The 72,089-nt window shown below is 39.5% G+C and overlaps 1 protein-coding gene across 6 annotated transcripts; it reads left to right on the top strand.

The window, feature by feature from the left end:
* Positions 1 to 39,853: 39,853 nt before the first annotated feature.
* LOC107815132 (uncharacterized) lies at positions 39,854 to 67,487 on the top strand. 6 transcript variants are annotated; one of them, XM_075252309.1, is made up of 9 exons: positions 40,069 to 40,439; positions 40,630 to 40,736; positions 41,244 to 41,429; positions 45,620 to 46,099; positions 53,465 to 53,538; positions 64,240 to 64,389; positions 65,098 to 65,383; positions 66,666 to 66,899; positions 66,990 to 67,487. In XM_075252309.1, exons 5-9 carry the CDS (start codon positions 53,477 to 53,479, stop codon positions 67,350 to 67,352), a joined length of 1,095 nt encoding a protein of 364 aa, XP_075108410.1. In that variant the 5' UTR covers positions 40,069 to 40,439; positions 40,630 to 40,736; positions 41,244 to 41,429; positions 45,620 to 46,099; positions 53,465 to 53,476; the 3' UTR covers positions 67,353 to 67,487. The 6 variants fall into 6 exon arrangements, with proteins under 6 accessions (XP_075108407.1, XP_075108412.1, XP_075108408.1 ...); XM_075252306.1 differs by lacking the exon at positions 45,620 to 46,099 and having other exon boundaries at positions 39,854 to 40,439; XM_075252307.1 differs by lacking the exon at positions 45,620 to 46,099 and having other exon boundaries at positions 40,067 to 40,439; positions 40,630 to 41,057.
* The last annotated feature ends 4,602 nt before the right edge of the window (positions 67,488 to 72,089 follow it).

Below are 72,089 nucleotides of genomic sequence, written 5' to 3'. Positions count from 1 at the left end.
TTACAGGGGAAACTCTTCCGAGAATTTTGAAAGATTTGGGAGTTTGTCAAAATTTAGGGCTTGATATGTTTGAAAGAAGAGTTGAATTATGTTAGGTGTTTGGGGCGGACTCTACTCCTCATTCGAGGATGAATGATCCTAAGCGGGGGAGGATGTATGGCCCCTTAAAATTTCGCCAAGGAATTTAAGGTTTTGTGGTGCCGAGGTAGACTAATGTGCACGAAGGTTGTAGACTAATGTGAGTCGAGAAGGTCACCTCGAAGGCAGAGAGTGTTGTGAAAAGGAAAATATTCTCGCTTGTTTGTATAGCCAAATGGTTATGGTTTGAAAGGTACTTTCTATGTGTAATGATTTAAATATGTATAGTTCATGTCAGGATACCACTATGGATGATGTAATGTCTGTAATGTTAAGATTAGTGTTATTGATAAATATTGTGATGCATTCTTGAGTTGTGTATGTGTTGTTAAGTTGGTGCGGGTGATTTTACGATAGGTAGATAGGCCAAATTACAGGGGAAACTCTTCCGAAAATTTTTAAAGATTTGGGAGTTTGTCAAAATTTAGCGCTTGATATGTTTGAAATAAGAGTTGAATTATGTTAGGTGTTTGGGCGGACTCTACTTCTCATTCGAGGACGAATGATCCTAAGCGGGGGAGGATGTAAGGCCCCTTAAAGTTTCACCAAGGAATTTAAGGTTTTGTGGTGCCGAGGTAGACTAATGTGCACGAAGGTTGTAGACTAATGTGAGTCGAGAAGGTCACCTAGAAGGCCGAGAGTGTTGTGAAAATAAAATATTCTCACTTGTTTGTATAGCCAAATAGTTGTGGTTTGAAAGATACTTTCTATGTGTTATGATTTAAATATGTACAGTTCGTGTCAGGATACCACTATGGATGATGTAATGTCTGTAATGTTAAGATTAGTGTTATTGATAAATATTGTGATGCTTTCTTGAGTTGTGAATGTGTTGTTAAGTTGGTGTGGGTGATTTTACGACAGGTAGATAGGCCAAATTACAGGGGAAACTCTTCCGAAAATTTTTAAAGATTTGGGAGTTTGTCAAAATTTAGCTCTTGATATGTTTGAAATAAGAGTTGAATTATGTTAGGTGTTTGGGCGGACTCTACTTCTCATTCGAGGACGAATGATCCTAAGCGGGGGAGGATGTAAGGCCCCTTAAAGTTTCACCAAGGAATTTAAGGTTTTGTGGTGCCGAGGTAGACTAATGTGCACGAAGGTTGTAGACTAATGTGAGTCGAGAAGGTCACCTAGAAGGCCGAGAGTGTTGTGAAAATAAAATATTCTCACTTGTTTGTATAGCCAAATAGTTGTGGTTTGAAAGATACTTTCTATATGTTATGATTTAAATATGTACAGTTCGTGTCAGGATACCACTGTGGACGATGTAATGTCTGTAATGTTAAGATCTGTGTTATTAAAATATATTGTGATGCTTTCTTGAGTTGTGTATGTGTTTTTAGGTTGGTTTGGGTGATTTTACGACAGGTGGATAGGCAAAATTACAAGGGAAACTCTTCAGAAAATTTTGAAAGATTTGGGAGTTAGTCAAATTTTACGGCTTGATATGTTTGAAAGAAGCGTTGAATTATGTTAGGTGTTTGGGGCGGAATCTACTCCTCATTCGAGGACAAATGATCCTAAGTGGGAGAGGATGTAAGGCCCCTTAAAATTAAAATTCCCCAAGGAATTTAAGGTTTTTTGGTGCCGAGGTAGACTAATGTGCATGAAGGTTGTAGACTAATGTGAGTCAAGAAGGTCACCTCGAAGGGCGAGTGTGATTTGGAAAAACAATATTCTCACTTGTTTGTATAGCCAAATGGTTGTGGTTCGACAGATACTTTCTATATGTTATTATTTAAATATGTACAATTCATGTCAGTGTAACACTGTGGATGTTGTAATACCTGTAATATTGAGATTAGTGTTATTGATATATATTGTGATGCTTTCTTGAGTGGTGTATGTGTTGTTAGGTTGGTTTTGGAGATTTTACGACAGGTGGATCGGCCAAATTACAGGGAAAACTCTTCCAAAAGTTTTGAAAGATTTGGGAGTTAGTCAAATTTTAGGGCTTGATATGTTTGAAAGAAGAGTTGAGTTATGTTTGGTGTTTGGGGCGGACTCTACTCCTCATTCAAGGACGAATGATCCTAAGGGGCGGAGGATGTAAGGCCCCTTAAAATTTCGCCAAGGAATTTAAGGTTTTGTGGTGCCAAAGTGGACTAATGTGCACGAAGGTTAAAGACTAATGTGAGTCGAGAATGTAACCTCGAAGGCCGAGAGTGTTGTGGAAAGAAAATATTTTTACTTGTTTTCATAGCCAAATGGTTGTGGTTCAAAAGGTACTTTCTATATGTTATTATTTAAATATGTACAGTTCATGTCAGGATAACACTGTGGATAATGTAATGTTAAGATTTGTGTTATTGATATATATTGTGATGCTTTCTTGAGTTGTGTATGTGTTGTTAGGTTGGTTTGGGTGATTTTACGACAGGTGGATAGGCCTAATTACAAGGAAAACTCTTCCAAAAATTTTGAAAGATTTGGGAGTTAGTCAAATTTTACGGCTTTATATGTTTTAAAGAAGCGTTGAGTTATGTTAGGTGTTTGGGGCGGACTCTACTCCTCATTCGAGGATGAATGATCCTAAGCGGGGGAGGATGTAAGGCCCCTTAAAATTTCGCCAAGGAATTTAAGGTTTTGTGGTGCCGAGGTATACTAATGTGCACGAAGGTTGTAGACTAATGTGAGTCGAGAAGGTCACCTAGAAGGCCGAGGGTGTTGTGAAAAGAAAATATTCTCACTTGTTTGTATAGCCAAATGGTTGTGGTTTGAAAGGTACTTTCTATGTATTATGATTTAAATATGTACAGTTCATGTTAGGATACCACTGTGGATGATGTAATGTCTGTAATGTTAAAATTGGTGTTATTGATATATATTGTGATGCTTTCTTGAGTTGTGTATGTGTTGTTAGGTTGGTTTGGGTGATTTTACGACAGGTGGTTAAGCCAAATTACGGGGGAAACTCTTCCGAAAATTTTGAAAGATTTGGGAGTTTCTCAAATTTTAGGGCTTGATATATTTAAAAGAAGAGTTGAGTTATGTTAGGTGTTTGGGGCGGACTCTACTCCTCATTCGAGGATGAATGATCCTAAGCGGCGTAGGATGTAAGGCCCCTTAAAATTTCGCCAAGGAATTTAAGGTTTTGTGGTGCCAAAGTGGACTAATGTGCACGAAGGTTAAAGACTAATGTGAGTCGAGAATGTAACCTCGATGGCCGAGAGTGTTGTGGAAAGAAAATATTTTCACTTATTTGTATAGCCAAATGGTTGTGGTTCGAAAGATACTTTCTATATGTTATTATTTAAATACGTACAGTTCATGTCAGGATAACACTATGGATGTTGTAATGCCTTTAATGTTGAGATTAGTGTTATTGATATATATTGTGATGCTTTCTTGAGTTGTGTATGTGTTGTTAGGTTGGTTTTGGTGATTTTACGACAGGTGGATAGGCCAAATTACAGGGGAAACTCTTCCAAAAATTTGAAAGATTTGGGAGTTAGTCAAATTTTAGGGATTGATATGTTTGAAAGAAGAGTTGAGTTATATTAGGTGTTTGGGGCGGACTCTACTCCTCATTCGAGGATGAATGATCCTAAGCGGCGGAGGATGTAAGGCCCCTTAAAAATTTTCCAAAGAATTTAAGGTTTTGTGGTGCCAAAGTGGACTAATGTGCACGAAGGTTAAAGACTAATGTGAGTCGAGAATGTCACCTCGAAGGCCGAGAGTGTAGTGGAAGGAAAATATTTTCACTTGTTTGTATAGCCAAATGGTTGTGGTTCGAAAGGTACTTTCTATGTGTTATTATTTAAATATGTACAGTTTATGTCTGGATAACACTGTGGATGTTGTAATGCCTGTAATGTTGACATTAGTGTTATTGACAAATATTGTGATGCTTTCTTGAGTTGTGTATGTGTTGTTAGGTGGGTTAAGGTAATTTTACAATAGGTGGATAGGCCAAATTATAGGGGAAACTCTTCCAAGAATTTTGAAAGATTTGGGAGTTTTTCAAATTTTAGGGTTTGATATGTTTGGAAGAAGAGTTGAATTATGTTAGGTGTTTGGGGCGGACTCTACTTCTCATTCGAGGATGAATGATCCTAAGCGGGGGAGGATGTAAGGTCCTTAAAATTTTGCGAAGGAATTAAAGGTTTTGTGGTTACGAGGTAGACTAATGTGCATGATGGTTGTAGACTAATGTGAGTCCAGAAGGACACCTCGAAGGCAGAGAGTGTTGTGAAAAGGAAAATATTCTCGCTTGTTTGTATAGCCAAATGGTTGTGGTTTGAAAGGTACTTTCTATGTGTAATGATTTAAATATGTACAGTTCATGTCAGGATACCACTGTAGATGATGTAATGTCTCTAATGTTAAGATTAGTGTTATTAATAAATATTGTGATGCTTTCTTGAGTTGCGTATGTGTTGTTAGGTTGGTTTGGGTGATTTTACGACAGGTGGATAGGCCAAATTACAGGGAAAACCCTTCCGAAAATTATGAAATATTTGGGAGTTAGTCAAATTTTAGGGCTTGATATGTTTGAAAGAAGAGTTGAATTATTTTAGGTGTTTGGTACGGACTCTACTCCTCATTCAAGGACGAATGATCCTAAGCGGGGGATGATGTAAGGCCCCTTAAAATTTTGCCAAGGATTTAAAGGTTTTATGGTGTCGAGGTAGACTAGTGTGCACGAAGGTTGTAGACTAATGTGAGTCAAGAAGGTCACCTCGAAGGCCGAGAGTGATGCGGAAAGAAAATATTTTCACTTGTTTGTATAGCCAAATGGTTGTGGTTCGAATGTTACTTTCTATGTGTTATTATTTAAATATGTACAGTTCATGTAAGGATAACACTGTGGATGTTGTAATGCCTCTAATGTTGAGATTAGTGTTATTGATATATATTGTGATGCTTTCTTGAATTGTGTATGTGTTGTTAGGTTGGTTTGGGTGATTTTACGACAGGTAGATAGGCCAAATTACAGTGGAAACTTTTCCGAAAATTTTGGAAGATTTGGGAGTTAGTCAAATTTTAGGGCTTGATATGTTTGAAAGAAGAGTTGAATTATGTTAGGTGTTTGGGACGGACTCTACTCCTCATTCAAGGGCGAATGATCCTAAGCGGGGGAGGATGTAAGGCCCCTTAAAATTTCGCCAAGGATTTAAAGGTTTTATGGTGTCGAGGTAGACTAATGTGCACGAAGGTTATAGACTAATATGAGTCAAGAAGGTCACCTCGAAGGCCGAGAGTGATGCGGAAAGAAAATATTTTCACTTGTTTGTATATCCAAATGGTTGTGGTTCGAAAGTTACTTTCTCTATGTTATTATTTAAATATGTACAGTTCATGTCAGGACAACACCATGGATGTTTTAATGCCTGTAATGTTGAGATTAGTGTTATTGATATATATTGTGATGCTTTCTTGAATTGTGTCTGTGTTGTTAGGTTGGTTTTGGTGATTTTACGACAGGTGGATAAGCCAAATTACAGGGGAAACTCTTCCGAAAATTTTGCAAGATTTGGAAGTTTGTCAAAATTTAGGGCTTGATATGTTTGAAAGAAGAGTTGAATTATGTTAGGTGTTTGGGACGGACTCTACTCCTCATTCGAGGACGAATGATCCTAAGCGGGGGAGGATGTAAGGCCCCTTAAAATTTCGCCAAGCAATTTAAGGTTTTGTGGTGCCGAGGTAGACTAATGTGCATGAAGGTTGAAGACTAATGTGATTCGAGAAGGTCACCTAGAAGGCCGAGAGTGTTGTGAAAAGAAAATATTCTCACTTGTTCGTATAGCCAAATGGTTATGGTTCGACAGATACTTTCTATATGTTATTATTTAAATATGTACAGTTCATGTCAGGATAACACTATGGATGTTATAATGCCTGTAATGATGAGATTAGTGTTATTGATATATATTGTGATGCTTTCTTGAGTTGTGTATGTGTTGTTAGGTTGGTTTTGGAGATTTTACGAAAGGTGTATAAGCCAAATTACGGGGGAAACTCTTCCAAAAATTTTGAAAGATTTGGGAGTTTGTCAAATTTTAGGGCTTGATATATTTGAAAGAAGAGTTGAGTTATGTTAGGTGTTTGGGGCGGACTCTACTCCTCATTCGAGAATGAATGATCCTAAGTGGCATAGGATGTAAGGCCCCTTAAAATTTCGCCAAGGAATTTAAGGTTTTGTGGTGCCAAAGTGGACCAATGTGCACGAAGGTTAAAGACTAATGTGAGTCGAGAATGTAACCTCGACGGCCGAGAGTGTTGTGGAAAGAAAATATTTTCACTTGTTTGTATAGCCAAATGGTTGTGGTTCGAAAGGTACTTTCTATGTGTTATTATTTAAATATGTACAGTTCATGTCAGGATAACACTGTGGATGTTGTAATGCCTCTAATGTTGAGATTAGTGTTATTGATATTTATTGTGATGCTTTCTTGAATTGTGTATGTGTTGTTAGGTTGGTTTGGGTGATTTTACGACTGGTACATAGGCCAAATTACTGTGAAAACTTTTCCGAAAATTTTGAAAGATTTGGGAGTTAGTCAAATTTTAGGGCTTGATATGTTTGAAAGAATAGTTAAATTATGTTAGGTGTTTGGGACGTACTCTAATCCTCATTCGAGGACGAATGATCCTAAGCGGGGGAGGATGTAAGGCCCCTTAAAATTTCCCCAAGGATTTAAAGGTTTTATGGTGTCGAGATAGACTAATGTGCACGAAGGTTGTAGACTAATGTGAGTTAAGAAGGTCACTTCGAAGGCCGAGAGTGATGCGAAAAGAAAATATTTTCACTTGTTTGTATAGCCAAATGGTTGTGGTTCGAAATTTACTTTCTATGTGTTATTATTTAATAAGGAGGAATGATCCTAAGCGAGGGAGGATGTAAGGCCCCTTAATATTTCGCCAAGGAATTTAAGGTTTTGTGGTGCCGAGGTACACTAATGTGCACGAAGGTTGAAGACTAATGTGAGTCGAGAAGGTCACCTAGAAGGCCGAGAGTGTTGTGAAAAGAAAATATTCTCACTTGTTTGTATAGCCAAATGGTTGTGGTCCGAAAGTTACTTTCTCTATGTTATTATTTAAATATGTACAGTTCATGTCATGACAACACCATGGATGTTTTAATGCCTGTAATGTTGAGATTAGTGTTATTGATATATATTGTGATGCTTTCTTGAATTGTGTATGTGTTGTTAGGTTGGTTTTGGTGATTTTACGACAGGTGGATAGGCCAAATTATAGGGGAAACTCTTCCGAAAATTTTGCAAGATTTGGAAGTTTGTCAAAATTTAGGGCTTGATATGTTTGAAAGAAGAGTTGAATTATGTTAGGTGTTTGGGGCGGACTCTACTCCTCATTCGAGAACGAATGATCCTAAGTGGGGGAGGATGTAAGGCCCCTTAAAATCCCCCAAGCAATTTAAGGTTTTGTGGTGCCGAGTTAGACTAATGTGCATGAAGGTTGAAGACTAATGTGAGTCAAGAAGGTCACCTCGAAGGGCGAGTGTGATGTGGAAAAACAAATATTCTCACTTGTTTGTATAGCCAAATGGTTGTGGTTCGACAGATACTTTCTATATGTTATTATTTAAATATGTACAGTTCATGTCAGGATAACACTGTGGATGTTGTAATACCTGTAATGTTGAGATTAGTGTTATTGATATATATTGTGATGCTTTATTGAGTTGTGTATGTGTTTTTAGGTTGGTTTTGGAGATTTTACGACAGGTGGATAAGCCAAATTACAGGGGAAACTCTTCCAAAAATTTTGAAAGATTTGGGAGTTAGTCAAATTTTAGGGCTTGATATGTTTGAAAGAAGGGTTGAGTTATGTTAGGTGTTTGGGGGGAACTCTACTCCTCATTCGAGGATGAATGATCCTAAGGGGCGGAGGATGTAAGGCCCCTTAAAATTTCGCCAAGGAATTTAAGGTTTTGTGGTGCCAAAGTGGACTAATGTGCACGAAGGTTAAAGACTAATGTGAGTCGAGAATGTAACCTCGAAGGCCGAGATGTTGTGGAAAGAAAATATTTTCACTTGTTTGTATAGCCAAATGGTTGTGGTTCGAAAGGTACTTTCTATGTGTTATTATTTAAATATGTACAGTTCATGTCAGGATAACACTGTGGATGTTGTAATGCCTCTAATGTTGAGATTAGTGTTATTGATATTTATTGTGATGCTTTCTTGAATTGTGTATGTGTTGTTAGGTTGGTTTGGGTGATTTTACGACTGGTAGATAGGCCAAATTACTGTGAAAACCTTTCCGAAAATTTTGAAAGATTTGGGAGTTAGTCAAATTTTAGGGCTTGATATGTTTGAAAGAAGGGTTGAATTATGTTAGGTGTTTGGGACGTACTCTAATCCTCATTCGAGGATGAATGATCCTAAGCGGGGAAGGATGTAAGGCCCCTTAAAATTTTGCCAAGGATTTAAAGGTTTTATGGTGTCGAGGTAGACTAATATGCACGAAGGTTGTAGACTAATGTGAGTCAAGAAGGTCACCTCGAAGGCCGAGAGTGATGCGAAAAGAAAATATTCACTTGTTTGTATAGCCAAATGGTTGTGGTTCGAAAGTTACTTTCTATGTGTTATTATTTAATAAGGAGGAATGATCCTAAGCGAGGGAGGATGTAAGGCCCCTTAATATTTCGCCAAGGAATTTAAGGTTTTGTGGTGCCGAGGTACACTAATGTGCACGAAGGTTGAAGATTAATGTGAGTCGAGAAGGTCACCTAGAAGGCCGAGAGTGTTGTGAAAAGAAAATATTCTCACTTGTTTGTATAGCCAAATGGATGTGGTCTGAAAGATACTTTCTATGTGTTATGATTTAAATATGTACAGTTCATGTCAGGATACCACTGTGGATGATGTAATGTCTGTAATGTTAAGATTTGTGTTATTGATATATATTGTGATGCTTTCTTGAGTTGTGTATATGTTGTTAGGTTGGTTTGGCTGATTTTACGACAGGTGGATAGGCCAAATTAAAGGGGAAACTCTTCCGAAAATTTTGAAAGATTTGGGAGTTTGTCAAAATTTAGTGCTTGATATGTTTGAAAGAAGAGTTGAATTATGTTAGGTGTTTGGGGAGGAATCTACTCCTCATTCGAGGAAGAATAATCCTAAGCGGGGGAGGATGTAAGGCCCCTTAAAATCCCCCAAGGAATTTAAGGTTTTCTGGTCTGAGGTAGACTAATGTGCACGAAGGTTGTAGACTAATGTGAGTCAAGAAGGTCACCTCGAAGGGCGAGTGTGATGTGGAAAAACAAATATTCTCACTTGTTTGTATAGCCAAATGGTTGTGGTTCGACAGATACTATCTATATGTTATTATTTAAATATGTACAGTTCATGTCAGGATAACACTGTGGATGTTGTAATACCTGTAATGTTGAGATTATTAGTGTTATTGATATATATTGTGATGCTTTCTTGAGTTGTGTATGTGTTGTTAGGTTGGTTTTGGAGATTTTACGACAGGTGGATAAGCCAAATTACAGGGGAAACTATTCCAAAAATTTTGAAAGATTTGGGAGTTAGTCAAATTTTAGGGCTTGATATGTTTGAAAGAAGAGTTGAATTATGTTAGGTGTTTGGGACGGACTCTACTCCTCATTCAAGGACGAATGATCCTACCTCGGGATCATTAGTCTACCTCGGCAAACTCTTCCGAAAATTTTGCAAGATTTGGAAGTTTGTCAAAATTTAGGGCTTGATATGTTTGAAAGAAGAGTTGAATTATGTTAGGTGTTTGGGACGGACTCTACTCCTCATTCGAGGACGAATAATCCTAAGCAGGGGAGGATGTAAGGGCCCTTAAAATTTCGCCAAGGAATTTAAGGTTTTGTGGTGCTGAGGTAGACTAATGTGCATGATGGTTGAAGACTAATGTGATTCGAGAAGGTCACCTAGAAGGCCGAGAGTGTTGTGAAAAGAAAATATTCTCACTTGTTCGTATAGCCAAATGGTTATGGTTCGACAGATACTTTCTATATGTTATTATTTAAATATGTACAGTTCATGTCAGGATAACACTATGGATGTTATAATGCCTGTAATGATGAGATTAGTGTTATTGATATATATTGTGATGCTTTCTTGAGTTGTGTATGTGTTGTTAGGTTGGTTTTGGAGATTTTACGAAAGGTGTATAAGCCAAATTACGGGGGAAACTCTTCCAAAAATTTTGAAAGATTTGGGAGTTTGTCAAATTTTAGGGCTTGATATATTTGAAAGAAGAGTTGAGTTATGTTAGGTGTTTGGGGCGGACTCTACTCCTCATTCGAGAATGAATGATCCTAAGTGGCATAGGATGTAAGGCCCCTTAAAATTTCGCCAAGGAATTTAAGGTTTTGTGGTGCCAAAGTGGACCAATGTGCACGAAGGTTAAAGACTAATGTGAGTCGAGAATGTAACCTCGACGGCCGAGAGTGTTGTGGAAAGAAAATATTTTCACTTGTTTGTATAGCCAAATGGTTGTGGTTCGAAAGGTACTTTCTATGTGTTATTATTTAAATATGTACAGTTCATGTCAGGATAACACTGTGGATGTTGTAATGCCTCTAATGTTGAGATTAGTGTTATTGATATATATTGGGATGCTTTGTTGAGTTGTGTATATGTTGTTAGGTTGGTTTGGGTGATTTTACGATTGGTGGATAGGCCAAATTATTCCTTTCCAATTTCTCTCCGCTCGGCTAAAATCTAACCAAAATCGACTTAATAACATCAAATAATGCAAGAGAAATCAATTTCAATAAATAAAGCTATGATCTTTGCACAATTCCTCAAAAGTCAACCCCGAGCTCGCCTGGTCAAAACCGGGGTCCAGGGTGGATTCGGACTACCCATAACCCCACGAGTCTATATATGTGTTTTGTTTCAAAATATGAGTCCAAATCGACTCTCACTTGTAGCCTAGCACTAGCGGCCAAACCATCGCAAGTGCGAATGCATCAGGAACCAAAAATTTCAGCAATCTCTCTAAGTCCAAACATGATCTGTCAACCATCCGAAACACCCCCGAGGACCTCGGGACCCCATCCAAACATACCAACAAGTCCAAAAAGACAATACGAACTTACTAGAAGCATCGAATCACATCAAACAACACCAGAACCGTGAATCGCACCCCAATTCAAGCCTAATGAAATTAATGAACTTTCAACTTCCAAAACTCATGTCGAACCATATCAAATCAACTCTAAATGACCTCAAATTTTTCATGCAAGTCCCAAAAGACAAAACAAACATATTCCATATCCCGAAACCAAAATTCGAACCCGATATCCACAAAGTAAATTCTCGGTCAAACCTCTCAACCTTCAACTTTCCAACTTTCGCCAAAATACACCAAATCAACCAACGGACCTCCAAATCCACACCCGGACATACGCCTATGTCCAAAATCACCATACTAAACTATAGGAATCATCAAAACACCATTTCGGGGTCGTCTACACAAAAGTCAAACTCTGGTCAACTCTTTCAAGTTAAGCTTCCAACCTAGGGACACAATTCACTCTAATGCCTTCCTGAAACTAGTCCAACCACCCCGGCAAGTCACATAACTTCAAATAAACATATAAAAGCAATAAATAGAATAACGAGACTACAATACGCAAAACAACCGGCCAGATCGTTACATTCTCCCCCTCTTAAATAATGTTTTGTCCTCGAACGGGTCTATAATCATACATGGAGTCTCAAATAGGTGTGGATATCTTCTTTGCATCTCCCGTTCGGTCTCCCAAGTAGCCTCCTCAACTGGCTGATCTCTCCAATGAGCCTTCACCGATGCTATATTCTTCGACCTCAACTTTTGAACATGTCGGTCCAAAATGTCCATCGGCTCCACATCATAAGTCAGATCCCTATCTAGTTGTACTGTGTTGAAGTCCAAAACATATGACGGATCACCATAATACTTCCGGAGCATAAATTCATGGAATACTGGTGAAAACCTGATAAACTAGGTGGTAATGCAAGTCTGTGGGTTGCCTCTCCAACTCTCTCAAGAACCTCAAAAGGACCAATATACCTAGGGTTCAATTTCCCTTCTTCTCGAACCTCGTCACACCCTTCATTGGTGAAACTCTGAGTAGAGCCTTCTCGCTCACCATATATGCAATATCATGAACCTTTCTGTCAGCATAACTCTTCTGTCTGGACTGTGTTGTACAAATCCGCTCCTGGATCACCTTTACTTTCTCCAAGGCATCACAAACCAAATCAGTGCCCAACAACCTAGCCTCCCCAGGCTCAAACCAACCAACTGGAGAACGACATCTCCTCCCATATAAGGCCTCATAAGGATCTATATAGATACTCGACCTATTACACCCCATGTTTTTGTACGTGAAAGTACGCCATAAGTAAATTGATGGAAGCTCGAAAATGAGATATTGCATCCCGCATTTTCGTACGTTAAAGTTTCGTCGTAAGCTAATCGATGTAAGTTCGGGAATGAGATTATTTGGATATTATAAGCATTATGCTACTTCAAACAAGTGATGAGTAAATTCGTGAAGGTGAGAGGGTAAGCAAATCAAAGAAAATGAATTTTCGTCGAAGTTTGACATTTTGAGATAAAATACGATCCAAGCTACAATACCTCATATTTATGGACTAGTGTCATACAAGGTACCACATGACCATAATAGAAAGGGTGTGTTAAAAGTGAGTAGTATTTTAATTAATTTAAGATAATTCCTAATTAAGTGGATAATTGGGTAATTATTGGATAATGGGGGAATTAACAAGTTAATTAATAATGAGTGGAAGATTAATTAAAGTCTTTGGATAAAGACTAAGGCATTAACGTGGCAGCCACATACATGAGCCATTAAGTGACTCTTGAACAACTTTGCAAGGTGGCAATCTTTAAAGAAATGATTGAAAGATGACTTCTCAAATTCAAGATTTGCATTACTCACAAAGATATGGAATTCACTAAAAAGCCTTAAAGACTCTAACGTTATTGCTTTAGTAGGTATCTTACAAGGTTGTGATCAAATTCACAGAGTGATCATACGGCATTTTCTACAAAAATTCATACGAGATTTCATAAGGTAATAGCAACGGGATTTTGCGATTCTAAGGGAGTACGGTGCAACCTTTTTCAAGAATATCATACGGATATTTCCCTACTCTGGTATGTTAAGGCTAAGCCCTTCCTTCATTTTGGCATGATCTCATAATTACATGTGTTTGATAACGAGACATAAAGAGAAGTTCAGACTCCCGAATTTATATACATTATCCTAGTCTCATAAATTACAGTATTCTCCTTATCGGGATTTCATATTTAATTGAGTATTGTCTTATTCCAGTCAAGAGAGCAGAGAGCATATATATACAGTATTACAGTATTTTTATTAACATCGAGCTATAATTTATTGACAGGCCCCTATTGGGCAACCTCTGATCAGATGGTAAGTTATATACTGAGCATGCTATGGCCGAGGGCCTATGAGCGAGCCCAGTTGGCCGAGATACAGAGCCTAGTATGGCCGAGCGCCTATGAGTGAGCCTACAATGACAGAGCAGATATATACATATTCCGAGCCTTATAGGGTCGGACAGCTATTTTACTTACTATATTGAGGGAGTTGAGTCAGCATCAGCAGGTAAGAATATCTTCAGATTATCTTGACTCCCAGTTACTTTCAGTTATTATATTATCACTTCAGTTTCATCTTTCAGTATATTGCCTTACATACTCGGTACATTATTTGTACTGACGTCCCTTTTGCTTGGAGACGCTGCGTTTCATGCCTGCAGGTCTCGATAGACAGGTCAAGAGTCCTCCAAGTAGGCGATCAGCTCAACGGAAGATGTTGGTGCACTTCATTTGCTCCGGAGTTGCTTGTTTGGTCAATATGATTTAGATGTGTATTGTTTGGTATGGCGGGGTTGTGTCCCTACCCTTATGACAATTATGTATTCTTAGAGGCTTGTAGACAGATATCATGTACGTAAACGATTGTATGGCCTTGTCGGCCTATGTTCAGTGTACGAGTGGATATTTTGGTCTTATAGGCGCATATGTCTTATGTATAAGTTGGTATTACATGTTGTATTCTACCTATTTCCCTATTAGGCCCGTATGTCACGTGTATATGATGACGTAATAAGAAAGATACGTTCCATTGGTACTCGGTTGAGTAAGGTACCGGGTGCCCGTCGCGGCCTATCGGTTTGGGTCGTGACAAAAGTGGTATCAGAGCAGTTCTGTCCTAGGGAGTCTACAAGCCGTGTCTAGTAGAGTCTTGTTTATGGGTGTGTTGTGCACCACACTTATAAGCAGGAGGCTACAGGGCATTTAGGATTATCACTCTTTCTTCTTACTCTAGATCGTGTGGTAGAGCTCAGTTGTAAGAACTTAATTTCCTAAACTCTATCTTATTCATAATATGGCGATGCCTACATCCAGAATGACAATTTGTAAGAGATTGAATGTGTCTATAGAAGAGTTGAGTCAGAGGAACTCGATTTTTCATGATGCTTATGATGAGTAAATGTAAGGTCTTCAGTTGATCATGTGTATACTAAGATGTGTAAGCTTCTTGATAAGGATCCCTAAGGCAAGAATGCATATCCACTCTTACGGTAAAAAGGAATAAGAGAATCGGAAGGTAGACACAAGTTTCACCAAGTAAAAAAAATCAAGGTGAAGAAGGGTACGAGGTACCCAGTTAATAAAGATTAACAGTATTTACAATTCAAGCGGATAAATATACAAATTTTGAGTTACCTTCAATAGTAACAGAGGTATGTACAATTGGCCACACCCATCTCAGTTATGTCGTATGGGAGCTAACAGAAGTAGTATAAGAGAAGGACGGATATTAGGATCCGGCTGGGGTTAGAGTAACCCAGAATGGTGAAGGGATTGTTTGTGTTAATTGACATTTTCGAAGGATATTGCAAATGTGCTAATAGATCTCCTTGTGAGACACCCAGATGGTGCATTCTAAAATAGTACAACTAGATATGAGTACTACAAAGATAGGCACTGGAAGCCTTGAAGGGATAAATATTACCTTAGTATGGCTCCCGTCCCTAGTAGGGAGAGAATGTTAGGCAATTCGAAGAACCAGTGGATGGAGCAAGGGGAGCTAAAATCAAAAGAATGTCTTGTTGAAGTTTTCAGAATAAAGTGATAGAAAGAAATATTAGCAGGGAAAAAAAAGAAAAACAAAGAAGAGAGTTAATGAAGCATTATGAGTAAGAGGTGATACATGGAAGACAACGGATGATTAAAAAAATAAAATGAATAACAGTATTACAGAGTCTATTGTCAAGTGAAGGAAAAGACGAGAGGTGACAGGCCTTGAGACAACAAAAGAGTATAGGCCATAAAGTCATATCCTCATTTCGAGAAATAAGTTTGTGACTCCAACGTGATTACCAAAAGGAAAAAAATTAGACCCCAGGATAATAAGAAATCAGCATGGACTGATGAACAAGATAAACTAAACATGAACTAGGGACCGAGTAATAGTCGGCATCATGAGAATTTCAAAGATTGTGTCTCGGCGATAATAGAATGGACGACAGAAGAATACCCTTTAAAGGTCATTCAGGAAGACGCTTCCCTAAAGCAAGCAAGGTGAGTAAAGTTAAGCTTAAGGGACTATGTGTGCCAGTTACACTAAGTGTCACCCTAGTGAGTGAGGAATTTCGTTATCCTTGGTACAGAAGGATTATTGCAAGGCGAGTAAGGATCATTGATAATGTGAAAAGATGCCAAAGATGAGAAGGTAAAACATCTATACGTAGATCATCGTAGCACTAAATCTTAGTGCTCCCCTAAAGGGGGAAATATGGAGTTATGTGGCATTAAGTCGGAATTAAGTAATTCTAGTAACTATGGAATGGTAAAGGAAAAGTGAGACAAAAATAAAAAGGGGATGAGATTGCACTTATTCAAATCCTACATATGTGCTACGATTCCAGACTATTATGCAAGCACGACGTTAAGGAGAGGAAGTAAGGGTTCCTGCCCGAGATGTTATTAATAAATAAGGAGCCAGTGCGAGAGGTAAGTTAAGACAAAGGAAATAACCCAAGTAAGATTACGCGGAATATTGATATGAGAATGGGCCAACATTTAGTTAGTAGTTGATTCAGGAAGAGCTAGTTATGGCTAGACAAGAGGATACAGACAAATCAATAGATTGTGCAAGATAAACATAGTGAACCCTAACATGGGGAATTCAGTCTCGCAGATATGACATCGTGAACCTTGAGAAATATTCAGATAGGAGTTGGGGTAGATAAAAATACCGTATGAGTGTTACGGATAATTATAGGCAGGGAAGAACATTAAAAATTATGTCAAGTATACGATGTGATAAGCTTGCAGCTTTACAAGAGTTAGAGGATTCTCCCTACGTACTACAATGAAAGACTAGCTGAGAAAATAAGGAAGAAGGCTTCAACCTAAGCACAGTGACCTAAAGAGGAAATGGTCATGTAACAACAGTCTCACTACAAAATTTTATGCACTCTAAAAGAAAGTGGCACCTACCATGGCTAATGAGCAAGGAATAAAACTAAAAGTAATATTCGAGACCATATGAGTTGCACAAAAATTTCAGCATGCATGAGAACTCAGATAAGCTAAGTATGCACCAAACAAGGGGAAAAAAGACCAGGAAAAGCAATTGCTTATGTTTAAAGAAAGCTGAGATGGAACGAAAGGAATTATTCGATTAATGATCAGCCGTAGAAGACTCCGGTATAAGTTAAAAGAAGGAATTGGGTCTAGGTCATAGACAAAGGATTGAATCATTAGAAGATTGTATCATGGGTTTCCATAGCGTCCATGAAAAGCTAAAGTAATACCATGAGCCGCAGATTGGAAGATAGCTTACGCCTACATAAAGGCTGATTAGAAGGAAGAGGAAACTAAAGAGTTACATCAACACAGTAAACCAGGAGTCTAATTATTTGACCCAGAAAATTATAGAAATCGTGATTGAGGACACTGCAGAATCACTCTTAATATCAGAGGTACAAGAGAGATAGTACAACAACCATATTCAATAATGACTCTTCAATAAAGCCAGTTAGAAAAGTACCAGCCTCATAAGAAGTCAGTATGAAGATTCCACCAGATTGTGTATGCACCAGAGGTGCAAGTATCAAGTCGTGGATGTGAATTATACCTATGTGGAAGGGAGGTCATAAAAGAGATAGAAGATGTGAGGCGAGATTTTAAGGTAAGTAAGGTAAAGGTGAACAACGTACAGGATACGCAAATGCAGAAGTTAGTGAATAGTCCACACTTCAGATTGAAGGCCAGAAGCGTTGAGACTCAATATCCAGGAATGATAACGGCATCGTCAGTGGCATATTTTTGGCCTATGGTTTCTATGTATCGAAAGGTCTAGTTAAAAGAGTAAAGAAAAGTTAGAGACGATGTGATGTCTCGCTTGATGTTCCATAATAACACAAGGAAATCTATGGTGCAAGCAAGTTGAAGGAAGGTTGAGAGTAGTATAAATAGATACGTGTAGGTCGCTAGCTAAAGTATGGTAAAGTGACAAGGTTTTAGGAAGGCAGGAGTAAGGATAAGAAAGGGTGAGTGAGAAGGTGATGAGAATGGATAAGTCCTTAGGATTAAACCCATGAAAACAAGAGAGCTAATGATTTCTCTAAGTTATAGAAAGCTCAGTATAGCCTGAGTAAACTCAAAGGAGTCTAAGACTAGTAGCATTTAGAAGAGATGGAATGTTGCCCTGGTAGTAGAATGGGGGTGTAATTGTGATAAATGAAAGATGACGTTTGGGCCTTCGATTGAGTAATGATTTCATGAATTGTATAGGATTAAAATACTCACGTGAGGAAAATCACATTGGGATGCTATGAAATATGGTTATGAAAGTATAGTATCGCCCCCAGGTGGATCAGGAAAATCACTTCAAATGTTCCACGATGCAGCGTAAGCCATAGTGGCAATATATTACGTAAGAAGTTTCAAGTTATCAATGGAAGGTTGTAGATCAACATTGAGGTAAATCAACAATGGATGGGTAAAAGCTGCAAAGTACTAGATGAGATTAGGCCATTAGTCTTAAGATGAACAGTAATGAAGAAGCATTAAAAGACATAGCTTTATGCATATAGGATAAGCAATGAGAGTAACCTGGAGTTTGGTAGCAGACCTCAATAACGATAAATCGAAGTAAGAATTATGGTATAATATGGCCTACTTAGATGAAGTAAAGATAATGATGCCCAGAGGGACAGCTTGACATAATTTTATATATGAACACAAAGTGAAGCCTAAAGATTAGCTAAAAGCTGGAGGAAAAGAAAGGAGAGAAAACTCGCATAGGCGCACTTACAAAGTCAGAGTCGTACAGGCTGCATGATAGAAGGTAGCAACAGTTACAAGATTGGGAGGATTCCGACCACGAGTCGTGGTGTGAGAAGGAGGCCAAAAGGGGGGAATGCTCTGTCCTTTGGGATTCATTCACAGCACAGTTGCCTAGATGGCAAGGGGAGTACTAAAGTATTCGCAAGAGCTATAGGTTATGATAATGATAAGTGCATCAGTCAACATTCAAGGACGAATGTTCCAAAGGGGGGGATGATGTTACACCCCATGTTTTTGTACGTGAAAGTACGCCATAAGTAAATTGATGGAAGCTCGAAAATGAGATGTTACATCCTGCATTTTCGTACGTTAAAGTTTTGTCGTAAACTAATCGATGTAAGTTCAGGAATGAGATTATTTGGAGATTATAAACATTATTCTACTTCAAACAAGTGATGAGTAAATTCGTGAAGGTAAGAGGGAAAGCAAATCAAAGAAAATGAATTTTTGTCGAAGTTTGATATTTTGAGATAAAATACGGTCCAAGCTACAATACCCCGTATTTATGGACTAGTGTCATACAAGCTACCACATGACCATAATAGAAAAGTGTGCAAGGTGTGTTAAAAGTGAGTAGTATTTTAAGTAATTTGAGATAATTCCTAATTATGTGGATAATTGGATAATTATTGGATAATGAGGGAATTAACAAGTTAATTAATAATGAGTGGATGATTAATTAAAGTCTTTGGACAAATACTAAGGCATTAACATGGCAGCCACATACATGAGCCATTAAGTGACTCTTGAACAACTTTGCAAGGTGTCAATCTTTAAAGAAAATATTGAAAGATGACTTCTCAAATTCAATATTTGCATTACTCACAAAGATATGGAATTCACAAAAATGCCATAAAGACTCTAACGTTATTGCTTCTGTAGGTATCTTACAAGGTTGTGATCAAATTCATAGAGTGATCATACGGAATTTGCTACAAAAATTCATACGAGATTTCATAAGGTAATAGCAATGGGATTTTGCGATTCTAAGGGAGTACGGTGCAACCTTTTCTAAGAATATCATACGGATTTTTACCTAATCTAGGTATGTTAAGGCTAAGCCCTTCCTTCATTTTGGCATGATCTCGTAATTACATGTGCTTGATAACGAGACATAAAGAGAAGTTCATACTCCCGAATGTATATACATTATCCTAGTCTCATAAATTACAGTATTCTCCTTATCAGGATTTCATATTTAATTGAGTATTGTCTTATTCCAGTCAAGAGAGCAGAGAGCCTATATATACAGTATTACAGTATTTTCATTACCATCGAGCAATAATCGATGGACAGGCCCCTATTGGGCAACCTCTGATCAGATGGTAAGTTATATACCGAGCCTGGTATGGCCGAGCGCCTATGAGCGAGCCTAGTTGGCCGAGATACAGAGCCTAGTATGGCCGAGCGCCTATGAGAGAGCCTACTACGGCGGAGCAGATATATACATATTCCGGGCCTTATAGGGTCGGACAGCTATTTTACTTACTATATTGAGAGAGTTAAGTCAGTATCAGCAGGTAAGAATATCTTCAGATTATATTGACTCCCAGTTACTTTTAGTTATTATATTATTAGTTCAGTTTCAGCTTTTAGTATATTGCCTTACATACTCGGTACATTATTTGTACTGACGTCCCTTTTGCTTGGGGACGTTGCGTTTCATGCCTGCAGGTCTCGATAGACAGGTCGAGAGTCCTCCAAGTAGGCGATCAGCTCAACAGAAGATGTTGGTGCACTCCATTTGCTCCGGAGTTGCTTGTTTGGTCAATATGATTTAGATGTGTATTGTTTGGTATGGCGGGGCTGTGTCCCTACCCTTATGACAATTATGTATTCTTAGAGGCTTGTAGACAGATGTCATGTACGTAAAAGATTGTATGGCCTTGTCGGCCTATGTTCATTGTACGAGTGGTTATTTTGGTCTTATAGGCCCATATGTCTTATGTATAAGTTGGTATTACATGTTGTATTCTACCTATTTCACGACAGCCTCTCCGGCTCAGTTATCTATGATAGTATGATACGAAAAGATACGTTATGTTGGTACTTGGTTGAGTAAGGTACCGGGTGCCCGTCGCGGCCCATCGGTTTGGGTCATGACACGATTGATAGTTGTTGTTGTAGGCAAGCTGTACGAGTGGTATAAACTGATCCCATGAACCTCCGATATCCACAACACGGGCATGTAACATGTCCTCAAAGATCTGAATAGTGCGCTCGGACTGTCTGTCCGTCTGGGGATGAAATATTGTACTCAACTCTACCCGAGTTCCCAACTCTTGCTACACCACCCTTCACAACTACAATGTGAACTGAGTGCCTCGATCTGAGATAATAGACATGGGCACACCATGAAGGCGAAAAATCTTACAAATGTAAATCTGAGCCAGCTGCTCTGAAGAGTAGGTAGTCATAACTGGAATGATATATGTAGACTTGGCCAGTATATCCACAATAACCCATACTGCATCAAATTTCTTCAATGTCCGTGGAAGCCCAACTACAAAATCCATCGTGATACGTTCCCACTTCCACTCTAGAATGTCAAGCCTTTGAAGCAAACCACCGGGGCTCTGATGCTCATACTTCACCTGTTGACAGTTTAAACACTGAGCAACATACTCAATAATATCATTCTTAATCCTCTGCCACCAATAAAACTGTCTCAAATCCTGATACATCTTTGCGTCACCCTAATGAATGGAATACCGCGAACTATGGGTCTCCTTAAGAATCAACTCACACAGCCCATCCACATTTGGAACATAGATCCAACCCCACATCCTCAATACCCCATCATCTCCAATAGTAACCTCTTTAGCATCACTGTGTTGCACCGTGTCCTTTAGGAAAAGTAAGTGGGGGTCATCATACTGATGCGCCTTGATGCTCTCAAACAAAGGAGACCGTGAAACTACGCAAGCAAGAACTCGGCTAGGCTCCGAAATATCCAACCTCACAAACCAATTGGCCAAAGCCTGAACATCCATGCTAATGGTCTCTCCCTAACTAGAATATAAGCAAGACTCCCCATACTCTCGGCTTTCCTACTCAAGGCATCGGCTACCAATTTGCCTTACACGGGTGATAAAGAAAGGTAATATCATAGTCCTTTAGTAGATCTAGCCACCTTTGTTTCCTCAAGTTCAGATAATTTTGCTTGAATAAGTGTTGGAGACTATTATGATTCATGAATACCTCACAAGACACACAATAAAGATAATGCCTCCAAATCTTCAATGCGTGAACGGTAGCTGCCAACTCCAAATCATGAACATGGTAGTTCTTCTCGTGGGGCTTCAAATAACGCAAAGCATAAGCAATAACTCTACCCTCCTGCATCAACACACATCCAGTTCCAATCCGAGAAGCATCACAATAGACCGTGTAAGAACCTGATCCTGAAGGTAAACCCAGAACTGGAGTTATAGTCAAAGCAGTCTTAAACTTCTAAAACCTCTCCTCACACTCCTCAGACCATCTGAATGGGGCACCCTTCTGGGTCAATCTAGTCAAAGGTGCATCAATGGAAAAGAAACTCTGCACAAAATGGCGATAATACCCCGGCCAAACCAAGGAAACTCCGGATCTCAGTGGCAGAAGATGATTTGGGCCAACTCTAAACTGCTTCAATCTTCTTCGGATCTACCTTAATCACTTCACTGGACACCGCGTGCCCCACAAATGCCACCAAATCAAGCCAAAATTCAGACTTGGAGAATTTAGCATATTGCTTCTTCTCCTTCAAAGCCTGGAGTACGATCCTCAAGACTCTACTAAACTTGCTTATGACTCGTAGAACCTATGATCTTAGAGCTATGATACCAACTTGTTACAACCCCAAAATCCCACCTTAAGGATCGTGATGGCACCTAGTCTCTACGACTAGGTAATCCTATCACACAAGAACATCAGACACGATATAACAACTTAATATTAAATAAAATTGAGAAAAATGGCCCAAAATATATCCAATATCATAATACGACTTTCAAATCCCAAAATTGGGTAATAAAGAGTCATAAGCTCTACGGAGAGTACACAAGATATTCCATAATACAATATTGTTTTGGATCACAATTTAAGCAGTAGCATAAATAAAGTAAGATGGTGACTCCGAGGCCTGTGAATGGAACGTCAAGTATACCTTGAAGTCTCCAATAGCACAAGCACAACTCTTAAAACCAACACGATCTTAAGTACCTGGATCTACACAAGATGTGCAAAAGCATAGTATGAGTACACCACAACGGTACCCAGTAAGTATCAAGACTAACCTAGGTGGAGTAGTGACGAGATTCAAATCACGACACTCACTAGACATAAAAACATATGTAGGATATAGATATAAAGATAACAATGGAAAGAAAATAAGTAGATAAATGGCAACAAGGAGTAAACATGCGGTAAAACAGCAAAATAATCAAATACAAGGGAAATAAGTTAAGGAGAGCAATGACAGTTCAAATCATCAAGTCGTTCCAACACAAGATTTACAACCAAAAATCACCCCGAGGTACCATACCTCATAATCACAAATCATAATCCACAATCACGAGTCTTACACATATGGTACCTCGTGCCCACATTATCAATCACCTTCACACGGCAAGACCTCGTGCCACAACATATATCGTATCTGTATCAAGTACCAATAAAATGTTCAAAAAGTTTATTTAAATAAAGTAAAGCATGACAACCATTGAAATAAAGTAAAGCATCAAATGAGATAATTGTCACGACCCAAAATCCCTCCTTAGGAGTCATGATGGTACCTAGTCCCTGGGACTATGTAAGCCTAACACATGGAGAGTTATTAATAGATTTGAACCAATTAACTAGTAAATATGAACCAGTAATTGCCATGCATAGCCAACAACCATCAATAGATGTACAATATCCCAAAACTGGTAGTACAAGTCATAAGCCTTTTCAAGAATAACTATGAAAATCAAATACATCACTATTTGGAATAGAAGTAAATAGTAACAATGTAAACTCTAGAAGGTAACTCCGAGGCTTGCGAACGCGATGGCAGGTATACCTTGAAGTCTTCGCCGCAACTCACAATCACCTAACTAATGGCCGACATGCTCCGAGGTACCTGGATCTGCACAAAAATGTGCAGCAAGCGTAGCACGAGTACACCACGGTGGTACCTAGTAAGTATCAAGACTAACCTCAGTGGAGTAGTGACGAGGTACAATCAAGACACCTACTAGACATAATAACCTGTACAAGTACGAATATAAAGCTAACATGGAACAATATCAATGTAAAGCTAAACACGAAAAGAATAACAATACAACACAAGAAAATGGAAAACAAAAGCAACAATTAGCAACAAGGAGTAAACAGGTAATAACGCCGTAAATTAATCAGAATATAGTTAAAGTTCCAATGAAACCAAGTAAGGAAAAACAAGTAACAACCAAATAATCAACCGTTCTTATACAAGGTTTACCCAAGAATCACCCCGAGGTACCACACCTCACAATCATAATCACAGGTCCCAAATCACGAATCGTAATCACTTGGCATCTCGTGCGCACATTACCAATCACAACTACATGGACAACTCATGTGTTGCACGGACAACTCACATGCCAATACTATTTATGTCTCAGAACTGCACGGACAACTCACGTGCCAACAATAGTAATACCTCATATTCGCACGGATAACTCACGTGCCAATAGTTCAATCCACGCATAGAAGGCAGGTATACGAGGATACATGTACAGGATCAATAAACAACAAGATTCATACTCCTGGACTGATATGGTAATGTAATACAGTGTATGCTTGTGCAACTGTACTATCACAGCTTATGTCAACAGGTAAGATCAGAGACACCGAGTAGCACATTGGAAACAACACAAAACAACTTGTGATATGCATTACTCACCCAAGAAGGTCATACCACCATACAATTATCATCAATAACATTACCCCCCAGGCCATCATAAGTCATCCCCGACAAAGCCACCTTGTCTCGCCGCGTGCGCAACAATAGAGTAAATGCATGTCTTGTCTCGCCGCGTGCGCAACAATAGAGTAAATGCATGCCTTGTCTCGCCACACGTGCATAATAATGTTCCCACCTTCTGTCACCACATGCGCAAACTCAACATATATAGCCTGTCTCGTCACGTCACATGTGAAAATATCAATAAGGGGTGGTTTGGTAAGAGGTATTAGAAAAAATAATGCAAGCATTAGTTCTATGGATTACTAATACCTTGTTTGGTACATTTTTCCAACTTGTGTATAACTAATACTTGTATTATTATACACCATACTTGGTATTATCCTATGTATAAATAATGCATAGAAAACCATGTCATTAGTAATACCAAGACTACTAATGCATGCATTAGGTTGGTTAAAGACAAAATTATCCTTAAAGTCCCTTAAAGCTTGAGAATATGGAAGGCATTTTTGTAAACAACTATTTTTCTTAAATATTATGCAATGCATTATAGTTTTAATATACCACACCAAACAACAACAACAACAACAACAACAACAACCCAGTATAATCCCACTAGTGGGGTCTGGGGAGGGTAGTGTGTACGTAGACCTTACCCCTACCATGAGGTAGAGAGGCTGTTTCCAATAGACCTTCGGCATCCTTCCCTCCAAGAACTCCTCACCTTGCTCTTGGGGTGAAGCGAACTCACAACATCTTGGTTGGAAGTGGAAGTTTCTTACCATCAGAGCAACCCCTCTTGTCTAAATAGTAGATAAGAAATAATATCTGCATAACTAATGCTTGCATTGCTAACCCATGCATTACTAATCCATGCATTACTAATACACCTTATTCCGCACTATTCTTATACACCCTACCAAATGACCCCTAATAGCAATAGCACGGATAGCTCACGTGCAAACACCCCGACAATCCTCTCAACAATCCCACATGTGCCAAAAACATAACAACATAATATAATAACTCGCACCACATGTGCTCATATACTATAATGTTTCCATAAAAATAATTCCAATACCACAACCACACATAGCCCACGGCTCAACAACACCAAGTACAATGAGAACACAATAACACGAGGGTACGACAAGTAAATCAACACAAGAATTACAATGATACAATGAAACAGAAGGATAAGCTCAACAATAAAAGACATAGCAAGTAATAATGACTTCAAGTAAGAGTAGTTCAACAATAATAGAGATAACATATAACATCGACTTCAAACAAGAATAATAAACTATGGATGAGATAACATGTAACAATGATTTCAAATAAGCATAATTCAACTATGAAAGAGATAGCATGTAACAATGATTTCAATTAAGAATAAATCAACTATGAAAGAGACAACATGACAATAAAGAGGCAACAACTCCAATTAAAGCATGTATGAGTATTTTTGGCAAAAGAATATGAACCAACAACTTCAAATAATGCATAAAATAGTGAATTTAACAATGGAAAGCATAACATGATAGAGCAACTTCAATTTAGTGTGCATAAGAAACTTAAGAGTCTAAACCGATCAAATTTCCACATACAAGGCAGTGTACACACCAATCACCTCAAGTACACGTCTTTCATGTAGTTCAAATAGTGTAAACAAACCAATCCCTACGGGGTAGTTCCTCCACAAAAAGTTAGGCAAGACACTTACCTCAAAAGCCCTCAAGCAACACTCAGAAATAGCTTTTACTTTACAATTCACCTCTACTTGGCTCAAATCTAACCAAATTCGATTTAATAACATCAAATAATGCAAGAGAAATCAATTCCAATAAATAAAGCTATGATTTTTGCACAATTCCTCAAAAGTCAACAAAAGTCAACCCCGAGCTTGTCCGGTCAAAACTCGGGTCCAAGGGGAGATTCCGACTACCCATAACCCCGTGAGTCTATATATGTGTTTTGTTTAAAAATTTGAGTCCAAATCGACTCTCAAAACTCAAATTCTCATTTTTCAAAACATAGACAAAATTTCTCAAAATTGCACTTTAATTCTCACAAATTTGATGTTAAATCTCATATATAATCATGTAACTTAGTTGGAAATTGATCAAACTCACTTACCCAATGGTTGTATATGAAAATCCCTCTTTAAAGTTGGCTCTTACCGAGTGTAGGGTTCAAAGATGTGAAAATGAGACTAAAGTCTCATCCCTCGGCTTTTATGTTCAGTCACAGATGTCGCAAATACGACTTGGGGAACCCCGAAAATACGAAGAATGATCGCAAAAGCGACGCTCCTCACACCCATGCTGATGTCGCAAATGCGATAAAAAAGTTTGCAAATTCAAACACGGAATGTATCACAAATACAAACACTTATTTTCGCAAATGCGAACCTGACAGACCCCCAGCATACTTCGTAATTGCGGTCACCAACCTCGCAAATGCGAAGATAGTCTCGCATTTGCGAGACCTGAAGCATCTGTGCAAAAACCTGCAAAGCTAGAACTCTTCCAAACACTTTGAAACGCGTCCAAAACTCACCCGAGCCCTCGGGGCTCCATACCAAACATCGACACAAGTTTAAAAATATAATACAAACTACCTCGCGCGATCAAACCGTCAAAATAACATTTGAAACAATGAATTGGACCTCCAAAACACATGAAATTAACATGAAACTCAAGAACTTCTAAAAACACAATCGCGCATCTGATTCCTATCAAATCAACTCGGAATAACGTCAAACTTTGCAGACAAGTTTCAATTAAAAAACGGACCTATTCCAAGTCCCAAAACCAAAATACGATCCCGATAGGCATGAAGTCAACCTACGGTCAAACTTATCAAAACTCTAAGCCTTTAAATTGCCAACTTTCGGCAAAACAAATCAAATTAACCTATGGGCCTTCGAATTAAATTCCGGGCATACGTCCAAGTCCAAAAATCACGATACGAACCTACCGGAGTCATCAAAACAACATTCCGATGTCGTTTTCACAAAAGTCAAACCTCGGTCAATATTTTCAACTTAAGTTTTTAAAATGAGAATCACCCATCCAAATAAATCCCGAAACATCCGAAAATCAAATCCGACCACACACGCAAGTCATGTTACACAATATGAAGCTACCCAAGACCTCGAACAACTGAACGGAATGCTAAATCTCAAAATGATCGATCGGGTCGTTGCATTCTCCCTCTCTTAAGCAAACGTTCGTCCTCGAACGTGATAAGAGTCTTTCCCAAGCCATCAAATCACTACATAAACTTATTGTACACATGCCCACGGGTGATACTATGTCACCCCAATTCGCATAAGCCCGACACCATCATCACAACCGAAGATTATTCCTTCCACTCATGCCGATAATCCTTAGAATCAAATTTCAACACCCATCAAAAACCCGATCCTCACATAAACACACTGTATAATCCTGAAATAGTTGTAATAGCTCATGCATCCATCCACAAGATACAACCACATCGCATAACATATCACCCATATTCCCATAACAACAACTCTGACCACAATAGACGCACATTACCAAACCCGGTACCAGCAAATAGCCTCATATCGACTATAATCTTGTTCCAGACATTCACAATACTAACGATGATGCAAGAAACATGTGGAAATCATAACCACTCACCCGATTAACAAGCCACACCAAATGCCACCCAGGCACATACATTGCAATCCAAACCCAACAAGCATAACTTGAATACGACTGAATATGAAAAGAGGAACACATGAGAGAACTATCAAACAAGTCCAACAGGTATAACTCTCCATTGATACCGTATTATGGATCTATTCCACAAGGAAGAAGCAAGAAACACTGTCACGACCCCAATATCCCTCCGTAGGATATCGTGATGGCACCTAGACTCTACGACTAGGTAAGCCCAATATTTGATAATAATTAAACATATTTAAATAAAAAAATACTTAAACCCAGTTTGATAAACTCGTATAACTTCCGAAAAGCAAAATCTCAACCATACCATCCCCAAGAACTGTGGAACAGAGTCATAAGCACTATTGAATAAACTAAAATATCTGATACATCACTGTTTGCGAAAAAATACAATAGTAACTGAGAATAAGGGAAGGTGACTCTGAGACATGCGGATGCCGAGCAGGCATACCTTGAAGTCTCTGATAAAGGCAGCTAGCAGGTAATCTCTATTGACCGACACGAGAAGACGTACCTGGATCAGCACAAAAAATGTGCAGAAGCATAGTATGAGTACACCACAATGGTACCAAGTAAGTATTAAGCCTAACCTTAGTAGAGTAGTAACGAGGCCAGGTCAAGACACCTACTAGGATATAAGTAGACAGTATAAAAATGTAATACGGATATGTAATGGAGAGTGAAGAAACAACTGATATGGAACAAGATGATAGCAAGAACTAGTACCGGAAATCAACAATAGAAATAGCATAAAAGAATCAACTAAAAGGCTACAAGGATCATGTATGGACAATGGCTACTAGAACATTAAAGAATGAAACAACAAGATATATTCCCACCAAAAACACTCTGAAACATGAAATAAACAGCAAGAATCACAATGAGGTACCGCCTCATGTATAATGAAATCAAAATCGAGGCGTGTTTTTGCAACATGAAATAAACAGCAAGAATCACAACGAGGTACAACCTCGTGTATAATGATATCAAAACCAAGGTACCGCCTCGTATAATCAAGAATCACAACCGAGGTACCACCTCGTATTCACATTTCTCAATTTTAGTCACAATCTTTTCCTTATACCGCCGTGTGAGCCTTACATTTGAAATAGGTTTTGAAAACAGTTTTCCCAAAATAGCTACACGCACTTTAGCCCACTTTATGACGTCGCGTGGCTTCACGTAGTTCCCCTACAAGAAACACTCACATAAGTTCCACCTTATGTTGCCACATGCACATCAATCCCAAGCCTTATTTCACTGCATACGCGTCAATATCATATCACAATAACAATTCGCACCACAAGTGCCCATATATCACAACTTACCAATAACAACATTATCAATGTTTCACCAATAATATCCCATGACTCCACCTCAATATATACAAGAATATCAACAACAACAATGAATGATAAATGCTCAATAAGATAGATGTTACAGCAATAACTAACATCGCCTCAACCGCTCAACGTATTAACGACTTTCACAACTTCAACACCAAATAACTCAACAATGAGGGAAAATAATGTATAACCACGATATTAGATAAGACTAACTTGCAATGAAAGAGATAATATTTAACAATGAGTCTCAATAATGGAAATCAACAAGTAAGGGGATAACATGAAGAATTACTCCATCTAACGAAAATCAAATAAGGAAAGAGATAACACAGACAACAACTTCAAATAATGATAATTATTGATGAAGAGATGGCATGTAACAATTAAAAGATACAACAAGTTCAACTAAAGCATGGGAGCAAAACCCCCGAGAATCCCATGAAAAATCGCCAACAATGCTCTCTACATAGGCGACAGATTTGAATAGTGTATCGACGACCAACAATGGTCATTACTCCCTCGTCCGGTGGTGAAAAACCACTGGACCAGTCCCCAAAACTGCATATCAACATTGCGCACAAACAACTAGTAGGCGCCCCTATCATTTCTCCCCCAACTGTTGCAGAATTTAACAATGGTGGAAATGCCAATTTACCAAGAAATCGCCTGGGCACAACTAAAAGTCCTCTTCACATTCCTGGGTTAAATCTACTAATTCCAAGCCATGGAGATTGTTCACCTCCTCAAATACCTTTGACCCACCAAGTATCAAACAACTTCACCACCGGAATCGTCATCTCTGACCACAAGAACAAATCTTCTAAACTGCTGCTAGTCGCGCATGGGGACACAGGCATCCAAATGGGTCAACTACAATGCCAATCAACTCAAATTAATCTGGACATTGATCCCAAATCCTCAAACAACAACTACACTGACCCACTCGTCACAACTTTGCAAAAAATCATTTCTGCAGATTTTACTATGCCTTGTGTTCGACGAAATACCCAGGTCAGTTTTGATGTCAATTTTAATGAACAAATGAATGGTTGTGCTTCACAAAGTCAAATTGAGATTAGTCATCATGAGAAGTCATAACAACATTTAACAAAAGAGGGTGATCATAAGCAGTCACCTTCAGCATCAACAATGGTGCAGGAACATGTTGATCTTAGGAGTTCTGAGTACCAAGTTGTGCTCAACCAAGGTGAACTAACTGTGTTAAATGCTGTCAATGCTATTAACAATCCACAAAGCTATCCAAATCCTCTACCTCTCCGAAATCCAAATTAAAGGAAAGGTTCACAACCAGTAGGGTCACAGGATGACAATAATAAAAAAATCATATCCCACACATCCCATCAGCAACTCAATAGTATCCCTTCCACCTCTATACAAATCCAACCTAAGATCTCTGCCAATTTTGATCGGCCAATAAGAAAAACTAATCAACCAAACCAAGCCCCACAAATAACTGCTGCTAGTACATTACACCCAGACACTAACAAAAACCCACATCAACCTGCAGGAACCAAAGCACAAGTCAAAATACCACCAAACAACACTGAACCACCCCTCATACAATCACTCATTCTTATGCTACAAAAATCAGGGCCAGATTTGAAGCAAAAAGAACTCCTATTAATTTCATACCACCAAAGTTAACCACCAAATAAGGCATACCTGCAGTTGTTTTTAAAAAAGATGATTACATGAGTACTATGGCTACAAGGTGTAGGAACACTGTGGTTGGGAAGTTCTCTAACACGATGCCTAGAATGGAAGTAATTAGAAGAAGCTTTGTCAACCAAATAGAACTCATAGGAGGAGTTAAGATTGCTCACTTCAATTCTAAGACTGTCTACATTGATATAGACAATGAATATGATCATGCAATAGTGTGGAATAAGCAATTCATGTACATTCAAGGCCAAATTATGAAACTTGAAGCATGGACACCTCTCTTCAGTCCCAATGAAGACTCTCCTATTGTGCCAGTATGGATTATCATCCCCGAATTTCCATGGCATCTCTACTACATGGAAATTCTCACCCTATTACTATCTCATGTAGGTAAAGCCTTATTCTTTGATCTGGCTTCATTTCAAAAGACAAGGGGCAGTGTTGCTAAGGTGAAAATGCAGATTGACTTAACCAAGGATAGACTTCAACATGTTTGGTTGGGTTATGATGAAAACAAAGATAAAAATGGTGATGGTCAATGGTTGGAACTACAATATGAGAGAATTCCTAACTATTGCTCATATTGTAGACACCTTGAACACACAGCTCACGCATGCCCAGAAAAAGCTAGGCAAGAAGAAAAGCAGAAGAAGAAAGCAATTGCAATAACCAATGAACAAATTTAGCAGCAAGAGAAGACAACACAAGTTGTACATAACACCCAGAAACCACTGGAGCAACAAGAACTAACCACTCAGCAAATGTAGCCCCCTCAGTACCAACAACAGATCAAGCACACAAAATAAGCAGCACAACACAAGGAAGAAGTGCAGAATTCAAGGGCAAACCCATCACAGGAAGAATGGCAAACGTAGAAAAACAGGAAGTTCAAAGGAATTGTACATAATAACACCAAGAAGCAACAGACAATATACATCTCTAAAGGCCCTACTGTTCGGCACATTCAGAATTCACCAAAAGAGAGTGCACCACCCGCCAACAAGCAATCAGGTATTACTACTAACAATAATCCAGCCCCAATGGAGAAGAGTACTGATTCTGATGCCCAGAATCAACCCAAGATCCCTACTCTCCCAACTGGTTATGTTTCTGAAGAAATAAATAGAAGAAGGGAGGTTGGTAAGGAGGAAACATTGAACAAACATGATAGGGATCCAAAAAGAGGGGGGCTCCTCATATTTTGCATGAGTGTTTTAAGGCACAACTGATTGAACCTACATTGGACCATTCCCCTGCTACCACCAATGACAATGCCAATCAGGTTCCTTTGATTAATGCCACTTCAGAGGAAGAAGTTGAAGCTCAGTCAAAGAGAAATGCAATTGGAAACCACCAACATATGGAGTCAACTTTGAATTGGGTACATAAGAGTTTTTGGCACAAGTAGACAAGAGTTGAAGCAGTTGAATGTCACCATAAACCAGTCATGCTAGGAAATTCCTTCACAAACATATGAAGAATCTGAAATAAATAGAAAGCATAATGAAGTCAACTCTGACAAATCAATATGGAGTGATGAAGTTCAGTTACTGGCAACTCAAGAAAGAGTTAATGCTAGTTCAAAAAATAAGAAAAATAGGCAACAACCAGTTTTCCCAGTTAAGCATGATAAACCAGCTCAACTACAAGCTTTAAAAGATAGAAGTAAAGGGGCAAAAACCTTACAGATAGATCAGGACAATGAGGCACTCTCTTGCACACAAACTGGGCAGGTTTCCACCATATTTGAAGGTGCTTTGGTGAATGTTGTAGATGAGGATCCAGTTGGAGCGGCTAATTTAGGGTCCTTAGACGTTTTTGTGCAATCACATCTTCAGGCAGCTGGATACAACACCACTAATCTTAATGGAACAGTGATTACAAATTCATTGACTGCAGCAAAACCATGTTTGGAATCAATCTATGCATTACAATTCAGGAAGATGCACCAGACTGTTTGTGATGGAGAACAGAATGCTATGATTATGATGGAGACTAATGTGATGGAATCAGAACAATCACAACAACACATTGTACCACTACCAAAAGATTGTATGGCAGTAAGCCCTGTAGTTTCTATTTCTAAAACTAGACAGCCAATCCAACTGCAGATCAACATCCCATTGAAGACATATTTGCAAACATTACATGATTTAGTAACTCATAATATTGCACCTAACGACCTGGCTTTGATGGAACAACAACAACTAGAAGAGCAAGGAGATGATGAATCGACTATTGGGAATTCCAAGCAAGTGGCAAGGAAAGCTGATCTATCTCCTAGAACTAGTGCAAAGGGTGCTAAGACGACAAAGAGGCAGACTCAGAATAGAGAGCCACTACACCCAATAAGAATCTTGCCCAGTAGGGCAGCCTCACAGACTAAATGATGTTTAAGTCATTGATTTAGAACATTAGGTCTGTCAATACACAACAGGCTTTTCCTAGGGTAATTATTATGCAAAGGGAGCACAGTTTCTTTTTCATTGCACTACTGGAGCCCTTTTAAAAGGTAGGGCATATAGAAAGGTATAGAAGAAGATTGAACATGGACACTGCTTTTTCAAATTTGAATGGAAAGATATGGTTGTTCTTTGACTCTATGGTGAAATGGGAATTGATTATGGAGACAGATCAATATGTGACAGTAAAACTGTTTCATCAAGACATTAGCTACCATAATATGATGACTTTTGTGTACGCAAAGTGTTCATCTCTGGAAAGGTTGGAAATGTGGGATAATATGTATTACATGGCATATGATATGGAACTTCCTTGGTTAGTAGGAGGAGATTTCAATGTAGTATTACATGAAGATGACAAGATAGGTGGGTTACCAGTTTACCCTCCAGAATATGAGGATTTTGCATTCTATGTCAACTCTTGTGGGTTGTTTGAACAAGTCCATAAATTGAGTCCTTTTACATAGTGGAATGGAAGAACTAATGATATATGTATATTCAAGAGATTGGATAAGATTCTAGTCAATCTGCCATTTCAAAATATGCTGCCCTTAATAGAAGTGGAACACTTAATCAGAATTGGCTCAGATCATGCACCATTGTTTATAACCTGTGGAGATCAGAATTCTAATTTTGCCAAGCCTTTCAGATTCTTAAACTTATGGACAAAGCATGTTACATTTAAGAAGGTGGTGATATAGAATTGGGAGGCTGACTTCATAGGGGATCCATTTCTATTGTTCAAGCACAAATTAAAGAAAGTGAAAATGGCTTTATCTAAATGGACCAAGGAGACATTTGGTGATATTTTCAAACAGCTAGCAATACTGGAAGATATTGTAAAAGTAAAAGAGATGTTGTTTGAGGAGACCCTACTACTGAAAGTAGGATTGTTCTTCAAAAAGCTCAGGCAGAATTGAAGAAATATCTAAGTATAGAAGAGCAATACTGGAAGCAAAAAGCTGAGACCAAGAACATATTGCTAAGGCTGCAGTTGAATTCTATCAGAGGCAGTTCACTAAGGAAGGGGATCCTACTGATTTTTCTATTCTGAAGAATGTACCAAATATAGTGACACTAGAGCAGAACTTGGAATTGTGTAGATTTCCAATCCTAGAGGAAGTTAAGGCTGTAATTTTTGAGCTGAGTGGATAGTGCCAGTGGCCCAGATGGATTTACAGGATTATTCTATCAAGAATGTTGGGATGTAATTGGCTATGACATACATAATATGGTACTGCATTTCTATAGTGGGGCTACATTTCCAAATTCTATTACTTATACTAATTTGGTGCTACTACCAAAGAAAACAAGAGTGCAGATCTTCTAAGACCTAAGGCCAATAAGTTTGAGCAATTTTATCAACAAAATTCTTTCTACAGTTCTACATGATAGATTGGAAAAGATACTACCTTCACTAATATCACCTAATCAGTATGGATTTGTAAAAGGGAGGAGCATATTTGAGAACATCCTACTCACTCTGGAAATTGTTATTTTTAACCTCGGGTACGAGGGCCGACGTAAGTCAGCCACGAAGTCTGCCAAGATTTGAGACTTGATGGCGGTTTGAGATCGATATTCAATATCATACCCGCTGATTTCTACGGCCCATTTGGCCAATCGACCCGGAAGCTCGGGTTTATGCAAAACATTTCGAAGAGGATAAGTTGTTATGACACATATTGGATGACATTGGAAATACCGTTTTAGTTTCCTAGAGGCGCTTATTAAAGCAAGCGCTAATTTTCCTGGATATCTAGTTTTGGCCGCACCCAAGGTTCGACTAACATAATAGATAGGGAATTGCATACGTGGTTCTTCTCGGACCAGGACTCTACTTACCGATATCTCCGAGACTACCAAGTACAGGTAAAATTGTTCGTCCACTTTCGGGGTGTGAAGCAGCGGCGGGCTCGATAAATACCGCTTTAGTTCCTCTAAGGCCTACTGGCATTTTGGAGTCCATGCAAAATTGCTCTTCTTCTTAAGCAGCGAGAAGAATCGGTGGCTCATATCTGAGGATGTCGAAATGAATCATCCTAGGGCAGTTATTCACCTCGTCAGCCTCTACACGATCGGATATCATCGATAGCTTTGATTTTATCGGGGTTGATCTCGATTCCCTGGTTGGACACCATGAAACCAAGAAACTTGCCTGAGCCAACACCGAATGCACACTTTTTAGGGTTGAGCTTCATATTGTACTTCCTTAATATATCGAAAGTTTCCTGCAAATGCTTTAAATGGTCCTCTACTCGAAGGGATTTAATTAACATGTCATCAATATAAACTTCCATTGATTTTCCTATTTGTACTTTGAACATTTGGTTTACTAGGCGTTGATAAGTTGCACCAGTATTTTTTAGACCGAATGGCATTACATTATAACAGTAGGTACCGTACTTAGTGATAAACGAGGTCTTTTACTGATCCTCCGGGTTCATCTGTATCTGGTTGTACCCGGAATAGGCATTGAGAAAACTGAGAATCTCGTGGCCGGCTGTGGCATCGATCATACGATCGATATTTGGAAAAGGAAAAGAATCCTTGGGGCATGCTTTATTCAGGTCTTTATAATCTATACACATTCTAAGTTTGTTTCCCTTCTTAGGGACTACCACTATGTTTGCTAACCATTCGGGGTACTTTACTTCCCGAATGGATCCTATTTTGAGAAGTTTGGTTACCTCGTCCTTGATGAAGGCATGTTTAACCTCGGACTGGGGCCTTCTTTTTTGCTTTACCGGGCGGAATTTAGGGTCCAGGCTTAGTTTGTGAGTGGTAACTTCTGGTGGAATCCCTGTCATATCGAGATGGAACCAAGCAAAGCAATCCATGTTAGCTTTAAGGAAATGAATAAGTTTTTTCCTGAGCTCGGGGGTTAGCCCAGTGCCCAGGTATACCTTTCGTTCGGGTTGATGCTTGGCTAGTGTGATTTCTTCCAACTCTTCGACCGTTGACTTAGTGGCATTGGAGTCATCGGGAACTAATAAGGATCGAGGTATCCAGTAGTCATCATCTTCGTCGATCCCTTGCTCCTGCAATTGGGTCGAGGCCGGTATCTGTGGTTGCTATTTGGCCTCCTGTTTTCCCTTCGATCTTTTCGTTGATGAGAGTGCCGATACTGGTATCACTTCATCGATTGAAAATATTTCCTTGGCGTTGGGTTGCTCCCCATACACTATTTTGACTCCCTCCGACGTCGGGAACTTTAGAACTTGGTGAAGGGTCGAGGGCACTGCCCTTATGTTATGGATCCATGGCCTTCCAAGCAGGGCGTTGTACCTCATGTCACCATCGATCACATGGAACTTTGTTTCTTGAATGATCCCGCCCACGTTCATTGGAAAAGTAATTTCACCCTTGGTGGTTTCGCTTGCCATGTTGAAGTTGTTAAGTACTCTGGCTGCAGGCACGATTTGATCTTGTAGGCCGAGCTGTTCTATAACCCTCGACCGAATAATGTTGGCCGAGCTACCTGAATCAATCAAAACATATTTAACTTGAATTTTATTCATAAGAACAGATATTACCAGTGCATCGTTATGGGGTTATAATATCCCCTCTGTATCCTCGTCACTGAAAGATAAGGTCCCCTCCAGTACGTAGTCTCGAGTTCACTTTTCCCTCATGATCGACACCTTGGTGCGTTTGAATACGGGCCACTGAGGAATATCGAGCCCTCCAACAATCATGTGGATCACGTGCTGCGGCTCTTCTTGCTCATTCTGTATGTTTGAATCTCTGTTCTTGAAATGGTTTTTAGCTCGATCGCTTAAGAATTCTCGAAGATGCCTTTCGTTGAACAAACGGGCTACCTCCTCCCTCAGCTGTCTGCAATCTTCTATTCTATGACCGCGTATGACATGATATTTGCACATTTGATTAGGATTTCTCTAGGCCGGATCAGTCTGTAGAGGTAGGGGCCACCTGGTGTCTTTGATGCGCCCAATGGCTGATACAATAGCTGATGCATCAATGTTGAAGTTGTATTCCGATTGTCGTGGTACTTCTTTAGGTTCGACATTTTTGTCGAAAACTCTTTTACTCATGAGCCCTCGAGAGCTCTGTCCTCGATCATTTCTTCTATCAGTTCGACTGAGGTTGCGTCCAGGCCCGCTGTTTCTCCAATCTCCACCGTAATATCGATCTCTGTTTGACCGTGGTTCCCGGTCAATATCCCTTTTAACTCTATCGATGGTCCTGTTTGGATAAGCGGACCTGGAAGGAGTCCCCAACTGGTCAAACTCGACCCTAATCTTTGACTGGTACCGATTATGCACGTCGGCCCACGTTACAGCTGGATATTCGATCAAGTTCTACTTCAACTATTGTGAGGCTACCGAACTTCGTATGTTTAGGCCTTGAGGGAAAGCCTGAACGGCCCAATCGTCGGCGACTATGGGCAGATCCATGCACTCCATTTGGAACCAAGATACGAACTCTTTGAGCATCTCGTTGTCTTTTTTTGTTTTACTTTGAAGAGGTCCGACTTTCTAGTCTCGACCTTTATCGCTCCGGCGTGCGCTTTGACGAAGGTATCTGCGAGCATGGCAAAAGAATCAATGAAGTTAGGTGGTAAATTATGGTACCATATCATTGCCCCCTTTGATAAAGTTTCTCTGAATTTCTTCAGCAGTACAGACTCAATCTCATCGTCCTCTAGGTCGTTCCCCCTTATTGCGCATGTGTAATAAGTGGCATGCTCGTTGGGGTTGGTAGTTCCATTATACTTGGGAATTTCTGGCATGCGGAATTTTTTCGGAATGGGCTTAGGAGCTGCGCTCGGGGGGAATAGCTTTTGTACGAACTTCTTTGAATCCAAACCCTTCAAAATCGGTAGTGTTCCCAGAATTTGATTAACTCGGGAGTTATATGTTTCCATTTTTTTGTCATTCGCTTCAATCTTCTTCTCCCCCGATTCGATTTGCTTAGTCAGCTCCTCGAATATTTTCAAGATAGCGGGTTCGGTTCCTGACTCATTCCCATTTGACCTCCCCAGTGCTGGTTCGGCCCTGTGAATAATTTCCTGTGATGGCTCGGGTTCGACCCTACTCGGCGCGTGGTTTTGATTTTGAAGTTGCGTTATTGCAGCTTGTTGAGCCTACAACATTTCGAATATTATTCGAAGGCTGATTCCGCCTTCTTCGCCGCCCTGTGAGTTCTGACCGGCTGATCGAACGCTTTTGCGGATGCTGTTTTCGGGGTCGACACCCAGATTTGCGTTCAGGGCAACATGGGAACTAACATCGATGGGGTTTGTAACTGGTACTCCCTCGGGGTCAATTGGAAGCACTTCGTTTCCTGGGGCGGCTACGTTGTCGTTTTCGCCATGAAAACCAAGGCCGTTGTCGATGTGTGTGGGTACTGCTTGAGAGTTTGACATGTTGATCCTGAAATAAAAAATGCTTACAAGAACAAGTGTAAAGCAGTGTGTGTTATGAAAATTAACACCAGGCAATCACTATTGTCCTTAGCCCCACGGTGGGCGCCAAATTGTTTACCCTAAAAGCAGATAACAATTGAATTTATATGTGGTTTTAAGGATACGTGATTTTACTTAACATAAACTGAGAAAATATGCAAACTGATATTGAAATTGACTATAAAGAAAAATAAAAGCAAACCAAATGAGATATGTAGCTTGGGCCCTCGAACCAAATGAAACAACAAAGAAAATATAAGCGAAGTAATATAGTATTGAGAACCTTGAGAAAAGAATATTATATTGCTTTTTTTACTGTCTGAGCCCCTTTTACAAATGATCAGACCCCCTTTATATAATAGTGGAGTCCTACTCTTGATACAATTCTAAATATAGTAAGGACTCTCGTGATGAGCTAATTAATCGGCCTCTTCTTGATACATGTCATGATTTCCGCCGAGATTCTCTCTCTAATTGCGGCTGTAACGACTTTTTGTTTCTTGACTCGATCTTGATCCTCGCCGATCTTGATCTTGGCTGATCTCGATCTTAATCGGTCTCTGGGTCTTCGAGCTTGATCTTGACCGACCTCGATCTTGATCAGTCTCTGGGTCTCGAGCTCGACAATATATTCTTTGTACCATGGCTCGATATTACAATGATGAACCTTGAACCATCATGTTTCAATCTCGATTAATCATACGAAAGGTAAAACTCGGTTTCGACCGTATACACAAAACTAGTAATCGTATTCTTTTATGGATTCGTGCTCTTTTACGTAACGGAGGAGGAGAGGAGGAGAAATGAGAAAGAATAAGAAGAAGAGTTGGGGAACAAGCAGGAAATGGAAGGGTATAAAAGTTAATTGCCATATATATTGTAAATAAAAGGAGCTTATTTTTTTTTATAAAAGGTTGTAAAACAGAGTCAGGGGACAAATATTAAATATCATGCTCACGTAATTTCTGGTAGGTTGAATTACCCTGTGGTATAAGCCCAAAATGTGAGGTCGGTGTAGATTTTGACTTATGTTTGGCGATTGTAAATCAATTATCTAAATTAGGCAAACGAGTAAGTTGAGAAATTCTAAATTCTAAACTGTGCTAATAACAATTAAACCTTCTTTTTTCCTTAAAAAAATCGAGAAAAATATGAGATTTATTATTTTGTAAGTGAAACAAAATTTGTTTTCATTGTCAGACTATTGAAATTGAATATATGCCCTCCCGCAGTCAAATCATTTGCAAATTAACTTTTGCTCGACACTTTGTTGATATTTTCCTTAAACCAAACAATTAGATCTATCCTTCTACTGTCTTCTTCGAGCGATTGGACTCTAGTAACTCAGTTTTCTTCCCCAATTGCATTGACAAGGTTAGTTGGACTTCTACCTAGTTTGCAATTTTAATTTATGTTGTCCAATTGCTTGTACACTAGACAAACTTTGAGTATTGGAGCACAAAAAGAATATAGAGGATTAAGGCGTAGTAGTAGCTGTCTTAATCACTTCTAAATTTTGTAATTCTATCAAACACTTTCCTCACTTTATGACTTTTTGCTACAGGGAATCACCCTTGGGGGATTGGGTTTTCCTTTTTCGGACGGCAGTGGTATCTCCAATCAAGACTTGAATTGTAATCGTGAAAAAGAGAACCACTGTTGTTTCTTTAGGTTTGTAATCGTGAGCTCTTTCTGTGGAAGAAAACGTTTCCAGTAGAAATGTTTTACTACTATATCATCTTCTGCATATTTTCCGGTGTATGTTTGGTGACATATGCAAGATGTAAGATAGGGTATGAGAATAGTTCCGTTATGATTTTTAGTATAAAAGATTGAAAATATTTCTGGTCCGATCCTTCGCGGACCCCGCGCATAGCAGGAGCTTAGTGCGCTGCCCTACCTGTCGGTTAAAGCAAGTGTGATGGGATAAGATTGCAAGTGATGTGGAGTAAGACTTGTGATATTTGTGAAGGAAATGACTTGTGCTTATTGGTAAAGGAAGTCATTTCTCCCTTTTGGCAAAAGATGTTTTCTTTTGTGTTAACCAACTACTCTAAAATTATTCATCCTTGAAAATATTATCCAGCCATCACCAAACATATAATATTCTCTAGTTTCTTTCTTTGTTTGATCATCCAGTTTTACTATTGGCATTTTTGTTATCTTCTGAGGTTTCAGAGGAGGGTGTTTTTTGATGCTTGGTAATCAGCTGAGCAAATGGGCCCTATATATTACATCCTTATTGCATTGCCTTGCACCTTTGGTGCCATAGCGCTGGCACTTGTGCACATATACAGGCACCTTTTGAATTACACTGAGCCAACTTATCAAAGATACATTGTCCGGATCATCTTTATGGTTCCTGTAAGTGTTTCCTGACTCTTAGTCTTCTCCTCAATCTCTCCATTAATGTAATATTTTCTTTGATAAGTACCTTTAAAATTAAAAAAAAGTAGCTTTGAAATTAGTATGTTTATGTAGTTTGAGATTATGTAACTTCTTCTCAATCTCACCTTTAAAGTTATACATTTATGTAGTCTTTAGCATTATGCAACTGTAGACTACTTTCTTTTTCTTTATTATTCAGTCTGCTATGATATGCTAAAGATACTGGTGGAATTTAGTAATTGAAGTTGTTGCTTGACTTGGGGCTCCATATAATTTATACGACAAGTATTCTAGTTTAATTCCCACACGAATTAATCTTTAGCAAATGGACTCACATATTCTTGAGCTTTATCTTTGCCTCTATGCTTGTTTGATGCACCTCATTAATCAGAACATGTCTTTTGCCTTTGAGATTCATCACTTATAATGATGCACCATTATATGTCAGAAGGCCATTTGTATACTATAACTATTTTGCTTTGTGCCAAATTCACTGAGCACTCAGGTCAGTTGAAGATTTTGGGCCAAAAATCAGTGTTAAGCTTGTGAAGTTTTTGGTAATTAAACTTTTTTATTAATCACCAAGTAGTAAATTACAAAACTTAGCTGTGGCTGCCTCAGACAGCTATTTAGGAATGAACTACCAGACTCCACTATGCCTTTACTGAGAAGTAAGAAGCACACCTCCTAGGGAGGGTTTCTCTACTTTTCAAGCAAGGTACAAAATACTAGAAAACAGCTAAAACTTGTGAAGTTATGTGCTATGCAAGTGGATAATCATTTAGGTTCTTGAGCATTCATATAGACTGCAATAAGCTTGAGAGATAAAAAGTCCCAATTAGAATAAGCAACTTGTTGTACTTTTACAATTATAGAAAGGGGTACACCTTGGGTCCGGGTGCGTCAGGCCTTCAACTAACAAGAAAGTGTTAACATATCCTATTTAGTAGGTCAGTACCTGGCGTCCAATCTGGGGCAAGGAAGTTCTTGGGGCACTTAAAGCTAGGACTACAAATTTGATTTTGAAATGTAATAGTGCATGGCTGATATACTGTGAACTGTGATGATTGTGTTCCTGAGTAGCATGTTTAGAGTCACTCCTTTGAGTTTTGGTGATCTTGACACTATGGTCAAATGGGACAAATTTCTCCTTCATCTCATGCTAAAGGGCCTAATTTGGCTGCATATGTGAAGTAAGGGACGACTAGATTTCATTATTTTTAAATGTATGCAAGTCCAAAAGCAGGGACAGAGTTAAACTTTTTTATTCTTATTATGTTACTTTGGATGGTAACAGTTGATTGATGTTACTAGTTTTTGATGTAATGAAAGACTTTCTGTGTGGAAAATGTCTTTATAGAAAAGAATATTTTACCTCTTATTATGGTATATTAGAACTTAATGGGCTACGTTGTAACACTCAATATCTAAACGGGGTTGACTTAACTTAAAGTAATTGAAGTTTGGAATTACTTAAAAGTCAATGTTTTCCTCTTAGCCAGTTTGCAAGAAAGTTTTTTCTTCTTTCAAATTGTAAAAAGTTATATCACTAAAAATAAAACAAAACTGGAGCCAATTTTCTCGGAACGAACCCAATAAAAAGTCCTCCTAAAAGCAGATTTAATCACTCAATTAGGACGAAAACAAACTAAACATGCCAAACCAAACTAGACGGTCTTTTAATCCAACCGCCAACGCCACCTTAAAAGATCATGTCAAATTTAAGTACGCCGTTCAATCTGAAACTGGTGTAGTTTTATATTGATTCAAAAAATTAAGAAAAAACCTTTGATATGGGGCAGTTGGTACAACTTTGAAGTCAAAAATGGAAGTTATACAATTAAATTCGAAAAGTATGCAGAAGATGTGGATGATTGTGATAATTATTCAAAAGATTATGACAGGATGAAGAATTAGCATTGCCACAGGGTTTGCTGATTCAACGTATTTGTGAGAAAGTACGGGAGAAAATATGTTATTGATATTGGATAATAAATACAATCCAAGAGGTCCCTATTTATAGCTATACACTACAAGGAGATATTACTCCTCTTCTAATGTGGGACAAGAACTATACATATCTGTAAACTAACACTCTCCCTCAAGCCGGTGCATACACATCATATGTACCGAGCTTGTTACACATGTAGCTAATACGAGAACCAGTAAGAGACTTAGTGAAAATATCTGCTAGTTGATCATTCGACTTTACAAACTTTGTAACAATATCTCCTGAAAGTATTTTTTCTCTGACAAAGTGACAGTCGATCTCAATGTGTTTAGTCCTCTCATGGAACACCAGATTTGTCGCAATATGAAGAGCAGCTTGGTTATCACACACTAGTTCCATCTTGCTGATTTCTCTGAACTTTAACTCCTTGAGCAACTGCTTGACCCAAACTAACTCACACGTCGCCATAGCCATGGCCCGATATTCGGCTTCGGCGCTAGATCGAGCAACTACATTCTGTTTCTTGCTCTTCCACGAGACCAAATTACCTCCTACTAGAACACAATATCCAGAAGTAGAACGTCTGTCAAAAGGTGATCTTGCCCAATCAGCATCTGTGTACCCAACAATCTGCTCGTGGCCTCGATCCTCGAATAGTAATCCTTTGCCTGGAGCTGACTTTATATACCGAACAACTGTATCCCAGTGACTATCACAGGGAGAATCCATAAACTGACTTACAACACTCACCGGAAAAAAAAAGTCAAGTCTAGTCACTGTGAGGTAATTCAATTTTTCAACTAACCTCCTATATCTCGTAGGGTCTCTAAGAGGCTCCCCCCTGTCCAGGCAGAACCATCCTGATCATTGCCAGTAATAACAATATCATCAACATAAACCACTAGATAAATACACAGATTAAGAGCATAATGCCGATAAAACACAGAGTGATCAACCTCACTACGAGTCATGCCGAACTCCTGATGTGATTCTTCGAGTTAACAAAGAACCAACCTACCAGGATCAAGATCTTGAAACGAAAACGTGGTTTTGCGGGCCAATTTCAAAAAACAACGTATCTCAAGTTTTACGACTCAGAATCTGATGATTCAAACACGAGGTGAAAAATGACGATCTGAACTATAAGAAAGACTATTTACTCTTTCCAAACAAGTAAATATTTATACTGTACCGGTTCAAGGAAAGTTATGATTCTATGATATCAAAAAAACGAATTTAGATCAAGAAACGTGTTCTTGAATGATCAAGAACCTATGTTACTCGGACTCTTCAAAAATGTTGTTGGGTGCGTGTCGGATCCTCCAAATTTAGTGCATTTTTGTAGGATCCGACACGGGTGCGGCAACACTTTTGGAGAGTCCGAGCAACATAGTCAAGAACTATAAAATTCCTAAAGTCACCACTTGGAATCAATTAACGTGATAAAGAAACATCACACGCAATTGAAAACAAGATAAAGACTATCACCATCTTGCTTGGAACCAAAAACAAGGATAAAGAAGACAAAATAGAGAAAAATACTCTATTGTAAAACTAGGGCAAGCCTCAAAAACGTCAATTTCATTCTACAAGGCAAGAGAACCCTTTATATAGGCCTAAAGTCTCTTCTTTGATGACTACAATTCCTATTCTAATAAGGAAATAAAATAATTAAAGACAAGGAAAGTAAAATCCATATTCTACAAGGAAAAGAAACTAGAATCCTACTAAAAGAAAAATCCTTATTCTAAAAGGAATAAACTAAATCCTATTTTAAGAAGGAAAGGGTCTTGGCTTCTTGAAATCAATCTTGGGCTTCTTGGACTTCTTGTGCTTCTTGAAAATACGTCCATATATTTGAACCTGAGCTCTAAAACATGATCTTGGCCAAAATTAATAAAATTTAACATAGATTCTTCTTTTACATCATTCTTCCCTGGTTGAAAAAGACTCGTCTTCGAATCTAAAGGCTCCACAAATGGCACAAGCTTGGCAACTTCCATACTTTAGTTGAACTCATATTCACCCGGCTCTAAGTTGCATTTTTCTAACTTGTCAAAAAGCTTTATCGTGTTGTAACAAAGCTTAGCATGTGGCCGAACTAAATCCCACTTTCTCAATAGTAACTTTGTACCAATATTGCTGCAATGAATCCTCTTAAATTGATTTTTAAACACTAATCCACAATCATAAGTTATATTCTTTTAATCTTCAGAAATCTTGAACTTCTCCATGTCAATGTGGTGCTTATGGGATATGCCAAGAAAATTCGATTTAGCATCATAAAAGCCCATAGAAGAATCAAATTCAAGTACCTTTGGATCAAGCTTGGAGATCGAAGTATATCTTCTTGAGAATTCATCAGCAACAACGCTCTCATATTTAACTAGATCATGACCATTGATGGAATTTGTGTTGAGATCTCTTACATATTCTTGAATATATTCATCCTTTGGGGGCAAGAAAAAAATTGGAACAAAATATGAACTCAAACCCTCCATTATGGACTCCTTTTTAAGCAACCCTTCCTGTTGTGTTTGCAAAATTTCATGGACTTCTAGATTAATGCAATATGTTGCCTCGTTTGGAAGGATAGAATCAACAATCAAATTAATATTATATTGAGGATCTCTATTAGGTGAAAAGTTAAGCTCACATATGGGATGCTCCAACGGATCATCATCAAACTTCGGAGGTAAATCCTCAACTTGTGGATCTAGTGCATGCTCCTCCTCCTTGTGCTCTTCCGTAGTAATACCAACATTCAAAGACTTTTCTCCATTGATTGGACCAATTATTTGTAATTTGTTCAGAAAAGAATCATCATTGAGCTGGTACTAAAATAATCTTACGTCCATTCTCTGTAAAAGAATAGGTATTAAGGTCTTCATCATATTTAGCACACCTATCATACACCCATGGTCTTCTAAGTAATAAGTGACAAGCATCCATATTCACTACGTCACACCAAATCTTGTCTTTATAGATCTTACCAATAGAAAAAGATACTAGGCATTGACGAGTTACCTTTAAACCATCATCATTTCAACTTCAATGCTGTAAGGATATGGATGAAGCTTGGTAAGTGGGAAAACATCGACAGAGAATGGAACTTGATTCTGGATAGCTAAAGCAGAGAGCCAAAGACTACCATCTGTAACTGCCTTTTAGTAGGTGGATTTCATTCCATAAGTTAATTACCCTGTGAATAATGGTCATTGGAGTGATGCAAGATGTAAGAACTGCATCCCCCAAAAACGCAACGAAGCATGGGATTGTATGAGTAGGGTACGAGCAGTTTCAATAAGATGTCTATTCTTTCTTTCAGCTACCCCATTTTGTTGAGATGTGTACGGACAAGATGTTTGATGAATAATCCCATGAGATTTCATAAACTGCTGAAATGGGGAAGACAAATACTCTCGGGCATTATCACTACGAAATGTGCGAATAGAAACCCCAAATTGATTTTGAATTTCAGCGTGGAAGGTCTGGAAAATAGAAAACAGCTCAGATCGATTTTTTATCAAAAATATCCAAGTGCACCTGGAATAATCATCAATGAAACTGACAAAGTAGCGGAATCCCAAGGTGGAACTGACTCGACTAGGACCCCAAACATCTGAATGGACTAAAGTAAAAGGTGACTCTGCTCGATTATCAAGACGCCGAGGGAAATGAGAGCGGGTATGCTTACTGAGCTGACATGACTCACACTCTAGAGCTGACAAGTGAGATAAACTAGATACCATTTTCTGAAGTTTTGACAAACTGGGATGTCCCAATCGTTTATGTAATAAATCTGGTGAATCAGTAACAAGACAAGTTGTAGAAGGAAGACAAGATGTGAGTGCATGTGATTTAGCAAGGATAAGGTAATAAAGTTCATTTGATTCACGCCCGGTACCAATGATCCGCCCCATACTGCGTACCTGTATAAAAACATGGTTGTGAGAAGGCACGGGAGAAAATATGTTATTGATATTGGATGATAAATACAATACAAGAGGTCCCTATTTATAGCTATACAGTACAAGGAGATATTACTCCTTTTCCAATGTGGGACAAGACAACACTATACATATCTGTAAACTAACACTCCCCCTCAAGCCGGTGCATACAAGCTTGTTACACATGTAACTAATACGAGAACCAGTAAGAGACTTAGTGAAAATATCTGCTAGTTAATCATTCGATTTTACAAACTTTGTAACAATATCTCCTGAAAGTATTTTTTCTCTGACAAAGTGACAGTCGATCTCAATGTGTTTAGTCCTCTCATGGAACACCGGATTTGACGCAATATGAAGAGCAGCTTGGTTATCACACACTAGTTCCATCTTGCTGATTTCTCCGAACTTTAACTCCTTGAGCAACTGCTTGACCTAAGCTAACTCACACGTCGCCATAGCTATGGCTCGATATTCGGCTTCGGCGCTAGATCGAGCAACTACATTCTGTTTCTTGCTCTTCCACGAGACCAAATTACCTCCTACTAGAACACAATATCCAGACGTAGAACGTCTATCAAAAGGTGATCCTGCCCAATCAGCATCTGTGTACCCAACAATCTGCTCGTGGCCTCGATCCTCGAATAGTAATCCTTTGCCTGGAGCTGACTTTATATACCGAAGAATGCGAACAACTGCATCCCAGTGACTATCACAGGGAGAATCCATAAACTGACTTACAATACTCACCAGAAAAGAAATTTCAGGTCTAGTCACTGTGAGGTAATTCAATTTGCCAACCAACCTCCTATATCTCGTAGGGTCTCTAAGAGACTCCCCTGTCCAGGCAGAAGCTTAGCATTCGGATCCATAGGAGAGTCAACAGGTCTGCAACCCATCATTCCAGTCTTCTCAAGAATGTCTAAAGCATACTACCGCTGTGAAATAATAATATCTGAGTTAGACTGAGCGACCTCAATACCTAGAAAATACTTCAATCTGCCCAGATCCTTAGTTTGGAAGTGCGAAAGAGATGTTGCTTCAGATTAGTAATACCATTCTGATCATTACCAGTAATAACAATATCATCAACATAAACCATTAGATAAATACACAAATTAGGAGCAGAATGCCGATAAAACACAGAGTGATCAGCCTCACTACGAGTCATGCCGAACTCCTGAATAATTGTGCTAAACTTACCAAACCAAGCTCGAGGGGACTGTTTCAAACCATATAGTGACCTGCGCAATTTGCACACACAACCATTAAACTCCCCCTGAGCAACAAAACCAGGTGGTTGCTCCATATAAACTTCTTCCTCAAGATCACCGTGGAGAAAAGCATTCTTAATGTCTAACTGATAAAGAAGCCAATGACGTACAACAGCCATGGACAAAAAGAGACGAACATATGCTACTTTAGCCACGGGAGAGAAAGTATCACTATAATCAAGCCCAAAAATCTGAGTATATCCTTTTGCAACAAGACGAGCCTTAAGCCGATCAACCTAGCCATCCGGGCCGACTTTGACTGCATAAACCCAACGACAACCAACAGTAGACTTACCTGCAGGAAGAGGAACAAGCTCTCAAGTGTCACTCACATGTAAAGCAGACATCTCGTCAATCATAGCATGTCGCCATCCTAGATGAGATAGTGCCTCACCTGTAGACTTAGGGATAGAAACAGTGGACAAAGAAGATATAAAAGCATAAATGAGTTGACGACAGACGATGATAACTTAAACCGACATAGTGGGATTAGGATTAAGTATGGATCGTACACCTTTGCGGAGTGCAATTGGTTGACTAAGAGGAGACAAGTCCGCAGTAGGTGCAGAATCTGATGCGGGACGTGAATCACCTGGGCCTGATGCTGGATGTGGACGACGATGATAAGTCAAGAGTGGTGGAGCTGCAGAAGGTTGAACTTTATTATGTGGAGGAACTGGAGCTATAGGTGGTGGAGCTACAACCAGAGCTGTAGGTGGTGGAACTGGAGCTATAGGTGGTGGAGCTACAATTGGAGCTATAGGTGGTGGAGCTATAACTGGAGCTGTAGGTGGTGGAGCTGGAGTGACTGAATGTCCAAAAGATGAAACTGGTAGTACCTCAGAAATATCTAAGTGATGACCTGAACCTGTGAAGTATGATTGGGTTTCAAAGAAGGTAACATCAGCGGACATAAGGTACCGCTGGAGGTCAGGAGAGTAGCATCAATACCCCTTTTGTGTTCTCGAGAAACCCAGAAATACGCACTTAAGAGCACGAGGAGCTGACTTATCTGTTCCTGGAGTAAGGTTATGGACAAAACAAGTGCTTTCAAAGATATGGGGCGGAAGAGAGAACAAAGGTAAGTGGGAAAACATGACAGAGAATGGAACTTGGTTCTGGATTGCTGAAGATGACATACGATTAATAAGATAGCAAGATGTAAGAACTGTATCCCCCAAAAACGCAATGAAGCATAAAATTGTATGAGTAGGGTACGAGCAGTTTCAATAAGATGTCTATTCTTTCTTTCAGCTACCCCATTTTGTTGAGATGTGTACGGACAAGATGTTTGATGAATAATCCCATGAGATTTCATAAACTGCTGAAATGGAGAAGACAAATACTCTCGGGCATTATCACTATGAAATGTGCGAATAGAAACCCCAAATTGATTTTGAATTTCAGCGTGGAAGGTCTGGAAAATAGAAAACACCTCAGATCGATTTTTTATCAAAAATATCCAAGTGCACCTGGAATAATCATCAATGAAACTGACAAAGTAGCGGAATCCCAAGGTGGAACTGACCCGACTAAGACCCCAAACATCTGAATGGACTAAAGTAAAAGGTGACTCTGCTCGATTATCAAGACGCCGAGGGAAATGGGAGCGGGTATGCTTACCGAGCTGACATGACTCACACTCTAGAGCTGACAAGTGAGATAAACCAGATACCATTTTCTGAAGTTTTGACAAACTGGGATGTCCCAACCGTTTATGTAATAAATCTGGTGAATCAGTAACAGGACAAGTTGTAGAAGGAAGACAAGATGTGAGTCCATGTGATTTAGCAAGGATAAGGTAATAAAGTCCGTTTGATTCACGCCCGGTACCAATGATCCGCCCCGTACTGCGTTCCTGTATAAAAACATGGTCATCAAGAAATAAAACAGCGCATTTAAGTGATTTGGCTAAGCGACTAACAACTATGAGATTAAAAGGACTATTGGGAACATAAAGGACTGAATCTAATGGTAAGGAAGGAAGTGGGCTTGCTTGACCTATTGCAGTTGCCATGGTTTGAGACCCATTGGCCATTGTGACTTTTGGAACAGATTGAGAATACGAAATAGTAGTGAAAAGAGATTTGTTACCAGAAATATGGTCTGATGCACCTGAATCAATGACCCAAGACTGAGATGATGAAGATTGGGAGAAACAAGTCACGCTATTACCTGTTTGAACAACAGAAGCTATCTCAGAAGATGTCTGCTTACATGCTTTATAGTGAAGGAACTCAATATACTCTGCTAAAGAAACCATCCGACTATTCAAAGCATCGGTTCCCATGTCGCTACAATTTGTTGTAGTAGGGTTAACTTGAAATAGTGGAAATAAGTAACTCCTGTGAGAAAACTGAAGAAATAGCTTGAAAAACACTGTTTACAGCAGGAAAACAGAAAATTGTTCTGTGTCGGAAACACTTTTCACGCCGGAAACACTGTAGCTCGCCGGAAAATTCCAAAGTTGTCGGAATTTGTCGTAACCAGGATGGATAGACTCGGAATTCCTTTGCGAGCAAGCTGTCCTGAAGAAATGTTTTCAAAAAATGGCCGGAAAGGTCACTGTTCACGCCGGAAAAATATTAAAGTGGTCGGAATTTGATTTGAATTAGATGGGTAGGCTCGGAATTTTAAGGAGAGCACACTGTCCTGAAGAAGCTTCGCGAAAAAATTGCCGGAACCCTCGCCGGAAAAGTTGTTGCCGGCGCGTGGAGGAGCGTGGCGGCTTTTCCGCCGGATAAAATTTCAGAGGTTGGTCGTCGGAGGGTGATCTACCTCGTGGTGGTGTTGGTTTTAGCACAACACCGACAGAAAGTGACTTTCACTTAGACAAGCCTTAGGTCACCGGAAAAATTACACGATGGCTAAGTTCTTTCTTCCCGGTTAACGTTGGAATGACGCACAACGATCTTTTCTCATTAATGCTCTGATACTATGTGAGAAAGAACGAGAGAAAATATGTTATTGATATTGGATGATAAATACAATACAAGAGGTCCCTATTTATAGCTATACACTACAAGGAGATATTACTCCTCTTCCAATGTGGGACAAGACAACACTATACATATCTGTAAACTAACAATGGTCATCAAGAAATAAAATAGCGCATTTAAGTGATTTGGCTAAGCGACTAACAGCTATGAGATTAAAAGGACTATTGGGAACATAAAGGACTGAATCTAAAGGTAAGGAAGGAAGTGGGCTTGCTTGACCTATTGCAGTTGCCATTGTTTGAGACCCATTGGCCATTGTGACTTTTGGAAGAGATTGAGAATACGAAATAGTAGTGAAAAGAGATTTGTTACCAGAAATATGATCTGATGCACCTGAATCAATGACCCAAGATTGAGAGGATGAAGATTGGGAGAAACAAGTCACGCTATTACCTGTTTGAACAACAGAAGCTATCTCAGAAGTCGCTACAATTTGTAGTAGTAGGGTTAACTTGAAATAGTAGAAATAAGTAACTCCTGTGAAAATATTGAAGAAAAAGCTTGAAAAACACTGTTTACAGCAGGAAAACAGATCATTGTTCTGCGCCGGAAACACTGTTCACGCTGGAAACACTGTAGCTCGCCGAAATCTACTATAGCTGACGGAAAACTCAAAGTGGTCGGAATGAAACAAAACCAGTGAGGGTAGGATCGGAATTACCAGGCGATCCTAATGTTCAACCGGAACTTTTTCAAAATCTGGCCGGAACAGTGCTCACGCGCCGGCGCGTGGGTCATATTTCGCCGGAATTTTTTTTCTTTTCCAAGCGCGTGAGGGCGCGTGGACGTGTGTTTTCAGGTGGGGTTGACTGGGGTTTGGTCGCCGGAGCCTGAGGAGTCTTGTGGTGGTGTTGGTTTTTGCCCAACACCTACAGAAAGTGATTTGCTTACGGACAACCTTCTAAGTCGCCGGAAAATTGCACGGCGAAGATGTCTTTCTTCCCGGAAGTCGCTGGAATGATGCACAACGACGGGTTTCTCACTAATGCTCTGATACCATGTGAGAAAGCACGGGAGAAAATATGTTATTGATATTGGATAATAAATACAATACAAGGAGATATATCTGCTCTTCCAATGTGGGACAAAACTACACTATACATATCTGTAAACTAACAGTATTGACCTTAGATGCAGTTCATTTCTTATATTGTCTTTGGCTTGGAATAGAAGAAAGAATGGCTACATGGTATACAACAACAACAAAAACCACCCAGAAGAATCCCACTAGTGGGGTCTGGGGAGGGTAGAGTGTACGCAGACCTTATCCCTACCCCGAAGGGATAGAGAGGCTGTTTCCGGGAGACCATCGGCTCAGAGACAATAAATCCGTAATAATAGAATCCAGAAAAATAGTATTAGCATCGTAAAAATGGCTACATGGTATCTGACCTGAATTTTCTTGATAAGTCAAAGTAAATCTTCAGTGCATAAAGCGGGCTTTAAATGCAGTTGTTTAATGGAGCTTCGTCGATTATAATTTTGGCAGAATTAGTTGTAGGATTTTGTGCTTTATTGCATAGAGGATATTGTTGTGTTCCCTCAAATCTAAATTCAAGGTGCTATTATTCACAGTGAGTACTCCAGCTTTATGGACTTGTTAGAGTATGTTGCATTAGCCACAAATTTTGCATTTATTTCCAGAAGGTCATCCTATTTATTTATATCTGGACACAATGGTGTTAATGTTGGTTAACAAATGATTGTTCCCAGTACATAGGTGCTAACTAACAAGCTTGACTTCTGAAATCCTTAAGAAATTCATAGTTACATTCCATCTTTCAATTTCTGCTATCACTTCGATAAATTAAAGTAGTTCTCCTTGTCTCCCTGACAGGTTTATGCGCTGATGTCATTCTTGTCACTCGTTCTAAATAAGAACGCCATCTATTTTAATTCCATACGGGAAATGTAAGTACAGTTCAATTTAGTATTTAGTGGGTTTGATGTACACACTTATTCTTCATGTTACTATGATAAGATCACAATGCTGTTTGTTCCTATTATTTTGCTGCTATTTTTGCCAAACTGAGTATAAATTTTGCAACTAGTAGCAACCATGAATGCTAGATGGGATGATATTAATAGTGAATAGCTTAGTGATGTACATACCGAAAATCATAGTTGTTCACTATAGCAAGTTCTTTTTCGTAAGCCTACTCTCTCTAGGTTGTTGACTCTTCCTAGTTCTTTAAATCCCATGCATGGATAGTTAAATACAATGAACTTTTGATTCCTATAGTTTTGGTCTCATGAGACTGGTACTGATTACGTTGAATACTCTATATTGTATCTTATGTTAATGGGCTAGGAAGCTATTATTGACTTGAGTGCAAAGTTAGGGTTTGAAACTGCAATGCCCTTGATTTTCTGAAATGTGTTTATGCAGCCAACGGATGACCACGCATGACTTGGTTACTATGTCTATACTTGCTTTTCAGCTTTGAAACATATATAATACCTTAACAGACAATATGTTATGATATATAACATTTAAGCTAAACTTGAATTTACTGCAAAAGGATTATGGATGCTTCTTCCATATCAAAGACGTAAAATCATTCTTTAACTCATTGGGTCAACCAAACATGAAGACATCCAAAGTAATAATAACTAATATAATGGAAACTAGCTGATATGCTGTTGTAGGTGCTATAGTTGTTGAACTACCAAGTTAGCGGTCCAACTTTAAAGCCTCCAACAACATATTAGGTCAATAAAGCGAAAGCTTCTCAAGAAGCTTCGACTAGGAGTACGTGGGACAGCTGGAAAGGCCTTAAAGTTTATTAAAGAGAAGTAAAACAGTTTAGCTACGAGCTTGCTGAGATGTAGGATAATTGAAAATCAAATAGACCACATCCTTCCATAAATTCAAATCCTCGGAGCAGAATTGGCTCCATCCTCGTGACTTATCTGGAACTACCTGTGGGTGCAATTGACCGACTTATCTTAGAGAACCACTTGTTGAGAGAGTTGAAAAGGCACTTGCTGGATGACCAAAGAGGTATCTGTCAAAGGGGAGAAAGAGCACTCTATCGGCTCTCTAGCATGCTCTAGTGGTAAGCATCCTCCACTTCCAACCAAGAGGTTGTGAGTTCGAGTCACCCCAAGAGCAAGGTGGAGAGTTCTTGGAGGGAGGGAGCCGAGGGTCTATCGGAAACAGCCTCTCTACCCCAGGGTAGGGGTAAGGTCTGCGTACACACTACCCTCCCCAGACCCCACTAGTGGGATTATACTGGGTTGTTGTTGTTGCCAGATGCAGCCTCCTGAAAGAAGCACAAAGGTTGGAAAACTTTACAAGAAACTTCTTATAGTGTATGTGGGGGGGAGGAAAAAAACCATCTTCTAAATTGGGAAACAATGTAATTCCCTCTAAAGGTTCTGGATGAAGTTAGGAAGAGACAAGGAGAGGCAGAGCACCCAACAGACCACTCAATCATATGGTGTAGCTTATGTAAAAAAGTACAATGAAAGGATGAGATGATTCTGTCACAGTAGGAAACGAGGATACAACCGGCTTTCGGGTGCAGAAGAAGTGCAGGTATCTTGTGCAAACTGGATATTGAGAAAGCATTCGACCAAGTTAACTGGTCATACATGTTTTCAATGCTAAGGAAAATGGGATTTGGTAGCAGGTGGATTAGGTGGATTAAATACAGCTTGACTACAGTCAAATATTCAATTCTCATACATAGGAGCCCAGTAGGATTCTTCTCACCCCAAAAGGGTTTAAGGCAGGGGGACCCTTTGTCTCCATTCTTGTTCATCCTAGCTATGGAGGGTCTTAGCAAGATGTTGGACAAAGCAAAGCAGTTGCTTTGGTTAGATGGTTTTAGTGTTGGAAGACCTCAAGGGAATCCAATCTGAGTCTCACATTTGCTCTATGCAGATGACACATTAAGTTCAATATCTTAATCTAACTCTGCTCATTTTTGAAGCTATATCAGGACTTCACATCAACATGGCAAAAAGCATAATAAACCCAATTAATGAAGTTCTCGACTTAGAGGCTCTAGCTGATATTCTATGCTGTGGCATTGGCTCTTTCCCTGCCACATACCTTGGCCTACCATTGGGAGCCAAATTCAAATCCGCTGAAGTGTGGAATGGGGTGTTAGAGAAGGTAGAGAAGAGATTGGCGACATGGCAGATGCAGTATCTCTCCATGGGTGGTAGGCTAACTTTGATTAGCAGTGTAATTGACAGTATCCCAACCTATTTCATGTCATTATATCCTATGCCCAGCAAAGTGCTCAAGCAGCTGGACAAACAGGAAGAATTTTCTATGGAAGGGGAATAGCGAGGGACATAAGTTTCACCTGGTTAAATGTGCCAAAGTGACTCAACCTAAAGACCTTGGTGGACTTGGAATTAAAGACGTAGCAAAGCACAACAAATGCATGCTAATGAAATGGCTAGGGAGATTTGGTGAGGAAGACACTAGCCTGTGGAAGAAGGTGGTGATAGCCAAGCATGGTCAACAGAGCCACTGGTGTACCAAACTCAGTAGACCCCCCGTGGTGTTGGGCCATGGAAATACATCAGCAGCCTTTGGGAGGAATTTTCTCAGAATATTTCTTTCAAGGTTGGGAATGGGTTGCATGTAAGATTCTGGGAAGATAATTGGTTAGACAACTGCCCCTTGAAAGAGAGTTTTCCACTGCTATTCCTGATTGCTAGTGACCCCAACTCCACAGTAAGTCAATATAGATTAGGAAACTCTTGGGTTCCACTTTTCAGAAGGAACATGCATGACGGGGAGCTGAATAGTCTATTTGTTCTACTTGGTAGATTAGGAAACTTTACCATAAATGAGCAGACCCAAGACAGGCTTAGTTGGATAGGGTGTGGTACAGACTCATATACAGTGAAGTCAGGCTACAGGCGCATGTGCGAGCACAATGGAATCATTGACTCTTGGCCTTGGAAGCTTATTTGGAGGACAAAGCTCCCTACAAAAGTTATCTGCTTCACTTGGACAACACTCAAAGATGCTTGCCTCACCCAAGACAATCTCTGTAAAAGGAGTTTTCAGCTGGTCAATAGATGCTACCTGTGTCAGCAAAACTCTAAATCAATCAATCATCTATTTTTGCATTGTCCAGTGGCAGCAGACATGTGGTATATGTTTCTCTCTATACTGGGTATAAGCTGGACACAACCACAGGGTATCTGGGAGGCAGTGGAGGGTTGGAACAGTTGGAAAGTTGACAGAACCATCAAGAAGGTCTGGAAGATGATCCCAACAAGCATTTTTTGGTGCCTTTGGCAAGAAAGGATTGTTTTGATGGCATTTCAACTCCTATCCACTCTCAAAGCTAAATGCCTTGTGTACCTATTTAGTTGGAACTCTCTAACCCCGGTAAATAATGTAGTTTCCCTGGTAGATTTCATTGGCTCAATTGCTCTAACTTAGCTACTTTCTACTTTTGTGTTGTGGCTAGCTCCCTGTGCTAAGTAAGCTTTTTGTTGTAATGGAGCTAACACTTATCCTCTTTGTAATTTTGCATCTTCTTGATGCCTTGGAATGAAGAATCTTATTTCATCAAAAAAAAAAAAGGTGCAGAAATGTCTCTTAATTTAAAGCTTTTCAGCCCATCTTCACTGTGATGTGGCAAACAGAAATAGTTGCCCAAGGTGGAATCTTATGGTATCTACGTATAAGAAGATATCTGTAGGTTTTTATTTTTGGGGGGTGGGGAGGGGAGGCAGGAGAGCTCAACAAACTGCCCTTCAATGACAAATACCAATTACGAGAGAGAAAATTGGAATTTTCTCACGCCTCAATTTGAATTCCTATAACACTGAGGAAAGTGCCTTTATTCACTTGGATAGTAGTTTGGGGAGCCATCATAACACCAAATAATTTGAGGAAAAGAACAATTTACATTAGTTAGTGTGTCAAGTACAAGGAGACACGAGAAATTAAGCATTTGTTACTCCACCACCCCTATTACACACAGTTTATAGTGTATATTCTGGAATTAATTGTAATTTTGAGCGAAGATACAAAACTGAGAGAGATGCGGCTAGTAATTATTTTTTGGTTGTAAGTTGATATGAAAAAATTATGATGCTGGTGTTGCAAAATCCTTGTTCTAGGAAACGATTAGGATCTTGGATTCGTTTTGCTTATGACTTTTTCTTTATTTTATATCTTTCTGAGAAAATATTTTTTGGGGTGCGGGTGGGGGTCACTTGGACTTTTGAGCAGGCTTTGATTGGCAGATGGAACTTGGTAACGTATTATTTCATTCCAGTTGTGTGAAAGAGTTCAAAGTATAACCCTCCCTTTTCTAGCAATAACAACCTCTATCTTTTTTAATTGAAAATTGAAATGTGGAATTTTTTGCGATTCTGATAAATTTGCTTAACTAGTTGGTTTCCCAATAATTGCTTTGTTGCCTTGCAATCTATTTGAGTATTATGAGTCGAATTTAGATAGTTTGCGTGATAAATGAGCTTACTTTCCTGGCATAGGAGTATGGAGAAAAGTTGGCAAGAATGGTGGAGGAGAGTTCTGACTTAACAGTGTTCGGTCATCTCGCCAAACTGTAAAATGATGTTCCTGCAGTAATTTGACGTTGATTTAAATGGCTCTATTGACTCATAGTTGCTTTTATTAAAAAAAAGTTGTTGATGCTTAATTAGGATATTTGGGAAAACGTGGATAGTAAAAGCAATGAAAAACATATATATGTGCATCACACGATCCTCAACAGAAGAATAAATCCAAAATCCCCAAATACTGAATATTACCTCGAGTGGAACATATATAAGATCAATAACCAATAAAATGTCACATCTCAAGTCAGAAGGACTCATAGGTACGCCGACTCCTTATCGAATATTACACACGATTCTGCCGAGGCGAACGACTCGATCCCGTAATAATAGTGTACACCGCCGAGGTCGTACGACCTGATCCATAGACGCATCTCATAATACAGCCGAGGTGAATGGCCCGATCCCATAAGAATAGTGAAATTTTGACGGGTCACTGGCCCAACAACAACATACCCAGTATTATCCCACACCGTGGGGTCTGCGGAGGGTAGTGTATACGCAGACCTTACCCCTACCTTGTGAGGATAAAGATGTTGTTTCTAATAGACCCTCGGCTCAGGAAAGTATAAGCACCACATTAATAAAAATATAGACAAGGGACAATACCAAAAATCATATAAAAGCAGAATAAAAACAACAAGATAGTAAGGTGGTCAACAATGAAAAAAAACAACGGTTAGTCATAAAAACCTACTACCAATAGAAAGCGAGACTGCGTGCTAATACTACTGTTATGATCACTCTAGACTACCTACTCTATTACCCTAATCCTCGACCTCTATACCTTCCTATCAAGGGTCATGTCCTCGGTCAGCTGAAACTGCGCCATGTCTTGCCTAATCACCTGTCCCCACCTCTTCTTTGGCCTACCTCTACCTCTCTGTATGCCCTCCACTGTTAACCTCTCACACCTCCTCACAGGAGCGTCTGTGCTCCTCCTCCTCACATGACCAAACCACCTAAGCCGAGTTTCCCGCATCTTGTCCTCAATAGGGGCCATACCCACCTTGTCGCGAATAACCTCATTTCTGATCCTATCTAACCTGGTGTGCCCACATATCCATCTCAACATCCTCATCTCTGCTACCTTTATTTTCTAGACATGAGCGATCTTGATTGGCCAACACTCAGCCCCATCCAACATCGTTGGTCTGACCACCACTTTGTAGAACTTACTCTTAAGTTTCGGTGGTACCTTCTTGTCACACAAATCACCGAAAGCGAGTCTTTATTTCATCCATCCCGCTCCAATACGATGTGTGACATCTTCATCAATCTCCCTATCCCTCTGAATAATAGACCCAAGGTACTTAAATTTTCCTCTCCTAGGGATGACCTGCGAGTCCAGCCTCACCTCTCCTTCCCCTCCTTGAGTCTCGCCACTGAACTTGCATTCCAAGTATTCTATCTTGGTCCTGCTCAACTTGAAACCTTTAGATTCCAGGGTCTGCCTCCATACCTCTAATTGCGCGTTGACACTGTCTCGCGTCTCGTCAATCAATACAATATCATCTGCAAATAGCATGCACCACGGCACCTCCCCTTGGATGTGGCGCGTCAGTACGTCCATCGCCAGGGCAAATAAAAAAAGGCTGAGTGCCGATCTCTGATGCAACCCCATCATAACCGGAAAATGGTTCGAGTCCCCCACCCACCGTCCTCACTTGGGTCTTTACTCCATCATATGTTTCCTTAATCAACCTAACGTAGGCAACATATACACCTCTAGCCTCTAAACATCTCCACAAAACCTCCCTCGGAACTTTATCTTACGCCTTTTCTAAGTCGATGAACACCATATGCAAGTCCTTTCTCTCCCTAAACTACTCTATCAATCTCCTAACAAGGTGGATGGCTTCTGTTGTCGAACGCCCCGGCATAAACTTAAAATGGTTCTCGGAAATAGACACACTTCTCCTCACCCTTAGTTCTACCACTCTCTCCCAGACTTTCATAGTATGGCTAAGCAGCTTGATACCCCGATAGTTATTGCAATTTTGGATATCACCCTTGTTCTTGTATACATGCATCGTGCTCCACCTCCCACTCTTCAGGCATCTTCTTTGTTCTAAAAATGACATTAAATAACCTAGTGAGCAACTCCAAGCCTGCCTTGCCCGCACTCTTCCAAAACTCCACCGGGATTTCATCCAGCCCGGTCGCTTTGCCCCTGCTCATCTTACGCATAACCCCTCAACTTCATCAACTCTAATCTGCCTACAATACCCAAAGTCACAACAACTCCCAGAGAGTTCCAAATCATCAGTACAATGCTCTTGTCCCCCTACTCGTTCAAGAGACTGTGGAAGTAGGCCTGCCATCTCCGACGGATAAGCCCCTCATCCAACAAAACTCTACCATCTTCGTCCTTGATGCACTTTACTTGGTCCAAGTTACGTGCCTTCCTTTCTCGCGCCTTGGCTAACCTAAACAACTTCTTATCCCTACCTCGGCCCTCGAGTTCCTCATACAAACAACTAAAAGCTGCAGTCTTGGCCGCCGTAACTGCTAGCTTTGCCTCTTTCTTAGCCAACTTATAATACTCCCTATTCGCCCTCTTCTCCTACTCGTTTACACTTTCCACTAGCTTCAAATACGTTGCTTTCTTGGTTTCCACTTTTCCTTGCACCTCTCCATTCCACCACCAGTCTCCCTTGTGACCACCAGAGTAAACCCTTTGAGACCCCTAATACCTCTCTCGCGGCTTCCCTAATGCACTGCGCAGTCGTGGTCCACATAGTGCTTGCGTCCCCACTACTCCTCCAAGCCCCCGTAGTCACCAACTTGACCCCTAACTCCTGCGCTTTAGCTTCCGTCAAGGCTCCCCACTTGATCCTATGTTGGCTATACATCGCCCTCTTCCTCCTCTTCCTCGTGATCTCAAGGTCCATGACCAGGAGCCTATGAAGGGTCGGGATGACCTTGCAATCCGTGCAAAGACTTCTATTGGACTTCCTGCAGAGTAAATAATCAATCTGAGTCTCGGCCACCGAACTCTGGAAGGTGACCAAGTGCTCACTCTTTATCGGGAAACTAGAGTTTGCTATCACCAAATCAATGTATCTAAGCATGCAAGAATAACTCAAATAGTACAATTTAAACATGGTATGGGCCTAAGTCTACCCGAACATAATCAAGAATCTTCCATACACACAGACATTCGTCACCTCATGCGTGCGTAGCTCCCATAACACGTAGCACGTAGCAAATATAACACCTACGGGGTAAATTTCCCCTTACAAGGTTAGATAGAAGACTTACCTCGCTCCGAAATCTGATAACCGGTTCCAACGCATCTCTAACACCTCAAACCAATACCAAACGATCCGAAACTAGTCAAAGAACGTGCAAACCAATCAAAATATACTCAAAGACTCGTAATTTAACAATTACAAATAATTCCTAACTTCACACGAAAAGTCAATAAAGTCAACCCCTGAGCCCACGTGCCCGAATTCCGAAAATTTTTGATGATAAATATTATCCATAGCACCACGAACTCAAATATATGATTTATATCCAATTCCATGTCCAATTTCGTGGTCAAAACTCAAAAATACCATTTCTAGGTTTTCTTCCAAAATCCCACTATGTCGACCAATTTCCATGTTAAAATTCATATATAATCCGTGTATTTAGCTCACAATGAGTAGGAATCACTTACATTTAGATGATAAAAATGCCTTTCCAAAGTCGCCCCAAAATCGCCTCCAATGAGAGAAATAAGATAAAAATGAGCAAATTCTCGAATTGCTAACTTATACATTGCCCAGACGTTACCTATCGCGATTGCGGTCAAAAGGCTCGCGCTCGCGAAGCAAAAACACCCCTGCTTACCAAAATAGCCTACGCGATCGCGTTTGACCTTCCGCGATCACAAAACACGAACATCCTCTCCACCACGAAGGTGAGACCTCTTCGCGTTCGCGAAAACCAACTCACCCCAGCCGGGCTTCAACCCCTATGTGAACGCGAGCCTCAACACGCAAACGCGAAGCCCCAACTCAGACCACTATGCCAACGCGGAGCATCACCCGCGATCGCGAAGAACAATAGCCCCCAACTCCAGAGCACCCTTCGCGACGCACCATCCGCGATCGCGATGCGTACCAAAGACATCAGAAACCAGCAGCTGCAAATCAAAGGGAAATGGTCCGAAACCATCCCGAAACACACCCGAGGCCCACCCAGGACCCTGTTCAATCATACCAGCAAGTCCCCATACCTTATCCAAAGGCTCGAAACGCCACAAATAACATCAAAACCAAGAATCGACGATCAAAATCCCTCTCTTAACTTTCAAATTTCGTCGAACGCGTCCGAATCACACTTAGACATTCCGGATCACGACCAAACTTCACACACAAGTTCTAATCAACTAAATGAACCTATCCAAGGTCCCGGAACACCACCCGGAGTCTGATAACACCAAAGTCCACTCCAAGTCAAACTTAGCAAATTCAAAACTTTCAAAATGCAAACTTCCGATAATAAGCGCCAAATTGCTCCCGAACCATCCGATACTCAACCCGAACATACGCCCAAGTTCGACCTGTAGGAACCTTCAAATCTCTATTCCGAGGTCGTTTACTCAAAAGTCAAACCTTGATCAACTCTTCCAACTTAAAGCTTTCGAATTGAGAATTATTCTTCCCAAATCAACTCCGAACTTTTCGAAAATCGAAATCAACTGCACATGCAAGTCATTTTACATATAGTGAAGCTACTCAGGGTCTCAAACCGCCGAATGACATGCTAGAGCTCAAAACGACTGGTCGGGTCGTTACACAAGAACACGGCAAATGTTTTAGAGCCGGAGGCTTTTGTTGACTCTCTAAGTTCGTTACCTACTCACCAGAAAGTCTTCTTTTGGATGTACTCTGTCCCAGCATCACTTTAATGATGGTTTTCTTACATCAATAATATTATGACAATAACCGATATTTTTTAAAGATCTTAGAGAGAAATGGCTTGAAACTTCCTTTGAACTACTGCAAAAACTATAATGTCTTTGTGAACTCTTATTGGTGACTATGCATTGACGGAAACCTCACAGAAATTAGTTGATGCTTACAGCATATAGAGAGGAAATGGAAACAATATTAGACTTGCTATGATCCATGTCTGTATGTTCTTTGTTAGGTTAGTTTTATTATATTAATTCTTGGTTATCTATCTTACTATGAGATCCCTATACTTGGGATGTTACTCTTTTTGGTGGTTGTGTTTGTGTTTAAACTTGATATTTGTTTAAACCGCATATCTTTGAATTCAGAGGAAGTGAAGGATCATTCGCTTTTTTTTTTTTTGGAGTAAAAGGGAAGGATCATTTTAACTTCAATTATAGAGGCTTAACATACTGTATCCATAAACTTGCTACTGTTGTTCTTTTTGGTGTTTGTGAGTGCATTTGACTGATCGAAGGAAGAACTTCCTCAAAGCTCCGGCCACATTTCTTTGGACTTTAGAGGAAAGAGGAGTGTAGTGGCTTCAGTTATAGAGACTATTCTTTTTTTGGATAAATACTTCAATTATACAGAAATAAATATTGTGTTAAGTTATATCTTCATGCATGGGCTCTCCGGGATGGCGGGATCTGGATTTCACATGTTTGGCTCACTCATAGCTCTTCTACTCCTATTATCTTCAAAAATTTACATCAATATGGGAGAGTCATGGGCTCTCCGGGATGGCGGGATCTGGATTTCACATGTTTGGCTCACTCATAGCCCTTCTACTCCTATTATCTTCAAAAATTTACATCAATATGGGAGAGTCTGGTTTATATTTGTTTGTTGCTTTGCCTTCATTGTTTGACATTTTTAGCTCATTTGTAAATATTTCATGTGTAATTGACTCAATCTTTTCTTTGTTAATTTCCATCCTATTCAAGCATGCCAAAAGAAAAAGCTTTTTAGGGGAAGGGGGTGTTTGGTTATAAATTTGTATACGATGTATCCTTTGAACTGAGATGGTGTGTAAACGTTTCTCTTTGAAGCTAAATAATAAACTTCATGGATTTAATATTTCTAATTTCCATTTCAGATATGAGGCTTGGGTCATATATAATTTTCTATCACTCTGCCTGGCATGGGTAGGTGGCCCAGGAGCTGTTGTTCTAAATCTGAGTGGCCGAGTTATAAAGCCTAATTGGTATCTGATGACGTGCTGCTTTCCTCCAATTCCTTTGGATGGGTAAGATACTCTTGCAGGAAGCCACATTTCTTTGCAATTTGTCAATAAATAGTATTCTCTCTCCACCATAAATGAACATTAATTATTTGGACCTTTTTAGTTTTTATCTAATATTTGGACGTCAATGGATTTTCAGTTGTCTTGAGCCACTTAACGACTCCCTTGATCCTTGCCACCAGATTAATTTTCACCATGTTGTACTGTTTAGTTAATCGCGTAGGTATTGCGGAAATGCTATCGGTGTTATCAAAGGCGAAAATCGCAAAAAAGCTCTAAGGTCCGTTGGGGCTTTAAGCGCAAAGCATAATTAAAGCGTGGGCTTTAATGAAAAATGCGCAACTGGAGAAAAAGTAAAAATATGTATATGTAGTCTAAGACCAATAATTATAAGCATGAATAACAAATATATGGACAAAGAAATTGAAAAGAATTACGATAAAGTGAAATATCAATTGTTTAGTGTCGTCTTTTCAGGATTATACTCATTGGTAAGAAAAAGAATGCCTTAGATCCTTGATGCGACACTGAAGCGCCCACAAAGCGAGGCGAAGCACTCAACATGTTTTGAGCTTCGTTTCAGGGCTTTAGCGCGCTTTAAGCGTGCCTTTGACAACACTGAACGCTATAAATTTTGTTAGATGATTCGAGATTTCATCTCGTGTTTTATATTTTGTAAACTGCATTTCTGTTGATGTCAAAGCTATGCAGGCGCTTTATTCGGAGGTGCAAGCAGGGATGTTTGCAGTTTGTGATCCTCAAGCCCATATTAGTGGCAGTCACATTCATACTTTATGCAAAACAGAAATATGAGGATGGAAATTTCAGTCCAATGCAATCCTACCTCTACCTCACAATTATCTATACTATCTCATACTCGATGGCACTTTATGCCTTGATCTTGTTTTACGTGGCATGCAGAGATTTGCTCCAGCCATTTAATCCAGTTCCAAAGTTTATCATAATCAAATCTGTTGTATTCCTTACTTACTGGCAGGTAGGATTTTCCATCTTTCTATAAATTTATATAATCACATTCTGTATCCACCACTGAAATTGAATTGTGCTTAATTACATTTATTTACTCTGTATTATTTGGTAAAGAAACCTTCTATAATCTTTTATCACTGGCCTTATTGCACCAAATCTGGCATGGTTTGATGCTTTTCACTTCATTGGCTCTGTTAGCTAAAAAATTGCTTTCACAAGTCCAGCAAAACAGTTAAACTCTAGAACTATTATTACTAACTGCTTATTGGTGCACACGGGAAAAACCATTTCACATTGTTGCGTTTTTTCCTAAGTGGTTATCTTTCTTCAACTGCTTATTGATGCCCATTGGGAATGCTTTTACGCCTAGAATTGTTATGCTGTTCACTAGATGGCCATTTTTGCTTGATTCTCGTTTGACTGTGGTCTCGCATCCGGTGTCTTGTGCGATAAGAAGGTCCCACAAAGACTTAAAGGTAAGTTCTACAGAGTAGTTGTTAGACCAGCTATGTTATATGGGGCCGAGTGTTGGTCAGTCACTAACTCTCCAAAGGGAAGTTATCACGGCGTGAAAATGAGGATGTTGAAATGGATGTGGGGACATACTAGGAGAGATACGATTAATTAAAATATTCGTGACAAGGTGGGGGTGGCCTCCGTTGTTGACAAGATGAGGGAAGCGAGACTGAGATGGTTTGAGCATGTGAAGAGGAGATGCACAGATGCCACAGTGAGTAGGTATGAGAAGTTGGCAATTGTGGGTCTAAGGAGAGGTAGAGGTAGGCCGAAGAAGTAATGAGGAAAAGTTATTAGACAGGACATGACACATCTTCAGCTTAGTGAGGGCATGACCCTAGATAGAAGGATATGGAGGTCGAGGATAAGGGTAGAAGATTAGTAGGTAGTCGTAGTTGGTGAGGGTTCGATTCCTCACCTTGTAATCTCCTCCTCCATTTTTCCCGCCCCTACCCTATGTAATAAAATAAAATAACAAATCTTTATTAAGGAGGAATGGTTGCTTTTACCTTTTCTGCTTTTGAAATGTGGTAGTTTGCTTGCTGACAAAGCTGAGGATTACCTTTTTAACTTAGCTTGGATAAGTCATGTATTTTTAAAGGGCTAGTTTTCCTTTTATTTTTTGGTCATGCAATGGTGTGTAACAGAGTTTATACTGAAATTCTAGACAGAGAATTACTGGCTCTTGGTTCACGGAATATATTCTTGTGTTTAAAAGTTATGTCCATTTCAAGCTTCAAGTTCTCATATCCTTCTTCGTAACTGACTTCCAGGGAGTTCTGGTGTTTCTTGCTGCGAAGGCTCGATTTATTAAAGATACCGAGGAAGCTGCAGAGTTTCAGAATTTTATAATTTGTGTTGAGATGCTTATTGCTGCTGCCGGCCATCTTTTTGCCTTTCCATACAAGGAGTATGCTGGAGCTAATGTTGGTCCTTCTCATGGCTTTTTGGCTAGCCTTGGCCATGCCCTTAAACTTAATGACTTTTACCATGACACTGTCCACCAGGTAAACCAGGCAACATGCTCATTTTCCGTTTTGCCTTCTACTGTATAACCAAATGTATCTTCACAAATTTATGTTCTTCCACTAATGCAGTTTGCTCCGACTTATCATGATTACGTGCTCTATAATCATAGCGAGGGTGATGAGGGAGCAAAAAAATACAGGGCGAGGACTTTTGTCCCAACTGGTACAGAGATGGATACTGTTAGGAAAAGCAAGAAGATATCTGCAAACAAATTGGAATATATACAATTCTCTAGTCTCTCTTCTGCTAGCAGTACTTCCGAAAATGCTGGGATTGGCTGTCAAACTGGGAAATCAGAGGCAGTGAATTCTTCATTGCTGATAGATGCATCAAATAGTGTCTCATTGTCCCATGATCTCTCTCACATTGATGTTGACTTGACAAATTATCCACCTAAGGTTCCTGCAGCTAACGTGTCAGGGACATGCTGACAAATAGAAAATGTTTATTCAAGTGACTAATACTAGCAAAATATGTATTTTTAATGGGTCAGATGGCAGCAAAGTTGGTCACAATTGTATATTTCTTACCCATTGATTTGCAAGGCCTTACTCTCTCTCTCTCAATTGTATATCTTCGTGGTTAGTGGGTGGGTGTGAAATTACTCCCTATTGTCTCTCGAGAATCTGTTTATAGATGCTGTTCTCGTGTTTTCCATTTGATTCTACTATAGGAAGGCAATTCTATTAGGAGCTCTTCAATTTGCATTTAAATTCTCAAAAGTGAGTTCATATCTGGGTTGGTCAATTAGACGTGTATTTTCAGATAACGTAGGCAGTAATAACATTACCTAGACCCTACGCCTCATATTTGCATTCTTTGAACCGTGCAAGTGAAGTCAAGCGTTGCTATTGCTTACTAGTACTTTCATTTCATGAACTTATTTTCTTTTTGGTCCGTTCTAAATTTTAGTAAACATGCCAGTTATTTGGTCCTTAGGCTTAGAAATGTAATGACCCTAACCTGTAGTTTTTAGTTTAAAACTCTATTACCTAAGTTAGGATTTTTAGTAGGATCATTTGGTGTTTTATGATTCTGTGGGTCCCGAAGGGTTCGAGAAGGTTTTGGATCACAAATTGGCCATTTGGAATGTTTAAAAGCTAAAAATAGCAACCTTACCCCTACATTGCATTATATACACTTTGGTTCATGGTTTGAAGCTTCTAATAAGTTTATATAATATTTTTGGATTTGTACGTATGTTCGGATTAGGATCCGAGGGGCTCAGGACCATTTTGGCACTATTGCATGAAAGTTAGAACCTTAAGATTCTTAAGTTTAATATGAGTCCTCATTTCTGTGTTATTGCATTTTGCTTCATGCTTTGAGCCTTTGGACAAGTCCATATAGGGTATTTGGACTAGTCGTGATGATCAGGAGGGGTCCTAGGTGCTCAAGTAAGTTTTGAGGTATTCGAGAGATTTTAAATTGAAAAACCAGCAAACAATTACACTAGATGTGCAGACCAGTAAGGTTTTTCGTTACATGGAATGGCGACAACCTAGGGGAGAATGTGATGGGGCTCGCATCGCGAGGGCCCTACACATCTAGTTTAGATTCTGTATTTTTAGCACTTTGTTTATATAGCCAACACAAAAGAAATAACAGATAATATAAGAAATTGCAGAATAGGATAGTACGAGAATAATACTAATACTACTGATAGTAGAAGGAGGAGCAAATAAGGTGCTCCAAACTGTCACCATGCCTCTCCACAGGAAAGTGATATATCACTCCTCGACTACCGACTAATCTTCTACCCTAATTCTCGACCTTCATACCCTCCTATCTAAGGTCATGTCCTCAGTAAATTGAAGATGTACCATGTCCTGTCTAATCATCTTACCCCAATACTTTTTTGGCCTACCTCTACCTCTCGTTAGACCTATTATTGCCAACCTTTCACACCTCCTCACTGGGGCACCTGTGCATCTCCTCTTCATACGGCTGATCCATCTCAGTCTCACTTCTCTCATCTTGTCCACCATGTAGTCCACTCCCACTTTGCCCTGTATACCTTTATTCCTAATCATATCTTTCATAGTATTCCAAAACATTTATCTCAACATCTTTATTTTTGCTACTTTTATCTCCTGAACATGTGAGTTCTTAATTAGCCAACACTCTACCCCATACAATTGTTACGAACCAAAATCCCACCTCAAGGCTGTGATGGAGCCTAGCCGAACTTCTAAGCAAGCCAACTCACAATCAACAAATATAGTCTATTTTCATTAATTAGAGATATATAATAATTAAAGATGGAAGTAGTCTCAAAACAGTAATAATAGCCGATACAACCAAAACATGGCCTAAACACGGTGAATATGGTACAACCACCCAAGACTAGGTGGCACAAGTACACGAGCAATATACGAAAATAAGAGCACGTATGTATACATAACCAATTGTTTGAAGTATAAATAGACATGAATAACAAAGGAACAGGAATTCGGGAACTGCGAAGTAGATCCATGAAGTGCAGCTCATCCTAAGTCTTCGTGAGGTCAACCAAGCTCAATCAGGAAGCTCTTCTAGGACCCACCTGAAGACCTGCACAAAAAGATATGCAGAAGCGTAGTATAAATACACCACAATCGGTACCTAGTAAGTATCAAGTCTAATCTTAAAGAAGTAGTGGCGAGGCTTGATGCTTCTGAATACTTACCACACTGGTATAGTAATAGAATTAACAATTGAAATAGTAGATAATGCCATAAATAATAAGAATCAGAGATATCAACAGTTGAAAGGAATTAAGCATGCTTTCCAGTATAGAATTAACCAAAATGCTGCTTAGATATAGTAATACAAGATGGCATGCTCAATTAACAGAGCAATGTGACTCCCAATTAGCATATAAGGATGTCAAGTAACAATTAACAGTTAAATGAATTTTTCTACATGAGTAAATAATGTGAATGCATGCTCAAACCGGTACAAGATCCATGTACCACTATACACCATCCATGTATCAACATATTCCGATACAAAATCTATGTATCAACCCTGTACAAAATACATGCACCGACCATGCTTATAGGGACCAAAGTAATACGGGTTATCACCTGACTCCGGAGGGACGAATCTAAATCCAAGTGCAAAGAGGAGCATAATAGCACCACTCTTAAATCAATATCCGATCATCATGTCCAATGTGCCATAACTGTATCTCATCTGTACACTTTACCTTTCTTGTCAAAATTCTCAGTCCAAATCAAGTGTCCTTATTCAAAATGTATGCATATGCTTAAGAATTACAGATTAAAGGTGCACAAAAACTTAATAGAAATCGTACGGATATGTGCTCATGGAATATCTATGTGACTATGGACAATTTAAGAATTCAACATATCAAGGATAAGTTTCCATCCCTTCGTAATTAATCATAAACCTCGACATGATTTCTAACATGAATTAGAGATCATGAATCAAATGGGCACATAGTCAAAACAAGGCATATAACATTCCTATTCTACTCCGGTCATGATATAAACTCGGTAAGTGCATATAAGCTCGCCACCACGTATATCCACCACCCCAATATCTTAAACAAATAGCAATTAAGTCAAATCCTAGGGGTTTCCCTCTTAACAAGGTTAGCCAAGAGACTTACCTCCACCCGATAGCCTAAAAATCCCCAAAAATATGAAATCCTAAAAAATCCAACTCCAAACGGCTCAAATCTAGTCAAATACAACCAAACAACGTCAAACAAAGTCATGGAAATCGAACCCAAACAATAAAGATTGAATCTTTAATCATATACACAAAGTCAATCAAAATGTCAACCCAGCTCGCTACCCGACAAAACTCACAAATCCTGAACACCTATTCCAATACGAGTCCAAACATGTAAGTTTCATCCAAAATCGATTCTAATTCGGGGTTCAAATCGTAATTATTCACTTTCCAAAAGTTTTGCCAAAAATTCCCAAATTTCACTTTAAAATCCAAGCTTTTAGGTGTAGAAATTCATGATATAAAGTGAAATCCAAGTGTAAATTGCTTACCTCCAATGACGTAGTTAAATAGCTTCTCAAAGTCACCCACTCTCGAAGTCACCCACTCTCGAAGTCTAGGGCTCAAAATATAATAAAGTGGGTAAAAGTCCCGAAATTCTCATTTAAGCAGTCTGCCCAGGCCTGTGCATCACGATCGCGGGTCCAACATCGCGATTACGAAGGCAAAAAAATACTCAGCTAGAAACTCTCCTTCATGAACACGAAAGCACCCCGCGAATTTGACCACTACACCAGCTATGTTTACGTGAACGCGGCCTCACACCCCCAATCGCGAAGGCAAACCTCCTGCCCAACCACTAGTCATCGCGAACGTGTCTTCTGAGCGCGAACGTGAAGTAGCAAATCCTATCCCTCAGCGAACACGAACCTTCTCCCGCGAACGCGATGGGTAATATTTGCACTCCGCGATCACGAGCCTCCCTCCGCGATCGCAAAGAAGCCCCTCTACACCAGAAACCAGCGATCCAAAACAAGGGGAAAATGGTGCGAAACCACCGCGAACCACACCCGAACCCCCGTGACCCTGTATAATCATGAAAACAAGTTTCAATACCTAATCCAAACTTATCCAAATGTTCAAACACAACGAATAACAATAAAACCAAGAATCGACGATCAAAACACATGTTGAGCTTCACTTAAGTTCATCAAATTCCAAATTTCAAACAAAGCGTCTGATTCAAGCCTAACCAATTCGGAATGAACCCAAACTTTGGACACAAGTCCCAAATGAAAAATGAACATATCCTAACTTTCAAAACAACAATCCGAATCCAATAGCCTCAAAGTCAACCCTCGGTCAAACTTAAGAACTCTCCCAAACTTCAAATTGCCAACTTTCGCCAAATAGCACCAAAACATCCTAGGAACCTCCAAATTCAATTCCGAACATACGAATAAGTCCAAAATTACCATACAAATATATTTGAACCATAAAAACACTATTCCAAGGTCGTTTTCACAAAATTCAAACCTTGATCAACTCTTACAATTTAAGCTTTCAAAATGAGACTAAATGTCTCAATTCACTCCCAAACCTTCTGGAAGCCAAACCAACCACCCCTTCAAGTCACAAAACCACAAACACACCTACGGGAAGAATAAAATAGGGTAACATGGCTCAAATACATAAAACAACCGGCC

Source organism: Nicotiana tabacum, chromosome 4 (genome assembly GCF_000715075.1).
Source record: "Nicotiana tabacum cultivar K326 chromosome 4, ASM71507v2, whole genome shotgun sequence".
NCBI classification, from domain to species: domain Eukaryota; kingdom Viridiplantae; phylum Streptophyta; class Magnoliopsida; order Solanales; family Solanaceae; genus Nicotiana; species Nicotiana tabacum.
Note: the sequence above shows the minus strand (reverse complement) of the source record. Positions and strands in the feature narration are given on the sequence as shown.

What these genes read in the sequence shown, in the direction of transcription:
- LOC107815132 (XM_075252306.1), top strand. Translation starts at nt 41,283, where the DNA reads ATGGGCCCTATATATTACATCCTTATTGCATTGCCTTGCACCTTTGGT. An exon ending in GGATCATCTTTATGGTTCCT is followed by an intron (nt 41,430 to 53,464) that starts GTAAGTGTTTCC and finishes TCTCCCTGACAG; the next exon opens with GTTTATGCGCTGATGTCATT. An exon ending in TTTAATTCCATACGGGAAAT is followed by an intron (nt 53,539 to 64,239) that starts GTAAGTACAGTT and finishes TTTCCATTTCAG; the next exon opens with ATATGAGGCTTGGGTCATAT.